The following is a 59,770-nucleotide window of genomic DNA, read 5'->3' on the forward strand; positions in this document are numbered from 1 at the left end:
AAAATACGGAAAAGCAACTCAAAAATAGCTGTACCATTTATCTTAAAAAGCAATTCTTTAGAACAAAATACGGAAAAGCAACTCAAAAATAGCTGATCTATACAGTTTAGCACTTCATACTTCAAAATTAAACACCATATACAATAAATACATGGAACATTTAAACTAAAATGAAACAAGTGTCAAAATATTGTTATCCTCCTTTAATTGATATTTTCTCAAATATATCAATGATTATGGTAATTTATATATGTAATAGAAACAAGACCAAAAAAATTCTAATTTCTCTTTCCCAATGTCGCGTGCAAGCTCCTCAGCCACAGCTTGACCAGGTGAATCCCTATCAGTGGCAAGTATAACCCGGGTTGCCTATCAATATAAATATTGACTAAACAAATAAAGTTTATGGAAATGATATATTTCAACAAATTCAGAAAAAAAAAATCTAACAAACCTTCTTTAGTTCATCTTTAGAGTTCTACAGATACTGATACTAAAATAATTACTTAATGTTAAAAAAATGATTATCAAAATGATTGCTTAATTGTTAGTAGCGAATATTTTAATATTAGTTTATAAATTGGTCAGATGTAAATATTATACTACTTGATCTATGATAATCTACAAAAAATAAAAATAATAATTTAATTTATATTTTATTTAATTAAATTAAATTTAATATAAAATTAATTTATATTTTATTAGATTAAATTTAATTAAAATTAATTTTAATTTTAATTTTATTTTATTTATAAGAAATTTTATATATTTTTTTAATTTTATTTTTTTTTGAAACTGATACCACGCAAGTAATGGACGAATTACGGGTGAAATTTCATTTTATAGATCAAATTACGAATAAACATTACTCAATCTAACTCATTATCATTTCTAACAATCACCCCTCCCATGAAAAGAAAAAACAATTCTTGCAGCTTTTTTTATCAGGTGGATGAAGAAATGTAATAGGGTGTAGGAAGCAACACCCAAAAACAAGTTTAGCCGGTTCAAAACTAAGTTCACGTTTCCAAGTTCCAAACATTATCAATTTGAGAACTTGAAATTTTGGATAAAGTTTCTTATTTTTGTACCACAAAAATTAAAAAGTTTCACATTTTTTATCAAGCTTGAATTGTTACTGGTTTGCATAGTTTATAGTATACTTGACTCAATAACTATTAGTTAATTTTGTGATCTATTTTGAAAAGATGGAATGTTATATTTTTAATGAAATTTATTGAATTATACTTTATGGGATGAAACTCATTGAAAAATCTCCATTTTTTTTATCTTAATGTTTTTCATTAAAAGGTGAAAAAAAATCTCAACCACTCTAACAATCATATACTCTATACTGCATATAGCACTTCCTTCATCACAAACTATAACCACCTAATCATATAAAAATGTTTCCTTAATAACCATTAGAATCTCCAGGGTTTGGACCTTTCACACATTTGAAGTAAAAGTTGGGCAACTTTTTCCTGAATCTCCATAATTTTAGCCTGCACCACCATGAATATTTGTATTTTAGATTATGTAATTCATTGTGTAAATGAAATGTAAATTTTACATTTTGAATTACTCTATAATACATTTTACATCTTGTTTTTCAAAATATATGTTCTGTAAGACCACTCGGTTAGTGAAGAATTAGATAGTCGACCATCTAGCAAGAAAATGACTGATTCGTCTAAAATAGTTATTAATTGATAATTAATCAGAACAATAACAATAATTTATAGGTAGTTAACGAAAATAAGGATGTTGTTCTCTCCACCATCACGTATCACTCCTTGCACCTTCCATTCCCTTTTTACCCTCAGTAATATTTAATTTCTATTTTTATTTTTTTACCCAACAACCAATACTTTCGTTAATCGTCCCACAACTGTATCAATCCATCTCCACAATTCATTGATTCCGTTGAATGAAATTCCTTTGGATCCTTTTCTCCCTCTCATCTTTGTTTGTTGAAACTGTGGTGGTGTAGCATGGGGATATTATGGTGTATTTGGTTGGAGATAGCATTGATTCGTTGCGGTGCAAGAAGGTTCCCAGTTATTAGAGGAAGCAGCAAAAAAGCTTTGGAATGGTGCAAGAAAAAGAAGGTGCAGGGGTGGGAGAGCTTTGTCTAGTCATTGAAAGTGATCCGCCTTCTTCACAGGTTTTTTTTTTAATATATAAGCCTATTACTGTAACGGATGTGGGTATTCGCCCGAGTCTTAAACAAATGTCAACATCCGTAGTCGGATAATATCGAAATCCGACATCCGTTCAAGGTCAAATGGATATGCCACATCCGTTGAGGTTTGGTCGGTCATCTTCTTCTTCTACACACAAAGAAAACACACAGCGACCAAACATACCGTACACAACATATTCCAATACATTAAAATTAAAAGGAAATATCTATCATGACCAACCTCTCTCGTGGACCAAAGAAAAAATGTGTACAATAGACGCATACACGAAGCACCACCAAAGCACCACCACCGCAACACCACCACACTAACATCACAGCACCACTGCACAATTAGGAAACCAAAACAGAAAAGAAAGAACGAATGAAAAGGAAACTGCTATGGAGAAAAAAGATTGGGAAGAAACAGATCTGGACGAGGAGAAAAGTTTGGGGGAGGGGGGGAGGGGTGAGGCTGCGCCACTGTGAGTGAAAATGATGAAGGGATTTAGGGTTTTGATAAAAAAAAGTAAAAAAGTAAAAAAAAAAAGGGTAAAAAATTAAACTAAAATGGGTAATTTTGTAATTAAATAAATTTTGGGGAGGTGTAGGAAGCTGTTGGGGAGGTGGAGGGAGCAACTCTCCGAGAATAATAGTCATTGATTGAAAATTAATAGAAAATAATGAAGACCATTTATTGGTAATGAATCGCACCTAAAGATAACCTCATTTTAATATTTATAAATATATGTTTGACAGAAAAATCATGTAACTAGTTTTGATTACTCATTTTTATTAAATATTATTACACAAATTCACTAACTTAACCATACATGTGACAAGTACCCTCAACACCTTATCCAAAACATTTTGACACGCACGGTTAAAACCGACGAGTGTTTGATCTCACCATCACTACTTTGGCCAGACCTTACCTATTAACCTTGATAAGAGACGATAGAAAGTCTCAACACCAACACTTCGGCGGCCTTATTCAAACATACACATATTTTTTTTAATATTTTAATTTATATTTTATCGCTTGGTCTTCTTCATCAACCAGGGGATTTACCTCTCGGCCGAAGGAGATTTGGTGTTCGGTCTTCTTCATTAACTTTTGACGAGAAGGATTTACCTCTCGATTTTCAGCATCAACGAGAGGGATTTACCTCTCGGCCGAGGGAGATTTACCGTTCAATCTTCTTCATTAACTTTTGACGAGAGGGATTTACCTCTCGATCTTCAACATCAACGAGAGGGATTTACCTCTCGGTCGAGGGGGATTTACCGCTCGGTCTTTAACTTCATATTCTTCCTGGGGGACTGTCTTTGATTTATAGTCCATGGGGGACTGTCTTTGATTTATAGTCTTGTGACCTGCAAGATACATAATATAAAAAATATAGGCGAGACGGTTCGCTCTTTGGTTGAATGTTTGAATAATCCATATTAGGATGTTACATGGTCGGAATGTAACTGCTTTATAGCCTTGTGACCTGTAAGATACATAATATCAAAAATATAGGCGAGACTGTTCGGTCTTTGGTTGGATGACAATATCTCGTAATGCAAAATAGTATTTTGAAAGACCTTTTTCCAGCCTTTCTTTGACGAAGAACCTGCAAACTTAACTCTTTGTGATAATGAAAATTTGTTTCACATTGTTCTTGAACTGAGGCAGGGCTACCGCCCATTGTCAATTTCACTAATAGTTATATATTATATTATATAACTATTAAATAACATATATGATAAATAAATGTTTCAGTTATAACCATTATGAATTATGTTATATATATTTTTAGTATCTATATAAAATAGTTGTTATAATATCTATTGTCAATTAGATATTTTATGAAACATTCATATTTCAAAAATACTTATCTTGTTAATGACGTTTCAAAAATACTTATCTTGTAGTGTAGTTTTCACTTTGCTGAAAGTTTATGGTGTTGATCCGAAATAGTGATGTTGAGACTAAACGCTCGTCTTGGTTTCTGATCATCTTTTTAGTGCTTTGTTGTTCCTCCATGCTCCTCGTGGTCACCATTTAGGTTTGCCGCTCGGTCTCATGGTGGGTGCCAAAATGTTTCGGTAGGGATTTGTAGGACCGAGAGACTAACCTGTTTTGATGTGACTTTACCGCTTTCTGATGCTTGAACTGGGTTCTCTTATTATCTTCTTTCCGCTTGGGCCGCTCGATCGCCTGTAATCTTGGTCGTTCGGTGATCTTCTAGCTTTGACCACTCAGTCACCTTCCTAGTGGAGAGGGGGAGGTACCTGCAAAAGGCACTCTGACCCCCAAGTTAGGCATGTATTGAAGAGCCTCGACTCTTGATTAACTGTTTAGTGAATGGTTATCACTATTTAAGTATTTGAAAGTATGAGTTGAATGGGAGTAGACCCTGAATGGAGGGTGATTAGAAAGTACCTAATTGGTGGCCCTGACCTTGTATTTATAAGTTGTCTCATGGACCTTAAACTGACATAAGTCCAATATCAACAAAATAAAATATAAATAGATTTACCTAAAGATCTTGTTAGTTGCTATATTTCTTTAATTAGATATTCTTTATTATTCTTAGATTATTTTATTTTCTCCTTGTCAACATCTTTAGTTAGTCAGATATTCATTCATATATTTTTGTTTAAGAAAAAACCCTTTTAACAATACTTTTTTAACAACTTTTTGACAACGTATACGTGACAACTTGTGATTCGTCTATTTTAAATATTTTTTTAAACATAAATTCAAATAGACCAATAAAATAATAACATGTGTCCCGTTATAAAAAAATTATCAAAAAGTGTTGTGATTTATATACCATACCATACACCTATCAATGAGGTTATTCCTGCAAAAGTGGGTTTTGTAAAAAGACATCCTTGTCCGCAGACAGGGTGTACCCTTAGGCAAAGCCTACTGCAGCCGCCGCCAACCCCACTTTCTCGGCGACGAAGGCACAACTATGACGCCACCCGCCCCACCTACAGCCTGCGGCTTCACCATCGAAGGCGCAACAAGCACGGGTGTTGCTGCACCTTCTACTTCTGGCTGATCCTCATCGTGTTTGTCCTACTCCTCTTGATCGGCATTGCTGGCACTGTGTTCTATCCGTTTTATCGCTCACACCGCCATAGACCACCACCTCAGATACAACCAGCTATGGCGGCCGGTGGAGGTTTCGGCAATAGTGCTTCGAAACGGCAAAACGTTCGACGGCGAGGTAAACGACGAAGGTTCGGAGAACGGTGCTTCGTTGGTGAACGGCGGTTTCTGGTGAAAGGACGCTTGTGGGTGGAAGGACTCTCTCTCGCAAATCAGATTTCCAATTTTTGAATACCAAAATTGATGACCGTGAAGATGAAAACCGCTCGAACACAAATTCCTTCCATTTTCACGTCATTTTCAATTTTTTTAATCTTTTCTGATAGACCAATGTGAGGCCAACACGTGTCGAAATTTAAAGTTTATCAAATTTTGAGTTAAAATATCATTATCCTAATGATATATCCCTTACCGAGTTTTTGTTGACATTTCAATTTTTACACCTTTGAAAATTGTAAACGTAACACCAACTAACTAGTCACTTGTTAAACTGATTTAAGGAGTTAGATTTCACCTGAAAAGGATGAAGATTTCTGTGATGGAATGGTGGCTGAAGGATCTCTGTGGTTACTCACTTGTTAGAAGCTTCCTCTTCCGTGATGAAGAATTTCTGCTAAAAAACTTGTCTGAGTTGAATTGTTGAACATCCTCCTTAAATACCCAACGATACCCGCACTTCTTCACCATAAAATGTAAACCTGGATGACTCTCATGTAAACCTGGATAAATCTCAACCAGAGTTTCAAATTTAAGTGCTTGAAGATCATGCATGGTATCTGAATGTCCATTTAGAAGATGAATGAATTCTTGTCGAGAGTAAAACACTATCAACAAATAATCTAACCCAACTGTCACCAGATCTTTCTTTAATATTATAAGAAATTCTGAATACAATTTTCTCTCAAAGTTGACATTATTAACACCGTAAAAAAGAGTGTCTGTAGGATAACCTCTTTCACCCAAATTCATAGGACCTTCGTGTGTGACAAATAGAACACAAATGGAAACACCTATCCAATTTGGGTCATCTATAACAGCAGATGGGTCCATACTTATTGATGTACTTGCCTTTTGTTTACTGAACCACTTTGGAATTTCACTTCCAGGAACAACAATTTCCATCTGAAGATCCAAGAAAACCTGATTAAAGCAAATTCAGTTATACATAAAGAGTGTACACAGAAAAAGTGAGACACAAAAGAAAGGATGGAGTCGTCGTCACCTCAAGATTTTTCGTCATCCAAGAAAAAACTATGCTATAACAGTGCTCCAAATCACTCAACTTGGGGCAGTCAAAAGTGGATAATTGATTACTGTATCTGCCAATTGTTTTTTCTTGTATTGTTGGAAGCTCGGGCAAATATTTTAGCTCCTTGCAGTGTGTCAAGTTCAAATAATGAAGATAGGAAAGTTGCTTGATGGTGCTTGGTAGTGTCACAAATTTGTTTCCCCCCAAATTTAATATTTCTAAAGAACGTAAGTTCCCAATTTCATCTGGGATTTGAAGTAGATTACAGAAGCTTATGTCAAGGTTAAACAAACACGGGACAGAGAAAGAAAAAGAAGACAATAACGAACCAATTGAATCTTGAGGTTTTGGAGGGTAGAAAAAATGGAAAGGCAACATTAGAAGTTTGTATACAGAGGATGTTGGCAATTGGATGATATTTGTATTTTTATCAACTTTCTCCAAATGTTTTGTGTCACTTGGGTCCATTAACATCTTACTATTAAGTGAACTGATCCCAAAATTAAGGACAAGATTTTTACAATTCTTCAAATTCAAACAACGAAGGTCTCTTAGAATACCAATTGATGGATGGATGTGGACTAGTTGTATACATCCTTTGAGATTAAGATCCGTAAGACGTGGAACCTCACTTAAGTCTGGCACCTCAATAAGATTTTTGGAGTGTCTCAGATCCAAATTTCTCAAATTAGGCAGACACTGTAAGAGAAACATAAGTAAGAAAATTTTCAATTTTCCATTAAAAAGGTTAAAGGATAAAACGCTGAATTAAAAAAAGGTTAACCTTCCCCTCTTTTTTTTCTTTGAGAAAAAAATATATAAGTACCAACAATATAGTACCTTTTTTCCTTCCCATAATTGCTTGATATTGCTATGAGGTAGGATCAATTCTACAAGTTGATCTGGAAAGAAAGTTGATGGCAAAGACAACCAAGGAAAGTGATTCCAAAATAGATATCTCAGTTCATTAGAAATGAAATTGAGAGTTCCATAACAGTTCACATTCTGCAGAATGAGCAACTCAAGGTGATCCATTTTTGATAAAGCATCCACTCTTATTCTTCCTTGTAACTCATATTGTTCAATAAATATAGCTTCAACATTTTCGGCTTCCTAAAGCATTTTATACAGGGAAAAATCATTACATATTTTTGATAATTTGTAATCTCCTAAACAATGACAAGATTGAATGTATATTAAAAAAAAAAATTACCTTATTTATTTTCATGACTTTTTGGAGATCCTTGTAGTTCCATAACCTGCTCCACTTCCTCGGCTCTTTGGGTGCTTTTTCTCGGACAATACTCTTACCCAACTCTTTCAACAAGTCATGCATTTTAATAATCTGATCTTGACATCTTATAAGTGACTTCTCAATCAGAACCTTCAAACCAATGTCAGGATAAAATTGTCGATAGTCTAAAAGTTTCTTCACTGTTGGCTCCAATGGGTAGAAAATATTTTTGGAGAAGAAACAAGCAATATCTAGAAATATTTCTTTCTCTATATTCTCCAATCCATCATAACTTATTCGCAACACATCCATGATATCTTTGCTTGGATTTTCTTCCATTCTAGTCAATGCACTTCTCCATTCACAAACATCTCGATCAAGTAAAAATGAGCCCAATACTTCAATAGCTAATGGAAGACCATTCACATACTTCAGTATATCTAATGTCAACCNTTCATGTTCTTTCCCAATATCATTCGATCTGAAAGCTTTCTTGCNAAGTAATTGAAGAGATTNNGTTTNGTCCAAGACTTGAACTTCGTAAACTTTATTTACTCCGTAATTTTGTAAGATACGACGATTTCTAGAAATTATGATGATTCTGCTCCCTGCACCCAGATATTCAGATTGCAAACCCAATTTCTTTAATTGGTCAACTTGATCAACATTATCAACAACAACAAGCGCTTTTAAGTGACATAATCTAGTTCTTAACAACATAGTTCCATGGGAAGCATTGTGTATCTCGATATTTCCTTGATTTAGAGCTTGACAAAGAAGTTGTTTTTGTGCACTTGCTGCTCCAAAATTACAATAAATTTTGCTTAAATCATCAAGGTAACAACAAGCATCAAATTGAGGAGAGATTTTATTGAACAATGCAGTTGCAAGTGTGCTCTTTCCTATTCCACCCATTCCACAAATTCCCACAAGGTGAACAATATCATTAGCACTCAGATCTAGAAGTTCTTCCAATTTTTTAACACGAGAATGCATGTCAACTAAATCATCGCCAAAATTCCAAATTTGATTACGACCCAATATGTTGATTACCTCTTCAACAACGTTTTCAATTTCCTCATATTGCTGCCTATGCGGCCAAAGTTCAATCATCACAGAGAGTTTAGTTAAGACTTTGAAAAATAACAAACATAAGAAAAATATGGGTATGTGTACTTACTTATTTTGCACATCCCACCCACAACGATCGCAGCTTGTTTTGAGAGCTGCCCTCCATCCTTTTACCATTTCCAAGTCATCTTTGAACCTTTCTTCGTGTTCAGCAAAAGCTTTAGCAAACTCTCCACTCTGTTTTCGGACCTCAGAAGGAGTGACATCATAGAAAATAGGGAGCAAACTTCGACCTGTTACTTCAACCCAATCGACGATCTTTGTAAGCTCTTTCATGCACCATGTGGATGATGCATAGTCCTTTGAGAAGACAACAATGAAAACGCGTGATCCTTCAATTGCGAGCAAGAGTTCAGACTCCAAAAAGTCTCCTTTCTGGATTGTTTGGTCATCTCTGAAAGCAACAACTCCTTTTCTTTGAAGAGCTGCAAAAAGGTGATTTGTGAAACCGTTACGAGTATCTGCACCTCTAAAGCTAACAAACACATCAAAATTCTTGGTGTGTGATGAAGAGCTCCGTTGACTTTTGTTGCAAGCCATTGCAGAGGGTGAACAGTCACCAGCATAAGAGATTAATGCGCGTATTGGATAGTATCCTCAAGGTGTTAATCAGAGTCAAGTCTTTTATAAAACAAATGACAAAAACGCGTAATTGAAAGTCCTTTTTGGTAGGTGTAGGAATCATTTCTATACAATATACATTCTGTTTAATAAATTTGTTGTTACGTTGAAATTCTTATTTAGTGTGATATTATTTTTAAATTACTGCACACATTCATCGGAGTTTCTTTTGTTTCAATTGTAATTTATTTTGCCTTGAAATTATTATAAAATAAATTGCAACCCCCTGACTTAAGATTGACCAAAATTGAAATGAACTTATTTCTTGGTTGGTGATAATTTGGCGCTTAGAAATTTCAAGCAAAGTAATAGAGTGCTGCTTGAAGAGTTCATTCTGAACAGAGTCAAATTTGTTTGAAATTGTGTGTATTTACACTATAAAAATAATATAATATAGAAGAAGTTTTTTTTTTTTTTGACAGTTTAAAAAGACCTTCACTGATTTTTGACATGATAGGAAATTACAGTTAAGTTTTGATTTTCTTTTAAATAATTCTTTAGCAATTCACTAAGGGAAACTACAATTAAGTTTTTTTTTTTTAATTAGTCTTTTAAATAAATTTTCAATGGTTCTTTTTATTTAACTGTGGGTAAGGGTCGAAATATTTTGTAAACCCTAATTTTTATCTTATTTCTCAGTTTTCATTTATTTTGCATTATTTCGGGAGGAATTAGGGAAGATGTGTGTTTTGGATGTGAGGTCGAGTTACTCCAAACATCTACACAATTTTTTTCCGGTAGCTAATTCAAGTCTTCGTCTTCACTTCATCCTTCGGAGGTGTACCTGTCAAAGATTTTTCGATGCTAAAGTAAGTAAATTGTCTGTATGGTAGCTTAGTGCAATGGTAATAAATGTGCAATAAATGCGAACACCTACCTCTTAATTTTGACCTATATTTATAGTTTTCGACATGGCTTGGGATTAGCAAAATATTAATCACGACCCAATCTCAACATAATACCGAAACCTGATTATTGAATGCTTTCTAGTTTTGCCATGTTCAATCACTGTTTAGTTGCTTCCTACTCTCTAGGACCGTCCGCTAACTTGATTATGGGGTGATTGTATGGTCATCCGGGACATACAGTACACAGGCCCCCCAAGTCCTAAGCAACAGAGTTGGTGTTGGGTTTTAATGCAGGTGCTCTTGTTACGCGAGGGGTTCGTTAAGGGTCAGTCGACTCTTTGTTGAAGTGGTGTTTGGCAGGAAAACACGTGTTGCAAGCTCGTGTGTCCTCCTTCTCGAGTAGTGTTAGTGTCATCAAATTAAGGTCACTGGTCGTGGTAATCCTTAATGGCTATGATGATCTAGCGGTTTCCAAAATTTTTCAACAAATAAGGGGGTTGGGACGCTATCATTTTCACCCTTTTCTTTATCTTGATTTATAAACTGTCCAGTCTAGAGCTTCATTATTTTCCAAGGTTACTAATAATGGCTAATGTGGATGTTGCTTTGTCGTCGGAGTCGGCGGGCAGAGGTGGCAGTGGTGCAACGATGGGTCGACCGATCTCATATTGTTAGAGGCGTGGAAGACGCTGTTGGGAAAATCACCCTTGCACACTCATAATGTGACCCACACAAATAATTTTACTCTTCAATCCATTGTGGGTTACCCACACAAATAATATTACTCTTCAATCCATGGGTGGGTTATTTTCATTAAACCTTAGCAACCTTTAAATAGGTGCAAACTGGGTCTTGGGCCAATTACAAATAATAAAACTGACAATAAAATATTAACTTACCTAAAAATAAAATCTCCTTATTCTATCATAAAATAATATTCTACCTAGATAAACCAAAATCATAACTACTCATTCCTCTTTTATCTCTATCAAATCAAACCAAATATTACTATACCCAAAACTAATAAAATAATAAATCTCTAAAATTTAAGTTTATCCCAACAAACTCCCGGCTAATACAGTTGGGCGTTGGCCAAGAGAACGAACGGGTTTTCCACGAAAAAGAGTCTAGTGTGGATGACTTCTTTTTCGTTTATACTTCTTTGTTCAATCAACTGTTTGTTCGAGTGCCATGCACGATTTTTCAGTCAGTCGTTCTCCACAAACTGAATGTCGACCCCTCCTAGCTACATCCAAACGACTGGGCTTCGATACAAGCGTTCATAGTAGTATGATTCGCCTTGGGGATAACCCCTACAATCCCCGTTTTTCTTCATTACGTCCATCCTGTTGTCAAGTAGGGATGGGTATGATGGGCTGTCGCAACCCACACAAATTTGATGTACAAATATTGAGCAGCCAGACAACAGATTAAATATTGAGCAGAATCAAAGCAGCAGTATGGCAATTAAAGTTCAAAAGTCTCAGGGAAGCAAAGTAATTTTATTAACGACCAACCAACTAGCCTAAGCTAACATGACAATTAAATTAACACAACCGAATAGAATAGACAACACTAAAGTGAACGGAAACAATAAACCGAACATGACAGACAACATAGTGAATGAAAACGGTAAATTGGACTATCCTAAAACGAGATGTATGAACTAATTGCAATGCATGAAATGAATAACAAAAAGCCTCAATGTTAGAATAAAATTAAATGCAACAATTAAGCAAAAGGAATTTAAAATGCATTAAAGGAGAACGAATATAACTATTTTTAAAATGCAAAGCTTTAGACTAATGGATCGCTTGGAATAAGAATGCAATGCTTTTTCAAAACAAAAAATCAAAGGTGTTTCTAGAATAAAAATGGAGCAGTGTGCCATCCATTCCAAGAAATCACGCAGCTCCTTGCTTGCAATTAAAGGATAATATGTGCCTCCAAGACGCCACCTTCTTCCAATTAATCAAGCACCGTTTTTTTATTCTAAGAAAGGAAAAATCAGATGCGTTGTGTGCACAACACTTTCTCCTAAGTGAAATCAGCTCCTCCCTTTTTCATGCTTCTAGAATAAAAACTTTCTAAAGTGAATAACACTTCCCTCTTCCAGCACTGTTCCCTCCTATCTAAACAACATTAATCATCACTTGAAAGCAATGAATCAAATGAAATTTGATAAAAATCAGCGTGAATCAATGCCCAAAGCCCATAAATCACCGTGCTATTTTCTCAATTTCTTTTTAAAAGTAAACTCACATAATAAAAATCAGTAGCTGGAATTAACTTTAATTAAAAAGTGCATCAACCAAAATCAAGTAGCATTCAAAGAAAAAAAAAGAAAGTCTTTATAGAGAAAAACTTTGCAACCCCTTGGATGGAGTGTGTCGGCAACTGCAGCCCAAAACAAACGTTCCAACTCCTTTATCCAATGTCATTCACCAAGTGCCTCTTCGTGAAAAGTGTGTGTTGCTCCTTATCCAGAAATGACGAGACCGAGAAATTTCAAGAGCCAAAACCTGCATATATAAAGTGATGGCTGAAAAAAAAAAAAGTAACGTTTCCAACCAAAACTCCCAAAAATTATGATGGTTGGTTCCTTTGATTCCTAGGACCGTGAGTCCTTCTAAATGAGGTGGGGTTCACCTTCTTTGCAAAACCCTATGTGCCATGTCATGTTTCCTATTTGGGTTCAAACTATTTTGCCAAAAATTGGTCCAATGTTTACAAATTTAATTAAAAACTATCTAGACTACTAAGTTTCAAAGTAATTAAATTTGAAATGTCTATGACAAGAGTCTTGAATTATTTTGATGTCCTCCAAATGTCCCAATTGTGTTTCCAAAATTTTCCCTGAAAATAATAATGCAAATAATTATCTCAGAAAATTCAAATTAATTAAAATTAGAATTTCCGGTCAAATTAAGCATAATTAGGAAAAACAGAAAAATACTGGACAATTAAGCACAATTCCCTGATTAATTCTAGCACAATAAACTAAGTGAAATCAATAAAATATCGACTCATCACGTATCCTTGACATCCGTCAAGGATAATTGTCTATTTAAGTCGTATTCGGATTCCTTCAAAAATATTAAGGACCAATACTTTAAAGTTATTATAAAATAGTCTAGTCGATCCGAGTTTCACGACGAGGTCGAGCGTCCTTTATTTCCCTTTTACTGGACAAGGGATCCCCATAAAATAAATACTTAGCCAGTCAGCATTATAAGCCTAGGTGATTTGGAGGCCGTTAGAATCATCAATGGTTTCTCATGCCGCTTCTCTGCCCGCGGTATTGTTGAGTGCCTCAGCTATGAGGATTTTGACCAATTGGCGTTCGGTATGGTATTTTTTTGTTGATTGGTTTATTTGGTGCTTTGATGTTAACTTGGCTAAATTTGTGTCCTCCTTTCATGTATCATGTTTATCCCAACTCCTCGAAAGTCCAGCTTTCTTTCTTCGAGGAAGGAGATGGGTGGCGTCTCTTCGACGAGTAGGGATCCTTGGCCACCTTCTTTTAGTCGGGCGGCCACAGTTGCTAAGAGTCGTCCACCCATTACTGTCGCGGAGGCGAAAGTTGTAGTTAATGCTCCTCAGCCTACCTCAGTTGTCATTCTTGAGCAATCGTCAGGGGTGGCCATTGCTTCGGCTATTCCTCTAGAAAGGAAGAGGAAGTCTCACAAGGAGGGGGAAAAATCCTCTTCCAAGAGGAGTCGCCGCGAGGGGAGCCCTTCTCGACCTCTGCTGGGGGGTTTTTAGCCCCGAGTTCAATGTTAGTCACAAGACTAACTTTCACATGAACTCAACCGAGAGGACGGTCGTCGAGCCACTGTCGAAAGTCGAGGTGACCAATGTTGTGCATGAGCTGGCAACTCAGATGGCCATGCTATCTTGGTACCTTCGTGAGTTCGCCGACCATCGTAGGGTGGAACATGTGTAAGCGGAGTTGACCGTTGAGAAAAAAATCTCCGCCGATCTTTGGGCTGAGGTCGAAGTGTTATGGTCCACCCATGGGTGGTGTGAGAAGAAGCAAGATGATATTCAGCTTGAGTTGGATGAGGCTCGCCGACAATTGACCGAGGCTGCCAAGAGGATTTGTGCCGCACAAACAAGAGGTGACCTAGTGGTTGAGGAGTGTGGCCAGCTGAAGGCGACAACCACTAAACATGTCGAAAGGGAACAATAGCTGGTTACAGAGAACAAGACCCTTTCAAGCAGACTTGAGCGGGCGGACGAGAAGATTGCTACGTTGAATGCCTCGGTCGTGATTGAGCATGAGGATGGTTTCAACAAGGCTTTAGGCTAGGCGTCCTTCTTGTTGGGGGTCGCTGATCCGTTCGCCGTTGTTAAGATATCGACAAATGTACCGAATCGTATCAAGTAATAATAATGGTAAGACCAACATTGTTTCCCAAGAGACTTACGACACTAAACAGTTGTGATATTTCTTATTAACTAATCAAGACATTGATGAATGAATTTTAGACTTTTAGATGCAAAAACAAAAAAAAAAAAAAATATGCATGCAATTGGATCAATTGAATAGAAGCACAAAGGTGAATGGATGATATTTGAAATATGAGATGAATATGTTGTTGGGGTTTAGATTTCACCTAGTTCACTCTCATGTATATACGAATTCTACTCTTTCATTAATGTTAATATCACTTTTTAATTTACTTAAAACCCGATGTCTCGGCGAAGAAAGCCTATCCTTAATTACTAGTTTACAGTGTCTTGTCTCCCTAGAAATTAATTCTGCATTACATATGCATAAAAGCTTAAGATAACCAAGCGTTTAATCCCTATGTCTAGGCAATAGTTCCCTTGGGAGCAATTCCCCAGATCTAGATTCCTCCGTATGTGTCCATATTGCAGAAACCAATGATCATGCCATGAATGAGTTAAAAATAACAATTCATAGAGTATCGAGGAAAAACCCTAACCATTAATGAAAGAAGCATATATCAATAAAGTGAATCAATTCAATACATGAGAGTTCACAAGGTTACATGAGAAAAGGGCGCTCAAGCATCCTTCAATCCTCCTTTCTGATGCTTTTTCAGTTCTTTCTGAGTTCCAACTCCTTGGTACTTCAGCTCCTCTTTCAAATCATTCAAATTTCCTACAAAATCAAAGGAAATCGTGATAGATTCCTAAAATCCAACCTTAACTCTCTTATTTACACAAATAAAGCAAAATCATGAGTTCAAGCTAGTTTCTAAGTCAAAAAGAGTTCACTTAGTATCAATTTTAAGTCACAAATAATGGTAATTTTAACTGTTATCAGTCGTGGGCTTTGATATAATGAAAGAGGTCATTGATGGGGAGCTAATCCCCCTTAAAGAAGCACCGAACAATGAAGAAGTGTTGTTGAAGAGGAACTGTCAATCGAAGAGTAAGAGCCGACAGGCGAGGATGGCAATGATGGGGCTGATGGCAAGTAGGGCAAACTTAGGAAAATGGAGGGGGTGGGGGATATTTTTATTTAGATTTTTTGGTAACGTTGTCAGGCAGAAAACATTCTATGTTTTGTTAGTGTTTGCTATATCGGCCCGTTGATACAATTTGTTGTATACCCCATATTTACTTTTTAATATAATGGTTTCGCTTTTCTTTCTTGCGTTGTCTTTTTATCGCTTTATTTCCTGCTAAGTTATGGTCGCTCGGTAGCGAAGTGATTTCGCGATGCATTCCTAATTAGTGTAAAGCGTTTTTTGTTAACCGTTTATGGTCGTTTAAGTTTGATCTGTATTTTTAGGACTTCTTTGTTTTAGCGTTCTTCGTGGCAGGTGGTAGTGGTTCAGTGATGAACTCGTCGTTCACCGTTCGGTCAAGTTCATATCGATTTTTCTCGAAAATTCTTCGTTCATCAACTTGGGTGTTGTTCATACCAAGCGACAGTGGCTGCTACTGTCCAAAATTGGAGATCATTCAAGTCCCACATCCTTTAGTTCTCTCATCCACTTCATCCCTTAAGGCTATATAAGCAACCTCATGGTCTCCTTTGTACAACACACCTTCCAATTGGAAATAAGAGTGATTTGCATTGAATTGCTTATCTTCTTTGGATATAACTTTGTCTCTTAGTCATCTTTTGGGTCTTATCTTGTGAGTAGCAAGTGGCGATCCAACCTTGGCACTTATCTTGGATAATTTCAAGCGGCATGTCTTCAAACTCCTAAGTTTTCCTATCTTTTCTATCTTTCATTTTAATCCTTTTAATTCCATTGCTTAATTAACTTGCTTAGTCTTAGGCTTATCTCTTTCTAAGCATGTTATTACATATCATGTGGTACCTAGAGCCACTGGTTTGTTCACCTTTAGGAATGCATGTTAGCTAGAAAAAGCTTTATTTTCTTTTCGTCAGCGCTCAGCAACGCGCACATTATTCATTTTTTCAACTTGTTTGCATCATATCTTACTCATTTCAACTCCAAATTCAGTGAAAGTTTTTTCTACAGTTTCATTTACATGTTAATAAAAATGTACAGTCTTTATTTCATGTTAATTCCACCATTTAGTATGCGCATTTGGTGTTAATTCATTCCTTCTAGTACTTCTGTTTGGCTTCATTCTAATCCTGTTGCTATATGTGCTTGTTGTTTTGGTGTTTTGGTGGCTGGTTCTTCTCTCCTGGACATTGTACATCATCAGGCAACTCTTAAGGATGATCAAAAGACTTCAATCAAGTGCCTAAAAGGGTTCCAAAGCTATTGTCCAGAGGCTACATACATCACCTTCCATCATGGCAACAAACATCTTCTTGGAAGTCTTCAACAAGTAGTCTTCTAATTCCTTTTTGTGTGCCTTTTCCAGCTATTAATTCTTCGTACCTCCTCACTACTTTAGGGAACTCTTGGTTAAGCTCCAGCGACTTAAGCAAGGTAGACGAAGTGTGGTGGAATATGCATGCGAGCTCGAAGTGCTCATCCACTGTACTAACACCATTGAAAATCAACAAACAAAAATAACAAGGTTTATTAGTGGATTTCATAGAAATATTCAAGATTTAGTTAAACTCCATGATGATGAGAAATTGGATGATGTGATTCATAGAGCTCTCAAAGTAGAAAAACAACTCTTGAGAAAAGAAGCTTCTCACACTAAATTTTCAAACTCCTCAAGAGATGCATTTTGTAATTTCTCATCATCAAAGGAGCAAGACAACGATGTTTCTAGGAAGCCTTCTAATAAATCCCCTCACCTTTCTTCTTCACATATTTCATATTCTAATTCTACATCTCCTTCTAGACCTAGCCATATTAAGTGTTTTAAATGTTTAGGACATGGTCATATAGCATCTTCTTGTCCTAACAAAAAGGCAGTGTGCATTAGGGACAACAAAATTGTCACTCACGATTCTACCTCTTCTTCACCTTCACAAATTTATAACTCTTCTTCATCATCAAGTGGAGAAAAAGAGAAGGTCATGCTTCACTATTTCAATAAGGACATTCAAGATAGAAAAAAAGGAGAGAGTAAAAGAAGAAAGGAATGAAAGAGAGGAGAGAGTAAAAGAAGAAAATGAGAGAAAAGAAAGAGAGGGGAGAGAAAAGAAAGAAAAAGAAGAACTTGTGAGAGAAATGGAGAAGGAAAATGTCCTAGTCACAAAAAAGTGCTCCTGAAGGCACATATCACTCCCATAATTTAAAGGATTCAAGAAATTTCAGGGAATTTTTTCAATCCTTCCACTTCCTTTCCCAAACTCTTTTGTGAAAATATTCCACCTTTTTCATCCTTTATTTCCACTTCATCACAAACCATTTCCAAACCACATCTTGAGTTAATGTTTTCTTTTTTGCACTTAACTCAAGGCAAAAATAAAAGTTTTTCTAAAGAAGGATTTATAGTTTTCATTAAGAAAATCAATCCAATTCCAAAGAAGCCTTCTTTCAATATTCTTTGTCTATATACATTGTTTGGAAAACATCAATTCATTCATAATATGTTTTGTGCTTTTTACAAGTTAATATTTGATTCAGGAGGAGTTCCTTTGGATTACAAAAGAAATAAGTCACTCTTCTTTGTAGGTTTCTTTTCAAGATTCGAGGCTGAATCCTCTCCAACATGGGGGTAATGATATGATCATAAATGGGTCAATAATGAAGAGTTTTAAGAGTGACAATAAGCATAAAAAGAAATAGCATAGGTTTTCTTAGGCTTACACTTTGCCTATTCTTAAAAGAAAGAAGAATAAATAAGTCTTCTTCTCATAAAAGTTGCTTGTAATGCAAGTTAGATCATGTGTAGTTGTAGTTTAGAATTATAAACTAGTAATGTAGCTTATAAACCCTTAAGGAGTGGAAGAATTGAGAGATGTGGGACTAAGCACACCATGAGTGACGTGTCTTCAAACTCCTAAGTTTTCCTATCTTTTCTATCTTTTATTTTAATCTTTTGTTTTAATTCTATTGCTTAATTGTCTTGCTTAGTCTTAGGCTTATCTCTTTCTAAGCATGCTATTTCATATCACCAACTAAATAAATAATATGACAAAGAAATGAGAAAAAAAAAAAAGGAGAACACCGTTATCTTTCATGCCCCATGTAAGTAATGCAACATCCGTGCAATAGTCTACTTGCAAAAATTATATTAATAATCATTGTTTCATTAATTAAAATAAAACCATTCAATATGCGGGTTTAAATATTCAACTATTTTTCAATGAATAAATAAACATTATTATATATTTTTTTAATCCTTTAAAATGAATAAAAATAAAATAAACTCTAATATTCATATTCCTCCAAAATAAAAGGTAAACAAACAGCTAACTATGTGAATAATAAAGACTCTAATGATAATTGATAGTGAATTAACAATAATTTTAATGTTCAACCTACTTGCAAAATTACTAGAATTCTTCCTGTACAAGAAAAAATAGATGAAATTTTGTCACAACAAAATTAAATGACTATCTTATATATTTAAAAATATATTTAGTCAGTTAAGAAAAATTAAATATATTTATTAAGTCAAGGATTTCAACATTATTATCTAATTTTTCTATATAAGCAAGTAATAAAGTTTTGTTGCGTCTATAGATTTGTATATTTGTTTATAATAAATTGTTTATTAAAAATTTAATATTGTTATAAAATGGTGTGAATATAAATATAAATAATATACTTAATTTAATATTTATAAATTAGTTAGAAAGAAAAAAATTAAAATGTGATTATAACAAATAAGATAATTTAAATTATTGTAATTATGATAATAGAAAATTTATGATAATAAATATTATAGTCATGGTTTTTTTTAAATTAATTTTGATAAATGTATATTTATTTGGTTAAATAGTTAATTTAATAAAAAAAATTGTGTAATAAGTTAGAAAAAACAAAATTAAATAATAATATGATTATAGATGGAAATATTTGAATAGAAATTTAATGTAAAGTTAAAAATTAGTAATATGAATTTGAAAATTTTAGGTTTATTTATAAAAAATTATTTTAAAAAGATGAAATATAAATTTAAAATATTAAAAATATAAAATTCTTATAGGAATGTTGTCAAAATTTTAAAATAAAAAGATATAAAATTCAAATTTAATCTTATTATGTTATCATTTAATAAAAAATTAAAAAGAAAAAACAGTTCGGAATATTTTATCAAAAAATAAATAAAAAAATTAAAAAAACTAAAAATTTATCAATTTTTATTAAAAATTATATAGTTTACTAGATTTTTAAATTTTATTTTAATATTTTCTCTAACTAAAATATTTTTTCAAGCTAAATTAAAAATATTCTTATATTCACATCAGTTTATAAGAATCTTTAAATTTTAATAAAAACAATTTATTAGAAATATATATACAAATCTATATAAAAAAAATGCGGTTAAGAATTCCTTCGTATAATAATAAACTTTTGGGTTAAATATGTTTTTAGTCCCTAAACTATCAAGCGATTTTGTTTTTAGTTCCTCTTTCAAACTAAGGTACAATTTAGTCCTCCAACTTTAACAAACTTTGGTTTTAGTCCCTGAAACTTAACACCGTTAAAAACTTGGTGATCTGGCAAACGTCTCTGTCCAAATGGATTAATAGTTTTGCCACGTGTTGTTCATTTGTGCCATGTGTTAAGATACTTTCAATTTGGGAATTATTTTGTAGATTGAAATTGGTTTTTTAAGTAAAGTAACTTACGGTTCGTTCTTCTCTGGAGGAGGACATAACTTAGGGTTCGTGTTCGTGCTTGCAATCGTGCTAGTAGTCCAACTTGTTTTTCTTTGCTTAATCTTTGTCGAAGGGAGATGAAAGCTGATAGAGGAGTTTGCACACCAAGGAGCATAGGTTCTGGAATGTCCCAAACATGTGGATCCTCCTCTCACTTAGTTTCAAAAATGTGTGGTTGTGGGGAAAGATTGTTGTTGTTGAAGGCAACTACATTGAAGAACAAAGGGAGACTATTTTATAGATGTAGAAATTGGGCAGTAAGTGATAAGAAATGCTTTATTTATTGTGTTGAAATTTGTATTCGTGATTGGTAATTTTTTTTTGCAGAGTAATTCAACCTATAACTTCTTTGAATGGGTTGATGAAGGAGCTTTTGAAATTGAAGGAAGCTTACAAAGGAAGAGTGAAGAAGTTGAAGTCTGTATTGAAAATGTTGTGTCAGATCTAAGGAAGAAGAAAGAGAAGTTGAAGAAGAAATTAGAGCAAGAGAGAAAGAATTTCAAAATCATGTTGGTGTTTTTTGTATTGTCCTGGGCATTAACAACAATGCTTTCTATAATGTTTGTCTTGAAGATAAATTGTAATTAGAAAGGTAATGTTGTGTTGTGGATGTAGTTTGAAGTTTCTAATTGAATAAAATGTGGAAGTTCAGTTCAATTGTGCCTAGTTCAATTGTGCCCCTGCCTTGATGGTTGTTATGTGCATTTGTTGTTACAGTTCTGCATAATTTCACCCCAATAAGACCAAATATGTTTGAGATTGGAAAAATACCATCTGTAAGATTTCTCACTTTTCCCTTGGGTGGAGTGCTTCATATGGTTGAAGGATTTTGTTCAGTAAGCTGAATAGATAGATTATATAGGACCCTGAATGAACTGAGTTCACACATATCTAATTTCCCCTTGAACTTATAGACAAACTAACTAGCCCTGTATGTGCTCCACATTTTAATCTCAGCAGCAACCAGATATTACCAATTGGGGTAGAAAGTTTTCCTTCTATTGGAGAGTATTCAAGTCTTTTTGGATTTGTGAAAGGATCAGTGATGTACATGGTGACAGATGACTTGGTTGTGACTCCAATGTCCTCCATTAATGTTGTTTCATATCTAAAAACACTAAATGTACCACGCTTTGACTTGGAGGAAAGGTCACTGCAATTGGTTCGAAGGAGGTAAGAAACTGGGTTTTTTCTTACTTTGCATGCTGTTATTTCTTGTATTAGATTACATCACAGTCTTTGCTTGAATGATGCAGGGTCTTGGGATATTGAAAGCTTCATTGACCTCAACATTTGCTTTGACAGAACGTCTTAAACACTTGATAAGACCCATTCCATCTTGTCTGAACCAAGATTTAACTTCCAAAATAATGTAAAAATTTGGTGTTGTGTAAAATTTACATATTCAAAAAGCAGAACCAGAATTCTGCTAGCTAATGTAAAATAAATGTGTTGAAATAAGTTGTTGAGATGCCACTTCTGCAGAAACCAATTTATACAATCAGTATTATGATATGAGCAACTTTCTTTATCCAATTGTGACTTGTTTCAGCAGTGAACAAAGTTTAAACAACTGTAATTCTCATTTTGACTATGTCAGTTGCTTTGATTCATCAAATTGAAGCCAAATCAGCTAACAACAATGAACACCAGATTGAGTTATGACACAACACTTCAATTACAATCAAGACTCTAAGAATGTTTTAAAAGAGATCCACCTATGATTATAAACTGGGCAGATTTAAAAAACCAAAAAATCAGTATGCAGAAGTTGGAAAAAGACCAAAAATCAGTATGGTGGTTCTAAAGATGACTTTGCACATAAGTTGGAAAATGACCAAAAAATCAGTATGCAGAAGTTTTAAATGGTTAAAAAGACTTATGCAAATGTTTAGTTTGGACTGAAATTTATAGATTCTCAAAATCACCTTGTGAGTTGCTCAAAATGCACCAAAATAGATGAAAAGTGCTGCAGAATTGGTAAAATGAAGTAGATGTAATGATCCAAGAAACAGCAGATGCAATGAGTGTATAATATCAGCAGCTGCAGCTCCAAAAAGTGATTCATATACCTTCTAGCAGAAGGGTTAAATCTGAATGGTGGTTCTAGTAGTGAATCATGACCTTGTGAGTTGCTTAAAATGACCTTATTCGAAGCTATTTTATATCATTGATGCACCGAATAAAGCATCATAAATAAGGTTCTGATATGAATAAATAATGCACCGAATAAAGCACCGAATAAAACACTGAATATAACACATTGAATAATATAAAAGTGGTCCCAAACATTGAATAATATAGCAGCACCGAATACAACACTAGTAATGGTGCCTGACAAAGTGGTCCCAGTGGTCCTTGAGCACTATAAACAACACAATAATTCAGTCAACAATAGCTAGTGGTCCCTGACTACTTTAATGTACATGACAAAAAATGTTGTACCCACTAGTAATGGTCTCCCTAAGTGGGTCAGACTAAGTACAAAAAGTCACTTCCTACACTAGGACATCAATTGCAACTTGCTTGAGACCCTATAATGTGTTCAGGCAGTCTCCTTCCCCCTTCACGGATGTCTTCCTCATCTCTTCTTGATCTCCTTGCAGCTGATGCAGATGCAGCTCTTCCAGCTGATGCAGATGCAGCCCTTCCAGCTGATGCAGATGCAGCCCTTCCAGATCGTCTTGCAGCTGAAGTAGAAGTTGTTGCAGAGGCATTTCTTATTTCCTGTGAAATGAGTAAGGTAGTTAGATATCAAATACTTGTAAATAAATTTAGTAAATAAAAGTTACATATCTCATACCTTGCTTTTCTGCCCCTTTTTACAACTTCTAACATTGTGGCCATAAGCATTGCAACTGCTACATTTCATGGCAATCTGTTTCTTGGACAATTTTGAGTGGCTGACATACTCATCAGCTTCACGCCTTCTTAATTTTTTTGGCCTCCCAGGAGGTGTTTTATATATGGGAGGTAGAAGTGGTGCAGAGTCAGATGTAGGCCAAAGTTGTTGGCCATTGATAGGAGTTATGATAGGTGCATAACAAGTTCTATACGCATCTTTTTTATAATAAGGATGAACATATTGTTCTGGGTTTTCTAATTTGTAATGAATTGCCGCAACAGCATGTCTACATGGGATTCCCACTAAGTCCCAAAAGTAACAAGTACAAGTGTGATTACTTAAATCTACTATGAACTTATCCATTGTGAAGCCATGAGTTACTTCAAATTTTGAACCCCCTGCCCAAACAGGAAGCCAATTGCCACTCTTTTCAACCTCCTTATCCAACCTCTTCCTTGGTTTAGGCATAACATCACCAGAATATGCATGAACTTTTTCCCTTAGGCTGGCAAACCTACTCATTATGTATGACCTAATCCATTCCATCATTGAAATTATAGGTTTGTCTCTTGCTACTAGAATTGTACTATTAAAGGACTCAGACAAGTTATTGATCAACACATCACACCTAGGATATGCACTAAAAGCATGTTTACACCAATTTTTAGTGGGTATACTCATTAACCAAATAAAAGCATCAACATTCACGTTTTTTAACTCACTCATTTTTTTTCCCATTCTTTATGGTATGTTGCCTTTGCAGCAGCCATCATAAGGTCTCTAATGAGCAAGCCACCACCAAATTTTTTCTTGTAATTGCTGTACAAATGGCGTAAACAAAGTCTGTGCTCCACTCCATTCAAGATATCATCAAAAACTGACATTAATCCCTGCAATATTAAAGTACGAAGAAACTATTATACCATGCTGATAGGAAAATAAACAAATATTATAGCATGATCATTCTCTTAAATAAAGAGTACCTTTTGCTGATCTGAAATAAAGGTCCACCTTTGACAATCTATGCCTCCAATATCATCAAGGAGCTATGTCAAAAACCACATCCATGTGTCTTTGCATTCTGTTTCTACCACAGCAAAAGCTAGTGGGAAGTACTGGTCATTAGGGTATCTTCCTACTGCAATTAACAACTGACCTCCATAACTTGTTTTCAAGTGACAACCATCTACCCCAATGAAAGGTCTGCAACTACCTAAAAACCCCTCCTTACAGCCCTCCAAACACATGTACAATGACCCAAACCTTGGTTGCAAGGTGGGTTGGGGTTGGTTGGCCTTAATCTTCAAGGTTCCAGCCTTTACTCTTAACAACTCAGCCACATAGTCATAAAGACGAGCATATTGTCTTTCTCCATCACCCACTAAGGAATCCATTGCAATTTTCTTAGCTCTTCCAGCCTTCCAATGAGTTATTCCAACACTATATGACTTCTTTATTTCATCTATGATTTGAATCACTGTCATGCCTCCTACATTCACAAACCTGTCAACCAAAACCTGTGCAATCCATTCTACACTTGCACTTTTGCTACCAAAAGCCCTTCCACACTTGTGCCCAACTAGAGTTTTTAATCTGAAGGTTTGGCTACTTCCTACCTTGCTAGCCATTATAACAAAACCACACCCCTTCTTACAAATTGCCCTTACTCTCTTCAAGTCATTTTTGACAAACCTCACTTCTTTTCCATTCAAAACACTATGCTCCTGTAACGCACTCTTAAACTCTTCCAATGACTTAAACTCCATTCCCAATCTAAATTTGAACCCCTTCGTCATATCTTCTGCTCTATACTTTGAAAAGTGCCTCTTATTATCCCTCACATCCTCATCACTATCTACATTTGAAGACAAATCATTTGTATCATAATCTTCATTTATCTCATGATGTCCAACCTCTTCATTAATCATAAATGCCCCATCACTATCTTCAACTCTACTTTTGACACTTATATTTTTCTTTTTCATTCTCATTCTCTTTCACCTATCCAAAACCGGATTAATATTTCTTCTCTCTTCCTCCATCCCAAACCCATCATCATCATTTGCCATTCTCTCTTCCTCACTTTCATCAACATTTTCCAACCCTTGACCGTCAACAACATTGCCCTCTTCATCCTGTACCTCTTGCTCTTCCACCATTTCTTCCTCAACAATCCCCTCTTCCTCCTCACCATCCAGTACTAAGTCTTGTACTTCCACATTTCCCTCCACCCCACCAAAATCTTCTTCATCCTCTGCTTCACCTTCTTCAACAACATAACCACGACCTTCATCATCTTTCTCCATCTCCTCCACCATCACCTCTACTCCTTCTTCAATTGCTTCCTCACAAAAGGAAAGAAAAGTAATTTCATCTGGCTGACTTGGATGGAGATGTTGAACATAGATTTCAACTTCCTCCTTATTTGCCTCAGCATAGTTAGACAACAAAATTGCTTCTCTGTCATCTGTAAGTGGTCTGAGGTTGTTCATTTCCTTTTCTTTCGAACCCTTCCACCAAAGCTTGAACTCTCCATCATACTTGAATTCACTAACCAATCCCACCGCTTCAAAGAATGACCACATGTCCAGATCAATCCCTCTGAAAACATGTATCTCTCCTCCCACATATTTTAATCCCTTGAGGAACTTCCCCATATGATAAAGACACACGTCAAAAACCATTTTACCTACATGGTAAAACGAAAACTTGGCACATTACACACAGAATGCACAGAAAAATGCACATTACACAGAGAATACAAATTTCACTACGACTAAATAATTACCTTCTTCGACGACTCACTGATCTTTCACACAAAATGCACACGCAACTGATTTTGAACGAAGACGAACACGTAGATATCAAATGCAGAAACCAACGACGAACAACAGGACCAACACGATTGCAACCAATCACACGAACAAGCACGAACACGAACAACCACAAACTCTAAGCACGAACCCTAAGTCAGTTTCACAAACCAAGTTCTCCTCTTTGATAAAATTATGTCCTCTAAGAACGAACCCTAACTTACTAAAAAAAACCAATTTCAATCTACAAAATAATTCCCCAATTAAAATTATCTTAACACATGGCACAAATGAACAACACGTGGCAAAAGTGTTAATCCAATGGACAGAGACGTTTGCCAGATCACCAAGTTTTTAACGGTGTTAAGTTTCAGGGACTAAAACCAAAGTTTGTTAAAGTTGGAGGACTAAATTATATCTTAGTTTGAAAGAGGGACTAAAAACAAAATCGCTTGATAGTTTAGGGACTAAAAACATATTTAACCCTAAACTTTTTAATAATATACTCATGTCAATAAAATTTAAAAATGATATAAAATAGAAAAAAAAATCTAATAAAAATCTAATAGCTGAATCCAATTCCAAGTATGGTATTAAGTTATATTACTTAAAACTTGTCATCATTAAAAAACATACGGACAACTTATTCTCTATTACACTCTCTTAATCGCATTGATGACTACAAATTAACTCTTTAAAATTACCATAAGGATAATGATATTTAGACAATATTTTTTTAACAATATTTGAACATTGATTACGTATCAATTGATCAAAAATTACTCCACAATCAATGTAACATAATATTATTTTACCTCATGAAACTCTAGCGTGTATTTGGACGTAATCTAAAAAATATATAAGTTATCTTCGTAAAAATTTACGATGTTCAAATAAAAATGATGTTTAATAAAAAAAATACATTAAAAATTAAAATTATAAAAACTATAAAAATAATTTAATTACTTAAAAAAATTTATACTCTACTTCTCAAATTCATGTTAATATTACTTGACTAAGTTGATATCTCATAGGTTTGATCACATTCTTTTTCAATTAATTCCAATAAAAGTTCATTTGGAGTTAAAGTATTTTATGCTCCTTTTCATCCCAATACGTAGTTTGGTAAATACGTGAAGTGGTTTTAGTATTATTTGTATCGGATATATTGCAGTAGTCCATGTATAAGGCTCATTTTCTTCTTATTTAAAGAAATGCAATTTTGAGGTTCCAAGAATGATACATTCTGCAACCATATAGTACAGATGCATGTTACGCTTTACTTTTTCTCAGGAAGCTTCTCCAGTAACTCTGGTATCACCTCAAACAGATCTCCAACAAGTCCATAATCGGCGACCTGCAATTTAATACATACATAAATTTTCCAAAACAGTTTTCTTCTTCCAATGGTTTGTGACTAATATAGTGTAGAAAGCAACAGATAATTAGAAAGAGTGTAAAACTTCTTTAGTGATAATTACTTTGAAATGAAGAGTGGCTTGATAAATTTAAAAGAGCCATTACCTGAAATATAGGAGCATCGGCATCATTGTTCACAGCAACAATGACTTTGGAATCCCTCATCCCTGCCAAGTGTTGAATTGCTCCAGATACACCAAAAGCCATATAGAGCTCAGGGGCAACTATCTTTCCAGTTTGCCCAACCTACATATCAAATTTCCAAAGGAAACATGGACATGAGAACACTGTATTACGCCATGAATAAAAGTTAAAGGGCTCGCTGAAATTCGATCAAACGCCCTTTACAACAGAGGCATTTGAAATATTACTACCACAGAAGGGGCATAAAGGTCACTAGTGGAAATGAGTCTGTTATGAGTGGAGATAACTAACTGCACACGTGGCAGGTGAGGATTGGGGGAAGGAGATGCAGGGATACGTAGGGAGGAAAAGAGAATAAAGAGCTAGAGAGTACGGGAGGTAGGGGAGAGGAATCATGTTTAGGGTACTGTAGGGTGACTGTTGTCACAGGGCAGAGAGCATTCTCTGATTTATGTTTTCTGGTTTTCGTATTTTTCTGTTCAGATGTGTACTTGTATCACAGGAATTCTTTCTTCATTTACATTTCCGATTCAGTAATACCCGGTCCTATCAGTATGTTCCTCGTTCAATGCATTCAATTGATATATGAACTCAAAAATCCTGTCTATGTCGTAGCAGCATAATCAGGGGAGCCAATGTTGTAAAAAGAGGAATGAGACTAAGTATTTTTTTTTTCTCGTTCAGCTTTGCGTTCGTATGTGCAAGAGTATGTGTGGTCGGAGGTTAATCTTGAAAGGAAGTAAAGTTGTCACCTGGAGATCATTAGGAACATATCCTGCATCCACGGCAGCACGAGTGGCACCAACTATGCAAGGGAGAACCAAGTTAGCAGATTCTACTTAATTCATATAACAAAGAATAAAATGTAAAAACTGATGACATGACAGTGAAACCAGCCATCATGTGTAAAGACAAGGATTTTGATACTAAGATTTTCCATCCTATCAATAACCTAGGAATTTAAATCAGGAAGCATATGAATCCTGCACAGAACAGAAATAACAAGTCTGTAGCTATTAAAATAACTGTCATAATAGCATATATAGAAAATAATACCAGCAGCACCAAGTTTCTCGGCGAGAGCTTCTATCAATTTGAAGTTCTCAGCGCTCTTTAGTGCTCGGCCACCAGTAACTACAACCCGTGCATTCCCAAGATCTGGTCGTTCATCACCCTGAGAACTTTGGGATATATATGTAGACCTTCCCAGATCTGCCCAACGAAAGAAAACAATTTAAGATTCTTTCACCATGGTGGAGGTTCACGTATCTAAGTCTCAAGGTAGTAATTGATCAAACAGAGATTTAAATGACTAAGGCTAGTTATATGTGATATTATTAACTTCTCTCTTTATAGCAATAACACTCTTGAAAAAGAAAATAAGAATAAGCCGAAATGAATGTGTAGATTTTAGAAATACTTTTCCTAATAACCATAGAGATATTAAGATATTTTTATCCCAATAATCACTCATTCACAATCCTCTCCTTCAAGCTGGTAAATAAATATTGATCACTCTCAACTTGCCTACAAGATATTAGAATCTTCCTTGAAGAAGTTCCTTAGTGAAGATGTTTGCCAATTGAAATCCGTAAGGGACATGGGTTGTAACCACTAGACCTCTCTCAAGATTCAAAGATTCAATAGACTCTTTGGTAAACAAATAAGGGAACAAAGATTTGATAACACTAAATGAGGGATGTCCAAATTTTCTATGATGAGCCATATTTAGGAATTTGCCCATGCTTTTGTTATTGCTCTTTGACTTATGACTTATGACTTCTCTTCTTTTGTTTGGGTCATTGGACTCTAACACACACAACCCATCTTGTTCCTTAGAAACTAAAATCATCTTCCTTACAATAACGTCCTAAAAGATATAGTAAGAGGAGAAAAACAATATTGAACAGTTGAAGTCTTTTGTAAGTTTTGGTACAGAGATAAGATAATTGGTCAGTTACGGGACATGTAAAACATGCTTTACTTCAATAGATGATTTTAACATTATATTCCCAAATCTGTATGAGTATACTATCACTATTTGCAACTCTGATGTGTTGTTCTTTATTGATTTTAACATATGAATTGAAAAGCATAGGAAAAAGTGTCATGTGATATGCTATTCTTGTATCAAGAATCCAAACTTCTCGAGGTACATGCCCAATTGTATTGAATGAACTCTTACCTCGTGGACAAGGCGCACAATCCAATCATTGATTCAATCATTACTCTAGTTGAGAAGGAACATTTGGTTGTTTTGTTTCTTCGTGTTCTAAAATAGTTTAACCTGCCCCATTTTGTGAGGTTACTTCCTATGCCATCTAGTACTTCATCTCTCCCATGCAGTTTGAAGCAAAGTTTCTTTAATATGCCCAAATTTTTTCCTGTATGAATAATATTCTACACGGTTGCCTTTTTTAGTATACTTTCCTCTAGTGTTTAATCCCTTGACAACCTCATTATTGTAAGTGACATCAATTATTCTGTGGTGTAGATCAAACAAATGAGTCAAGTTACAATCCAATCATGGTGTTTGGGATACTACGCTTTAAGTAGAAAGAGTTGCATTCTAATTCGAAGCTGTAACTTTTGACCAAGTGGTAAACAATCAATCCAACAATTGCTATCAAAGCCAAGGTTATCAGTTTTTCCAATAGGACAATTGTTAAGGAGAAAATTGTTGCAAGCCCAGTTGACCCATTGTGTAAGCAGCAGTGATGACATCAAAAACAGAATCCCAAGATCGGGAACTCTATACCAACTTGAATAATTAGAGAGAAGAAATATTTTATTAATCACAAACCCGATAATTACATTCTCAGCTCATCTATTTGTAACAATCCCACTCTTAAAAAGGGAAATAAAAATCAGCTAAAATATTTTTTCTAATTACTATAGAGATGTTAGGATATTTTTATCCCAATAACCCCGTATTCATAACAAAAGTGTACATTTGTCTTTTTCAATTTTCCATAAAATAAAATGTTCATGCACCAGAAACGAAATAACAGACCTTCGTCCAAGGTTGAAAGGTCAACCTGGGATATGGAAGCCTCATTAGAGTCAACTGACTTCTGAAGAGCAGGAAAAGACGTGGATCTAATTGTTAATATACAAGGACTGGCTCCAGTATATCGAACAGTACAAAGTGCATTTCCGGCATATATTGGTCTATACAAGAAATCAAAATCTCATATTTAGTTAGAGAAAGAACACATCATGTATTCATACTTGAGATAGAAGCAGGATCATAATAATTACTCAAATACAAAAGGGTGCTGCATAATCAGCTGCTAAAGCTACAAAAAGGAAAAAGAGATACATCCCTATCTCTTTAACTATAAACATGCCTTACCACGTGCAAATTCATTTATTTTAAATTTAAGATTAATATATTTGCAGTAGAGGTCCATTTCAAGAAAAATATTCCTTATATGCATGAACCACCATCCATACTGATGGGGAAGTGCTATGATCATATCACATACTGTATCACTTCAGTCACACCTACGAGTCAGGATTATCACTAGTTCATATCTATTCTGATGTCTTATTATCCAGAGCCAGAAGTTATCTATAGCATATATGCTCTGATTGCAATACCTTCCCAGAATTCAAAAGTCCGAGATAATCCAGGTTTTTCGGCTGTCTACTCACTCTCTAGGACTTCAATTTACTATAAGATCTCAAAGCAGTCAATGCTTTGTTTATAAATAGTTTTTATAATCACGAAAAAAGAAAGAATGACAAAACTATTAACAGCATTGATTACTGAGCTGAAGAAAGCCGATCATACTAGAACTGTAACTGAGTGAAACATGCTTCATAGCTAAGGCACCAAAAGTTAATCTTCCCAGCCTGACATTTCTAATATTGTTATGCAAATAATCTTTCCAATCACTCATAACATATGATAGTAATGATAATTAAGAATATGATGCATCTGTGGTAATTTTATCATTCATGCTCTAAAAGCCTTAAAAATTCAGAAGCATGCTATACATTGGAGTGGACTAAATGGCAAAAAAGTTTCTTTTTAGATACAGTCCAAAATCAGAGAGATCTTCCATGAAATCCATGATATGAACATGAGTGCAGCATTGCAAAGGCTAGAATAACAGTAGTATGGCTCCGTCATTACAATGACTTAAACAGTCAATGACTCGCATGATAACAATACCCAACAGGGAATCTTGGTTAACAGGCAAACAACCAATAGCATGGAATTTACATAATAAAAGCAACAACTTCATGCTACCAAAAAGTACAATATAAGCCAACAGCACAATCCAACCATGACAGATTTAATTGTAGGTGACCAGCATCACAGTTTGCAGCAAACAGCCAGGTTCTAGTTATTAAAACATGAAAAGAAAATACAGCACATCGTACCTTACAAAAGTATTGGAATCAGAAATTCCAGTAACATCAGTAATTGGAGAAACATCTAAAAGAGCAGCGACTCGTGGCATTATGTTTTTCCCGAAAGAATTTGCAGCAGCAAATATGTGAGAGTAACCACCACTATGCTGAACCAAATGAACTAATTTGGCCCAAGGTTCTGCCAGAGGGTTTTTGAATTTATCGGAATCTGCTACCAGCACCTACACCAGAAGCAGCACACCCACACTAGCCATCAAAATCCTGAAACTCAACCTTCCTTTCCAATACATATCTTCACAAACACAACCCACACTCCTTCTCAATAACAAAATAAACATTTCCTTTCCCCTTATCCAACGCACCAAAACATGAATGAATCCCCACTCATCTATAGCATATTTGAAAAATTACAATATCCAATCAAGGCCAACAGTAATTAACATTAAAACATTATTGTAATATTAAAAAAATAGCCAAGATAGAAACAGAATCCCGCATTATCTTGCACTTGTGCTTTAGCTTCTAACTTTACTTACCATAAGTGTTTCAATTAACTTATTTCAAAGAACCAATAGTTTTTAAGAGAAATTTCCTGTAAAAGTAGAAACAAACTTTATTTGGACTAGCTTCTCTTTAAAGACTTGCAAAAGAAAAAAATTACAAAAAAAGTGATATTAACTTTTTTTTGTTAAATTTAGTTTATGCATGAATTAAAAATAAAAATTTGAAAAAACCGTGTGATAGAGATACTAAAATTAGCTAATGCATAAGAAGTTAATTTTTTTTTTCTTTATATTTTTTTCTCCTAAAAGTTCTAATACAAAAGCTCATCCAAACAGCCCTTCATCATCTAAAAAATAAGCTTACCCAAACACCCCTTAAATATATAAATCTAGGGATTCATTCTTTTTTTTTTTTTGTAAATCACTGATATAGTTATTTTCATAGGCAAACTTGTTCTATTTAAATAAAACTATTGTTGACTGCAAATCTATCTCCTTAAAACAATTGTATTATTATTTTTTTAGTTGAAAAAAAAAATACAACAGTATAATACTCTTGAACTGGAAACCATTGGTTAACTTAGAACCACTTGGAGCTGGTAGTTAATTTTAAGAATTAATTTGTATAAAAAAAAAAGTCCTGATTACATGTTTTTTTAAAAGAAAAAAAAAACGTTTGGGTTACCTTGGAGATTGAAGGGTAGGACGAAGCAGCGTGTGAAGCAGCTTGATGAAGAGAAGGACCGGAACCAGCCAAGAGCACCGAAACGGAAGAATCAGGGTCGGGAAGACACGTGGCAGCGGCTAGTGCAGAGAGAGAAGGGGGTTTGATAACGCCACCTTCGTGTTCTGCCACAACGAGCGTGCTACCCTACAACAACACCACCACCACAATGAATAGCATAACAAACAGAAGAAGAAATGAATAAAAAATAGCTTTCATTTGCTTTTGGTATGAATCGTTACGTGTCGAAAAGTGTAGTGGCCGCGGAATGCGGGGCACGAAACAGCGCGTTTCTTTATCTCCCCGAGCAACGCGCGAGCGGCCATGGCTGAAGAGTGCGTGTGGCGCTGACAATTGCTATGTGTTGCGGCTGATGGTGTGAAGGGGAAGAAACGGTGTCGTGTTAAGGTGGGAGAGTTGTAAGCTGATGATGATGAAGAAGATGATTATGATAAGTATAACTAACGATGGCGCTGACGTGTTGTTGTGTTTTTAAATGATTTTTGAATAACTGGGGAGCATGCCATGTGGGTAAGGAGGGATGCTGGTTCTCCCCATTTGCATCGGGGTAGGGAAAACGTTGCCAAACAGAGAGTATCATGAAGAAAATTAATTTTAGGTTCAAACGTGCTTTTTATTTAAGTAGGGATTAAGGATATGGTTAGGTAAATCTCTAGATAAACACCTTTAGAAGTGAAATAATAAACATAATAATATATCCAAGTTAAAATTAATTTATAGAATTTTGGTTAAATATGTCTTTTGGTCCTTATATATATATCCAATTTTCAATTGGGTTCTCATATTCTTTTTTTATCTCGATTGAATCCAAATATTTGCTAATTTGAAGCAATAAAGTCATCTCTGTTAACTTTTCACTGACTCCGTTTAAGTGTGATGACATAAGAGATTAGTAGGTTATTTAAAGTGATTCAATTACCTGAAATTTTTATTTAAAAAAAAATAGTTAGAAATTTGGAAAGGAAATCAGTCACAGCCTTGTCACTGAGGATGTTACAGTTCAGGGAAATTCTAATCTGAGCCAGGAAGGAAATAATGGATTTATGCAGCAGTATAATCATCATCCAAAAAAAAATTGGTAATATCATTTATCAATCAGAACACATTACATGAGTAGGGAAAAGCATTCACCACTGCTGGCTCTACTGTTGCAATCAAAAATTCACACAAAATCATCAAGAAAGAACCACCCCTAATTGCGTTCATCAAATATCCTTCATTACAAATGGTCAAAAACACACAAATTTCACAATTAAAAGTGCAAGAACAGGATCTCCTAAAGTAGAATTTCAACCAAATTTCGAATACAGAGAGAACTCAGGATTTCCCAAATCAATTTGAAACGAAAACCCTAATCCCAATTTGCAAAAATTAGATATCAGACACAGAAGTCCCTACGGAACCCAATAAAAAACAGAAGAGGAGGAAGAGAAGGAAGCTTCCTCCTTGCTGCGAATCAGAATAGAGGGAAGAAGAATAAGAATTGCCAACGCGCCTCCGCCCCCTTTCCGTCGTGCCTTCGCGAGACCACTCCCTAAGCAGGAGCCAAAAATGGTTTTCCAAGGTTGGGTGGTCTGCGAGATCAGAGGAGAAGAAGCTCGAAGCTTCTGATGGTTCACGTAAAAGGAAAGAGGACGAACTGGAAAAGCAAGTTTCTAGCGCGACCAAAGCTGGTTCTCCACCCTTATTTGGTTCTCTTTGGGTTTTCCAAATTTCTAACTATTTTTTTTTAAATAAAAATTCCAGGTAATAGAATCACTTTAAATAACTTACAATCCATGTCATCACGCTTAAACGACGTAGTGGAAAGTTAACAGAGAGGACTTTATTGCTTCAAATTAACAAATATTTGGATTCAATTGGATAAAAAAAAATATGAGGACCCAGTTGAGAATTAGATACAAATATGAGGAACAAAAGACATATTTAACCTAAAATTTTATGTATAACTTTTTTAGTATAATTTAAGGTTTAAATACCATTGTGATTTTCTTAATATACTTATCATTTTATCTTTTTTGTCTCAAAATATATTTTTTTATTGCATAAAATATTATTTTTTTGATGTTAAATGAGATGTGATAAAGACCTTGTTAGTAATTAACACATGATACCACAAAATATGAATTTTCTCAAATACTCAATGACTTTAGTTAATTTTATTATAAAACTTTGTTTTATTATAAAACTAAAGTTTTGCACATAGATTTCAGTTCATTTTATTATAGATCTGGAATAGTGTAAACATGATTTTAGTTGACGAAAAAGTCACTTTTTACCATAATATGATAAAACTCAAAATATTTTTAAAAATTGTATTATTTTTAAAATTTCATAATGAAATTACAGCAAAAATGGTAAAAAGATCCAAATTTATATTATAAAAAAGTAATTATAAGTAGATGTTGTCTGCTTTTAATAATTCATATTACTTGACATGGTTTATAATGATAAGTAGAATGTGAACTTGGTTTTAACAAGTTTTATTGTTTTAGACTGTTTAGGATTGTTAAAATATAATATTAAGAAATAAATTATATTATATTTTATTCATAATGTGGAAATGTGAAAAGATTTATCACAATCAAAACTATAACAAATACATAATTTAGAAATATATGCAAAATAATATAACAAATCTTAATAAAAGAAACAAATAAACTAGAAAAAAAATAAACAATAGTATAAGGCAAAAAAATTAGGTGTATGTACCTTAATTTTAACTAAGGAATTATAAGTCAAAAAGATACTTGGCTATAAAAAAGATTAGTAAGACTGAAAAAAAAACACAAAATACTCCAAGCTTTAACAAAGAGGTAATTTTATCTCTTGGCTAGAACATTTCAAAGATGAGTAATGGAACTATGACGCACTTTTACATTCATTTGACATAGAATATAAAAATAAAATGATCATAAAAGTGTAAACTTTTGCATTTTTTCAAGAAAGAATAGAAAAAAAAAGTAAGTGAAAGTAGTGTCAAATGAATGTAAAAAATTTAAGTATGTCATAGAATATTTTTCCTTCAAAGATTCCAGGTCTAGCCAACTTTTCTACTACCTAATCAAGGTGAAGTAATTTTTCGTACAATGGCCCATACTTTTGTAAAAATAACACCACAAGTTATGAGCTTATAATATAACTTTGTTTTTTTCTAAAGAAAACTTGAGTAGCTTGGCATTAACATCCCTCTACAAATCACACTTTTAAACATTCAACCTTCTAAGTTCAAAATTGAGATTTCCTCTAACTAGTCCTTCTTATCACTGGTTGAAAGCTCTCATTCTTTAAAAGACTCCATCCTCAAATTCATGATCCTTTTCTCGAACTTTATTTAACATGCCTTTATGATTTTAGATAACATCTTAATTTAGAATGTCATGTGTAAATAAAATATTTATTATATAGAAAAACACAACTCTTACACCATCAAATATAGTGAAAATTTTAAACTTTATTTTATTGTCTGAAATAAACAAAAACATTTGAGAATAATAATTAATTTAATTACAACTTAAAATAACGTACTAAAACATAAATTACTTAATTTTCAAACATTTTGAAAACTTTGATAATAATTTCTCACTTGTCTCTCGCTCTCGCTCTATATTCATTAGCTTCCGTATAAATACGATCATCGTAAGTGAAAACTACAACCACAAAATGCAAGAGTAAGCTAACAGAATATACATCATTGCAATATATAATAATACAATTATCAATTACTATTTAAGCTCATAACACCTTTACTCAAATCAAATCCACCACACAATAAAACATTGTCAATCCATACTTCAATCCAGGTAAGCCATGTTATCACCACTACCCACTACGTTTTCTTCCATACTCCGGCCACTAGACTTGTTCACCAAAATAGGGTTTACTTACTAAAGCAGGACTTCCACAATTATGTTTACCAATGTAGGGCCAGCTTACCAAAGCAAGACTCCATCGATCCTATTTAAAAAAAATTGGACCTGCTTACCAAAGCAAGACTCTCTCGGTCCTGTTTACCTAAACAGAACCCATTTACCAAAGCAGGACTTTCATGAGCATGCCTCCAAAGTACAGAAATGTGATATAAGAAATAAAGTGATCGCAAACACAAGTACTATAGCAACTCCATCAACCACTAAAGAGTATAGTTCAAACTAAAATCCTATCGCTAAGAGATACTTACCCAAATTAACAAAGCCATTAGCCCTTACACGGCCAATCTACACAATTGTTTTGTATGATAATTTATGCATGCCTTCATAAAACCAAATACTCACTACCACTACTCGTTTCACATTAGTGATATGAGTGTTAAGACTCCCTAGAGTTTCTCTCTAAAACTACTATCAAAGTCTCTTAAAGAGTGTCTAGAAAAGCTCTCTCCAAAAGTCTCTTAAAATTGACCTGAAGTGTTGTATCTATAGACTTTGACAGCGCGACTCTAGTAGTGATTCATAGCTCCAACTGTGAGGTTTCCTTCATATGTGAGTTTTCTCTATAGCTTAAGTAGTAAGTTCCTAGGCTGGAGCCTCTTGAGATTACTTCATGATGAATGGTTCTTCATGGTTTGAGCCTTACGTCGAGGTTTAAGGAAACCTTTTTTGCTGGGTTTTGTTCATGGCTCAAGCCCTCAAATAGCGTTAAAGCCGTGTTGTACAAAATTCTTTGAAAACTGTATGAATTCTTCATATTTTCTTCAATATATGCAACTTTGACTCTAAAATCTTTTATTCCTACAAAATAAGTAAAATTGGGATAATTAAAATGAATTTTATACATAACCAAAGTAAGATAAGTAGCAATTTAACATTGAAATTAACTAATACTAGACACTTATCAACACCCCCAACTTCAAACTTTGTTTGCCTTCAAACAAATCTTAAATTTAAACTATCTAGCATATTTACAGACAAAAGGTTGGTTCACAATCTAAATTCGTTGGTTGCTTTCTTTTCAAGCAATGCAAGATCAGAAAAATGTACACATTTCATTCAATTTTCAAAAATAACACCTTTACTCAAATCAAATCCACAACACAATTATACAATTATAATGCATATGATTATTACCACACCCTTACACATACATTTACATGGAAAACCCCCAAGTCTCATAACTTTATTCTTCCTTAACATCATACCCTCCGTTGAGATAACCTAACAACCATACATACATGCACATGGAAAACCCAACACAAATATTACATAAACCCTATGTCCATGCATGCATAAACCGTTTCTCAACAAGAGCAACATACAACTAAAATCATAATCATATAAACATATATAAAAAAGGATTATTAATCCAAATAACCAAGAGCACATATAACATACAATAATTAACAAATAAAGGTAAATTTCTCCATACCTTGGCCAATCCTAGAGCTTTATCTAACTTCAAAAATACAACAAGTCCTTCCTTGCAACTAAGGTTTTTTTTGTAGTTCTTCCTCTTCTCTCCTAGAAAATGTCTCCTCTCTCCCTTAACTCTCTAATTTTCGTTTTTTATTTTAGGGTAGCAATATGCAGACCCCTTTTTCTCTTCTCCTTCTTATCTTCTTCTATTATATCTCTATCTTTTTAATTAAAATAATATATCTCACTTAATCTATAAAACCACCCAAATTTCCTCTCTTATTTTTATCTTATGTATTATTTAAAATATCAACAACCACCAAATATTTCAAAGATTCACATGATCTTTCTATTTTGTTTTAGATTTTTATTTTTATTCTTTTCTTTTCTACACCCCCATAATTTAATTTTTGTGCCATTTAATGAGGGTAAAATGACTATTTTGTCCTTGGGCCCAAAGTACAATTAAAACTAAAATTTTACCTTAACTCTCTTTCTTTTTAGAATTTGGTCCACACCTATTTAATCCTAAATCACCCTCCTATCATTAATCCAACACATTATATTGGTAACAATGTAAAACAGATATTCATACTAAAGATTCAATAAATCTAAATATATCAAATAAGCACATTTAATCATATTCAGATTTACAAGAATGAAAGCGGAAGCAGAAAGACCAACCTCCAGCCATTGTTGTATAATTGCTTAACTTCTGGTTTCTGAACTCTTGCTCTTAAAACATGATGGTGATGTATATGAAGTAAAGAGTAGGCTCAGTGACCTGATATGAAATTTTATGTAGTACTCCAAAAACCATCACAGAGTATTTAATGTTAGAAGAGATTGTTGTGGGAATCATGGGAACACCCACACACGTTTTAAAAACGGTTTTTATTTTAAAAAAAAATGGACCACTTTCAGAATATTAACTGCTTTTATAATATTAATTGAAAAATAAATAAAATAAATGGGAAAAGATATAATCTTAAAATATAACCTCTTTTCTGTATAAGGCTAACATTCTCCCACTTGGTCCATTTTATTCAACCATCAAACGTAATAAGAGACCAAATATATGAATCATGGTGATATTTCCTCTAATAATGAGTATTATCTCCCATGTATTACGTACGATGTATTTAGTCTCACATCACAATCTCTTAACTTTAATGAATAAACCATATGTCTATTTTAGGTCACAATTAAATAAGTTTTCTCAAAGTAACTAATTATGTGCACAAATAATTGAGCAAACATTAAACTGAATAAGAGTTTTATCAAAATGAAAGTACTTACAATGATTGTCACATCATGGAACCAAGTCCCATTCGCGTTACATGATCCTTAAAATTCTTTGGTGGCATGCCTTTAGTTAAAGGATCAGCAATCATCAACTCAGTGCTAACGTTCTCAATAACCACTTTCTTTTCTTTAACACGTTCTCTTATGGCTAGATATTTAATATCGATGTGCTTACTTCGACTTCCACTTTTATTATTCTTAGCCATGAAAACAGCAGCAGAGTTATCACAGTACAACTTCAGTGGCCTAACAATTGAGTCCATAACTCTAAGCCCAGATATAAACTCTTCAACCATACATAATGTGAAGAAGCCTCAAAACAAGAAACGAACTCAGCTTCCATAGTAGAAGTAGCAGTCAAGGTCTTCTTTTTGCTACTCCAAGATACTGCTCCATCAACTAACATAAAAATGTAACCAGATGTTGATTTTCGTGAATCAACGTAACCAACATAGTCTGAATCGGAGTAGCCAATCACTTCTAAATTAGCAGTTCGTCTATACATGAGCATGAAATCTTTTGTTCCTTGAAGATATCTCATTACTTTCTTTGCAGTTTTCTAGTGGTCAACACTTGGATTACTCTGATATCTTCCTAAAACTCCAACTACAAATGCAATGTCAAGTCTAGTACAAACTTGAGCATACATAAGACTTCCGACAGTTGAAGCATATGGAATATTTTTCATCTGTTCCCGCTCAAGATCAATTTTCGGGCATTGACTTAATTCAAGTTTGTCACCCTTTACAATGGGAGCTACACTTGGTGAATAATTCTTCATGTTAAACCTCTCTAAAACTTTGTTGATATAGGTCTCTTAAGAGAAACCTAAAATGCCGTATTGGGAGAGAACCTGGCTCTGATACCATTTGTAACGCCCCGACAACTTACAAAGACTGCTGACTGCCCCCACACATCAACACAAGGCTTTCCAGTGTGCTTTGTCCTCACTTACACACTTTTCGAGAAAACTTCCCGGAAGGTCACCCATCCCATAATTACTCTAGGTCAAGCACGCTTAACCATGGAGTTCTTATGAGTTAGGCTACCGAAAAGCAAATGCATTTGTTGATATGAGTAGCCAAATCAATTCCTTTAAGTTATCCTTCAACTGTATAGTTCCATACCTATACAGTCTCTAGATCCCTCTCATTCCGGTGTATGTTCGATTCGTCCATGTACCCCTTCCACTGGAAGCCTGCCAGGAGCCGCTCCTTGTTCGTGCCCCCTGCACCATGCCTCTTGCACCGACGATCACTCCCCGTCCTCGTCAGTGCCCGGGTGTCACATCATCCACATATAAAACAAGGAAACAAATCTTACTCCCACTGACCTTTTGGTATATACATTGATCCATGATGTTTTCTTCAAAACCGAATGAAGTCATAACATCATCAAATTTTAGATACCATTGGCGGGAGGCTTGTTTTAATCCATAGATAGATTTATTAAGCTTACATACCAAGTGCTCACTGTCTTTAGAAGAGAATCCTTCAGGTTGTTTCATGCAAACCTCTTCCTCTATATCACCATTAAGGAATGCTGTTTTCACATCCATTTGATGTAACTCAAAATCAAAATGAGCTACTAATGCCATAATTTTTCGTAAAGAATCCTTCTTAGACACAGGAGAAAAAGTTTCTTTATAATCAATTCCTTCTCTTTGAGTGAATCCTTTGGCAAAAAGTCTTGCCTTATGTCTCTAAATGTTGCCTTTTGAGTCTTTCTTGGTTTTAAAGACCCATCTACATCCAATGGATTTTACACCATCAGGCAACTGAATGAGATCCCAGACTTTGTTGGATGCCATAGAATCCATCTCGTCTTTCATAGCATCATACCATAGGTTTGATTCTTTAGAANTCATGGCTTNTGAAAANGTTTCAGGATCATTTTCGGCTCCAATGTTGTAATCTGATTCTTGTAAATACACTTCATAATCACTAGAAACTGCTGGTCTTCTGATTCTAGTAGATCTTCTTAATGTTGTCTCAACATCTTGATGAGAAGCTTGTTGTTCAACTGGTTGTTCAACATTTACTTGTTGGTCCTCGTCAACAACTTGATCTATATTATCCTTCTCAGCAGTTTATGGAATTTCAATTATTGGTTGTCTAATATGTTTTTGAACTGGAGGAGCGTGAATGACTACCAATCTTTCATTTGATTGAGAGGTTTGAGCTTCATAGTGATCTTTTTCAAGATCAACGTNTTGATTTAAATCACTCCCACTAATCAAATCATTTTCAAGAAACTTTGCATTTCTTGATTCCACAATCCTAGTGTTATGATTTGGATAATAGAATCTATACCCTTTGGACTTTTCAGCATATCCAGGCAAGTCTCAAAATCAGTAAAATCCAAAGTACTAAGTACTCCTTCATTTACTAATCGCTTAATTCTCTCAATGGAGATATGTCCCAATCTTCGGTGCCATAAAACAGAAGAATCCTCATTCATAACACATCTTTTTAACCCAGCGGAAACATGCATAGAACTATAAGCAGCGTTGTTTTGCAATTTAATAAAGTAAAGCCATCGCATAATTCCCCAAAGCCAATAACTTTGGATTTATTCAATAAAACCAGAATCCATAAAATTAAATGAAAAACCCAAAGGTGCAAGTTGTGAAATAGAAATTAAATTCTTGCTAAAACTAGGAACATAAAAGGTCTTTTCTAAACATAAAACAAAACCACTGCTTAAAACTAAATTGCACGTTCCAATGGCTTCAACATGTGAACTCATCTTGCTTCCTGAATAGATGCATTGTTCACTTCCCATCGGTTTCCTTAGATTTTCCATACCCTGCAAGGTATTAGAAACATGGATTGTAGAACCAGAATCAATCCACCATGTGTTATGATTAAAACTAGTCAAATTAGATTCATAACAGACAAAAGCAAACAAGTTACCTTTCTTTTCCAGCCAATCCTTAAACTTTTGGCATTCCTTCTTCATGTGTCCCTTCTTTTTACGAAAGAAACATCTGGACTCCTTCTTAATAACTGGCTGAGTAGGAATCTTTCCCTTCTTATTAACTTGGTTCTTCTTATTCTTAAACGAAGTGGTCAAGTTCACCTTCTCCCCTTCTTCAATCAATAGCCTTTCTTCTTCTTGAACACGCATGGTCAATAATTCATTAATAGACCACTTGTCTTTATGTGTGTTGTAAGAGATTTTAAAGGGAGCGTAATGGTGAGGCAAAGTGCACAAAATATAGTGCACTAGGAAAGAATCATACATGGTAACTTCCAAAGCTTTTAGTTAAGCCACAATGTCCCTTATGCGCATGATATGATCACACACTCCTCTAATTCCAGTGAGCTTTAAGGATGAAAACTGCATTATAAGAGTGCTGTAAGAGATTTATCAGATGTCGTAAACTGCTCATCAATAGCCTTCAGTAAATCCTTGACATTCTCATACTGATCAACCGAACCCTGGATTCCAACAGAAATGTTAGTTTTTATGAACGTTACGGAGAGGCGATTTGACCTCTCCCATTTTTCATAAAGTTCAATGGCATCTGGAGTGCTAGTCTCAGTAATACCCAGTGGTTCTGGTTTTCTAATAGCATAGTCTATGTCCATCCAGCCTAAATGAAGAAGAACTCTCTCCTTCCAAATCTTATAATTATCTCCTTTCAATTCGGGAATACCACACTTGATATCAAAAATATTCACAGATTGAGAAACTGCAAATTTAAAATCATGTTCATTATCATAATTTGAGACTAAAATGAATGTCATGTTTTACCAATGCAAAACATGTCTTTACCAATAAGTCTATTAACATAAAACTTGCCTATGGGCTAAAGTCTTACTCAATTAGACTCATTTAATCTTATGATAAAACTATTAAATTATATTACATTCCTAATTCCTTTGGGAAAATTAAGAATTATAATTAATATATTATCCTAATTAATTATATAAATGTAACAAAAATCCTGTGGGTATATTTCATCACACTATATATAATTAATTACAATTAATGTTTCAATAAAGTGATCTTTATAATATAATTTAATTAATTAAAGATGTTGTGGCTACTCTCTAATTATCAAAAATTATATTTATCACTAAACATTAAATTATCTTTAGGTCTTATATTTAATCTAAATAAAATATAAGCATCATATATTATAAATATATAATATTTATATTTATATTCTAATTCCACGCGGCACTTAAATCTTAATTGCATGTAAACTGTGCATATCATAACAGCATAATGTATATGTATACATATTACACGCATATAACAGCAATGTGAAAAAAGCACTTTGAATGAAAAGTTCAACGCGTCATTCTATAGAATGCCTCCAGCACACCATAACATATTTTATATATATATATATATATATATATATATATATATATATATATATATATATATATATATATATATATATATATATATTAACGTGCTATACCAGTAATAGGAAAAGAGATCTAATAAAAACGTAAATAATATATATTTATATACATGTATGAAAAGCAATCAGTGTGCGTAGAGTGAAAAGACAATTCTGGACTAAAACCAGAAAGAGCATGTACAGTGTTAATAAAACCCAGAAGCAAAGCAGCGTCTCCAGTGCGTGTATATGCAGCAGATAAAGAAGAAAATAAAAATTGAAATATAGGTTTCTGAAATATGCCCAAAATGAAACGCAAAAACAAATCTCGTTTTTATCATCTTCAACCTCTCACATGGTTACAAAATGCGTATACCAAACGCGAACACAGGAATACGTGCGGGTTTCAGCATCAAAATATTTCACAGAAAATTTCACAGAATATTTTCTTCTTTCTCCAGTATCAAAACAATTAATAAAATTAAAAACACAATACACAAAGGAGTGAACCAAAAAAGGTAGAGGATAAACATGCTCTGATACCAAATGTAAAACAGATATTCATACTAAAGATTCAATAAATCTAAATATATCAAATAAGCACATTTAATCATATTTAGATTTACAAGAATGAAAGCGGAAGCAGAAAGACCAACCTCCAGCCATTGTTGTATAATTGCTTAACTTCTGGTTTCTGAACCCTTGCTCTTAAAACACGATGGTGATGTATATGAAGTAAAGAGTAGGCTTAGTGACCTGATATGAAATTTTCTGTAGTACTCCAAAAACCATCACAGAGTATTTAATGTTAGAAGAGATTGTTGTGGGAATCATGGACACACCCACGTTTTAAAAACGATTTTTATTAAAAAAAAAAATGGACCATTTTCAGAATATTAAATGCCTTTATAATATTAACTGAAAAATAAATAAAATAAATGGGAAAAGATATAATCTTAAAATATAACCTCTTTTCTGTATAAGGCTAACACACACCACCCAAATCGTTCTAATAAAAATATATCAATCATATGTTCCACTTAATCAATAATAACATTAAATAATAAACATAATAATCATAATTTTAGAAAACAATTAATCATCAAAAACCAATTATCAAACAATACTGTTTAAGTGTCATAACCACATTATTCCCTAATTACCACATTTTCTTAGGGTCTTACATTTGTCACATCTTTTATATTGATCAAATGTATCTCTAAAGAGTGAAGACCAGGAGAAACCAGCTTGTAGGACCTCTAAAGCAGTCCTTTCTCCACTAAAATGGCTTTTGAAAGGTGAGTTATGAAAATGCCACTATAATGTTCATTCAATCCTTTAGAAAAGGTTGTTATGCCAGCCTTTGCATTAATGTATTTGGATGGGGAAGAATCTGGCTAGAAACTTTCTTTCTATATCATCCCAACTTGTTAAACTTTGATTTGGATGAGATTGAAACCAAATCTTGGCCTTTCATATAAGTGAAAATGAAAAGAACTTAAGGTAAACAACTTCTTCATCATCAGAGTTTGTTCCAAGTGTTCCACATAATTCATAGAATGTGGCCAAGCAACTAAATGGGTTTTCTTGATCTAATCCAACAAATTGGTTTGTTGTTATTAAAGTAACTAATGCACGGTTTATCTCCACTCCTTTTGTAGGCTTAACTTTGCTTGATAAGTGGCATGACCCTTGTTGTTGAATATAATCTCCTAGTAATCCCCCTTGATCGTTGCTTGCATCCATTTGATTAAAATAATTTGCTTCCAAATCAAGATCTAAATCTACGTCTTCAGTCCGCGGTTGTAGTTGTGGAATCAGAGTTTATCTCTATTTTCTATTCTCGTCGTTGCGCTTCTTAAGTATGCGTTTTACCTCTAGATTGAACAACAAAACCTAATTTTTCTTCTCCTTTGCATACACAACAACTAAAACAATGTGAGCAACGTTAAAGCACAAAGATTTATGAAGAAATGAGTGTAAAAATCAATAAAACAGTAACAAGTGTCATATCCACACTTAAATACATATTTTTACTTATCAATCTGGTTTAAACAAATATTTTCTTGAATCAAATCCCCAACAACAATACGACAAACTTTTTGGGAGTGCGGTTTGCAACCCGAAATATACCAACAAGTAATTGGATTATTGTAGTATAACAAGTGTCATATCTACCATGATTTGACAAAAAATACAATGTTTTAACTATTTTAGTCTTTTGTACAACAATAGTTGTGTTTAAGATGTGTTGAAAACAAGTTTGCATTGATGAAAATGTTGTAAAATAAGTTGGGAATCCATTTAAGTGACTAAATGAGTGACTTTTAAATAGTTTAACCATGTTGAAGCTCGACTTCACAACTTTTCCCTCTCTTACATCCGATTTACCTTCAAATATGAAGCTATAAATAATCTAGTCTTGGGAGTTTAAGTAGGTGTAACTCTAGGTCCATCCCTGGCAGCTAGAGCCTAAGATCGCTACCCTTGAGTATGATTTCTTAGTGTGTATTTGAATAGGTCACTTGCATCAAGATTAAGACTTTATTCCAGTTGCACATCCTAAACTTATTTGTAACATCTAGTAACCCACAGGATAACCGATTGGACTACAACTCAAGACTAGTTTCCACTCAATCTTAAGTCAATGAAGTAAAATGAGTGATCAGTTCATCCGACATTAATCATAAATTAGTGAACAAACTTTAGATCAAAAGAAATCATACATAAACGAAAGGTATTACCGACTTCAAGAAATTTCAAAGTTGTTTATGTCTCACTCTAAACATGGAGATTTAGCTCCTCATGAATGATAAAAAGAAATACAAGTAAGGAAGATAATCCATCTTCTAATCCTTTAAAGATAGTTTTATTAATTACAGAGGATGTGCGTGAAAAGACTCTCTAGAGTCTCAATCCAAAAGTGCTCTCAAAAGTATCTAAAACTGAAGTCTCGAAGTCTACAAAAGTCTCCCAAAACAAATATAGAATTCTAGTATTTATAAAAACTGACAACATGTCTCCAGTAGTGGTCAACCGTGAGATTTCCTTCCTATGTGGGCTTCCTCAATGGCTTTAAGCAGTGAGTTTTTATGTTATTTTGAAAATGTGAGGATGCGCGAAGAAAATTTGTGGGAGTGAAGAAAATTGTTATTTTGAAAATTTGAGGATGCTTCAAGAATTTGGAAGGAGGAAGCTTGCGGAGGTTAATGAGAATGAGAGATTCTTGTTTCAATGGTCTCAGATTTTTAATTAAGAATGGAAATCTATAATTCGTTTTTAAATATTTGTCAAAATGACATATTTCACCTTCAACAATGTCACGTCTTTCCTCCATCCCTAAACATTAAAATCATTTAACACGTCATCCTGCCACCCGTGCACAATTTTTTAACATTGTTAACTATTTTTAACGGTAGGAGTTAAATTGTTTCAAATTGATACTTATAAGGACTCAATTAGAAAGGGAATACCTAACAAAAATAGAAACACCTAAATGATTTAATCTTTTTTTAATATATTCAATTTTTTCGTTAGTCACAAGAGTGGGAGAGACGGGGACGAAGAAGCCATAGGGAAAGGCCAGCTCCTTCGATACAATCTATAGCTATGACGCTTTGTGTTTCGGAGACGTTTTTTCTCCTTATATAAAATCTATAGCTATTGCGCTTTCTGTTTCGGGGGCTTTTGTTTCTACCTTTTTCGCCATCATGATTTCTGCAACTGAGCTCAAATCCGTTGATCTTTACAGGTTGGAATCTCTCTGTTCTTCCTTTCTGTTTCAATTGACTAGCGAACGTGCAGAAGCAGAATCCTTGTTTTCTGTTACAGAGTTGGAATTTGTTGTGCTCACTGTTAAGCTCTTTGTATAACGGTTCATTCAAACCGGAGTCCACACCGTAAGAAAACACTGATACTGATATTTTTCTGTGTCAGTGTGCTAGAAGAGGGATAAGATTCGAACAGAACACAAGATACTAGGAGCTAAATAACTCGAAGAATCTCAAATTACAATAAGTTCTATAATAGAAAGAATCTCGAGCCTTTCTTGATATAGAGAAAAAAAAAAAAAGAAGAAGAATCACTTGTGTCTATCAAAAGCAAGAGAGCTTTTCAATCATTTTCACACTATCTATTTGTAGGGTTAGTTAACAAGTAGTTATCTGTCAAAAGCTAACTAATTTAGTTATAACTACTGAAAATCCAGACTCTGACAAAGAACTTGTTCATTGCCTAGATTCGATTCTTGTGTGATTGGAAGTATTTCAGCGTAAATTTTTTTACTAGTTTTGTGGTTATGGATTTTAACACTTGCGGTGTAAATTATACGAGCAATTTGGGAATGCAGGTTTACTTTGTTTTTTTTTTTTTCTTTTTTTTTTTAAATTAGGAATGATCTTGTTATGTGCTTGTTGTTGACTTGTGTTGTCAACAGAAAAATCCTGAGAGGTTTGACTGAGGCGCGATTATCCATAATGGCAGTTCTCTCCATGATGTTATTGTTTGGAATGGTCAGTGGCTGAAACTTCCATCATGTTTATGACTTGTGAATTAAAAAATTGTAATTTAGATTGATGTTAGGTCCTATACTGCTTTCGGAGAACTCTAATTTCCAACATCTTAGATATTTGTCTTGCATCCTTGTTTCAGGAACCATGTTATTTGGCTGTTAGCGCCTCCACATCTGTGATTGTTTACAAGAGCTCTGATCATTACTATTTACGTAATTTCAATAACAGGTAGAACAATATCTAGGCATTTGCTGTTTGTTGTTGAATAGGGATGTTTTTCTAAGATGAATGCTCATATCTTAACTATTGTTTAATATTACGTATTTATTGGTGGGTTTGTGGTTTTGTTGAGTCTTCGTATGAACTTGTTATATGACAAGGAATGAGAGCTTCAATCTACTTCTATTTCGAAATTAAGGCGGGTTAGGGGTTGATACCTTGTTTTCTGTGTCTATTGATTAATTCATGAATCTAAACGCTTTGTAGTTTCACCATAATCTTGAAATTCACTACGGTAGTGTTCAGATACAGCATTAAAATATTCTAAGGAATTTAAAATGCACGGAAATTTATTTATTTTTATTTAATTATTTTCATTTTTAAATTTTTTTGTTTAATTATTTTCATTTTTAAATTTTTTTATTTAATTATTTTCATTTTTAAATTTTTTAATAAGTTTAAAATTCTTACATTTCAAAATCTTTGTTTGATTGGATAAAGTAATTTAATTTTCAATGTATGTATGTAGAATTTTAAATATTTATTTAAAAATATGTATAACATAGATATATAAGGAAATAGAAGGTATATGCAAAGGAGAGAGAATGCCACGTGATTTGAGAAACAACAATACAATAAACAAAAATGCTAATGTTGTAAGAATCTATTAGAAACAAGATGAGATTATCTAAGATTGATTGACATTTTGAACTTGATCCAACATCAAGTAAGTTCGAAGTGGACTTGACTCAACCTGACATTATCTTACTTGATTCAACTCACTTTGGCTTAACTTGACTCTATATGAGCTCAACTCTCCTCGACTCTATGTGGCCTCGACATAACTCAAACTCAACTTAACATGGCTTTGACTAGCAACACACCTTCAACACCGTAGGGTGGACTATATATAGACTTTTCTTCCTTCGATACACACATTCAACTCTCATTATGCCCCTTGCTAACAATGATGGCTTGTGAAATTGACATGAGGTCAATGTGAAGAATGCCTTTATCTCTCACATTTCCTCAGTTTTTCTAAAAGCATCTAGTCCTCCCCAACTCATTTGGACGCCACAGCAAGTGTATACTCAGTACATTCAGTCAATTTAATGCCTATTTGTAAACTTTATCTTCTTCTTTCTCTGTTGTTGTTGGCTTATTGCTTCAACATATTTTTGTAGTTTTCTTGAAGCCTCACAAGGGTTTGCATCAAATGATGTGAGTGACGTGATGGAAACAGTTAGTTTCTGTTACTCCATTTTCTTATTAATTTTATGCTTCCTAATGATATGATATTTCATCCCATTCTTTGATGTCTTAGGCCTTCTGCTTAATATTTTACCTCTTGTTTTCAGGAAAGAATCAATATAGCAAAAACAGTTCTTGATTCAAATTCAAGACCGACTGGCACTGAGTTTCGTTCAGGTACGGTTACAAATGCTGTAAAGCATGATGATGAAGTAGATGGAGAATCTGATGAAGGCTCATTTTCACTCACAACACTTAATTTTGATAATTATGTTAATCAGTAAGTGGCCACTTCTGAGAATATGTCATTTGAATTTTCCTTGTTTTAGCCAAGTTCCTTTCATTTCAAAATGTATTATTTACTATATGTTTCAAAATACTTATGCAGGTTCCCAATTACAGTTGTAAATTTCTATGTACCTTGGTGTTTCTGGTCTCAGCGTTTGGTAATAATTTTTATCATGATTCTGTATGGTAATAATTTTTTTTATCATAATCTGTATCTCTTCATAAGGAAATAAGATTGGCACCTTCTTTGTTGTTTCCTAAATAATTATCTCTTCATCAGCTAATAAGTTTTTTTATCATAATTCTGATGTCTTTGTTGTTCCCTAAATAGACTGGGTTCAGTTTCAACAATGTCTCATTCCTTAAAAGGGGAATTTCCCTCTCAGTAAAAGCCTCTGAGTAGCAGTGGCAAAGGCTATTTCAAGTGCATCTTTCATCAGTTACACTTTAGCAGTGACTAAAGCAAAAATATGATTTATAATATTGAATAACGTTACGACGAGCGTGGTTGCATTTAACCCATATAAGATTGTTAGCCATGTGGTTTGATGCAATGAATGAATCGTGTAGAAGTTCTTTCCCTTAATGAATGATGGCTGGTTTATAAATTTTAACATTTTTGGTGGATTAATAGATTTTAAACTTTACATGAATTTATCTTGTACTGGTTTCTTTCAGAAACCTGCTTGGGAGAAAACAGCTAAAATTATGAAGCACAGGTCCTTTATTAATTGATTCATTGTTTCTCACACTTCTTGAAATTACATTTTAGAAGATAGATTTTCCCCTCTCCTTTGTAGATTTAGACTTATTTTTTATCATAATTCAATGTCCGATATGTATTTGATAAATTTGAATTAACTTTAATAGGTATGACCCAGAAATCGATGGGCGCATTATTTTGGCAAAGGTGGATTGCACTCTAGAGGCAGATTTATGCAGGAGGTATTAAATCAAAGAATAACCATACTTCAAATGTTGTTCAATACCCAACATATTTTCTGTAAAATAGAAGAAAACACAAACTATATAATTGAACTCTCTAATTATGTATATTTCATTAATGAATAGCATAGACCTTAAATAGTGGCAAGAATAATAAAAATCAGTAATAATGACAAAACCAAATCATAATAACAAAATCAATCAAATTGAAAATGGTAACACAGTAATCATATACCGAATAAACTATATGACACAAATAAAATTACTAATGAATCCCTTAGATTTAAGTTTATTGAACAAAACTCTCCCACAAATTTAAATCTTTTCATCCTTTAATATTGCACTCCAACTTTCTATATCCATCATCCGACATCAGGTTTGTTTCTTCCATTAAGAGTTGAATTCTTCATTTTTTTCATGTTGGTTAAGCTGTCTTTCACTTTGACCAATGCTTTTGCCAACTTATTTTTAATTATGGCCAACATTTTCTTAACCTTAACCAACATGGTTACCTCTTTTTCACCTTGACCAACATAACTAACCTCTTCTTTGCTCTGATCGACTTGTTCTTTGCTTTGTTTGACTTCTCAGTAAACCTGTCTAACTCGTTCCTGACCTTGGTCGAACTCTCAGTGCCCTTGGCCAATCTCTCAACAACATTGGCCAACCTCTCAATGACATTGGCCGACCTCTCAACCATCTTCTCCCAGTCATCTTTATCACTTTCAAAATTCGATTTCAGTGGTGACTTTGTTATGATGGTGGTTCTCCTTGCTAACATTGGCAAGCTCTTGTTCCAAGTTATTTTGTGCCAACTCCTTCCATATTTGGTTTTTCATGCTGAAATTCTTCACCTTTTCTTGAAGCATCCAATTGAGTTTCCAAAGACATTGTATATCCTCATCTTTTTCTTTTAGTTTCTTCTTCATGGCTTCTTGTACCATTTTCACCATCATTTTCGATTGCCTCACTTATTGCTCCTCGAACTCCAATATTTTATCATGTTTTATCCTCACCATTTCTATCTCCAAGTTCACCACTCTATCATCATGACCACCAACATCTTTATGGAGTTCTTCACCTTCACCAAGCTCTCTACCGAACCTTCTGAGGTCTTCATGGCCACTGTCAAGCTCTCTACAGTCAAAACTGGGCTCTCCATGGACCTTACCGAGCTCATTGCACTACTCAGTATTGTCGAGTTGTCCTTGCTATCCTGCATACTTGATCTCTACGCCATCATAAAACCCGGACACAGCTTGACTTCTGCTCTACAACCTATCTATTCAACGTCTGACTTCCAACTCGGGAACTCGGAGTGTGAGCTTTTTGCCATCAACAAAATTCCTATCTCTTCCTCTTCCTCTTTAGTAAGGAGATTTGTCTCCCCCTTTGTATTAACTCGAAAATACTTCACAATGTGTCCGACCTTACCACAATTGTAACATTTTGTCGATCTGCTTTCGTTTGCATAATGGCCATGCTTGCCACACTTAAAACACTCCACTCTTGACCGACTTCCTCGGTCTTTTCCTTGTCCTCGGCCACACCAATTTTGTTGATCGATTTACTTTTTGTTGTCATCCTTAAAATCACCTCTGTAACGTCCCTCAAGACCTCAACCTTGAGTGTTTCGAGTTCCTCCATTCACGTCATGTTGTGCTTGCAATGCTTGAGCAAATGGCTAATAGTTCTTCCTTCTTCGCTTTTTGTGCACCTTAAGCGACTTGGGAAGCTCTTCAACTGAGAGTGTTGATAGGTCCTTTGACTCCTCAATGGCACAAACTATATTTTTTAAATCATCGATTAATGATCTCAAAATTTTCTCTACAACCCCGATTAGATGGCATTGGTTCTCCATTCCTATCGAGGTTGGTTGACCACCTTTTCTACCTGAGTTGTATACTCAGTTACCCTTTCATTGTCCTCCATTTTCGAATTTTCAAACTCTCCTTGAGAGTTTAAAGTCGCACTTGTATAACACGGTTGTCCCCTCTATACGCAATCTCCAAGATCTCCCACACTTCTTTTGAAGATGTAGCTTTTGCTATCTTCTCAAAGTCCGCTTCATCCATCGTTATGTACAATAGGTACAAAGCCAATTTGTCTTTTAATTTCGTTCTTTTTGATGCAGCGGTTTTGGCCACCATCTAGTCTTGATCCTCTATGCGTTCTTGGTATCCATTCTCCACTACATCTCATACATCTTGGGGTCCTAGAAGAGTCTTCATCTACAAACTTCAATTATCAAAATTGGCTTTCTTTGACAATTGTGGCAGAGACATACTGTTCACAAGATTTTCTATCTCTCTCACCTCTCTTTCTCACAAGCACTTAAACATACTGTTTCGCTCTCTCTCTCTCTCTCTCTCTTTTTCTCTCAATCGGACACTCGGGACATAAAGTTCTGGTGCCAAATAAAAGATGACACACACATTATATAATTGAACTCTATAATTTGGTGTATTTCATTGATGGATACCATAGGCCTTAAATAGTCACAGGAATGGAGATAAATACGGTAACCCTAATGTTTTAAGAGCATAAAATCAGTAACAATGACAATCAAATCATAATAACAAAATCAATCAAAGCAGATTGCAACAATAACTAAAATCGGTAACATGGTAATCATGCACCACATAAACTATGATTCAAATAAAATTACTAATAAACCCACTAGATTTAAATTTATTTAACATTTTCATCTAGTTTTTTTTACACATACCATGAATCACCAACCTCTTTCCTTTGCTATAAATCCATTTTTGTTTTTGCCTTGTACTTCGACACACTCTCTACTGTGTAATTTAACTTTTCAGACAAATGTAGAATCCATGTTAAGAAAATCTTCTAAGTCTTCCATTATATGATTGTTGCAGCTGCTATCCAAATACCATATATTTTTATGCTCAAGTTGTCTTTGACAAGCAAAGATCGAGTTCCCTTCACCATTTTCTACTTCATATAATGACTTGTGGTGTTGATTGTCAAAGTGACAATCCTTTTAGTCCTAACCACACCTTTTCAATTATGATATTGTGGCTTGCCTATGTTCCAACAATCTTTTTCTTCGTGATTGTTCTTCTTACGTATTTCCTCTTCTCTTCCAAATTTGCTATGTCTAGAAGACTTACCATTATTTGTTGATTCACCTATTTGAGATAATACAATAAGTTTGGATTGAAACATGCTTTCAAATGACTTTTCATTGTGATTTAACAATTTATGGTCACAAGATCTAAGTGACTCCATCAAAACTTGACTAATAATGGTTGATAAGTCCTTAGTTTCTTCTATGGAAATCACTATAGGATCAAATTATTAAGTCAAACAAATAAAAATTTTATTAAAAATTCTTCATTGATTGATTGTATCTCCATTAAACTTCATTTGATTGACCAATTTATACAATCTTTTGAAGTATTCATTCAAACTTTCTTTTTTCTTCATCCTTTGAATCTCTCTTACAAGATTGAAGTTTAATTGTTCTCACCTTTGAATCTTCTTTGAACTCTTATTGAAGAGTTTCCCATTTTTCTTTTGTTGTTTTTGCCCTCGGGGTACTTATGCCTAATGAGACTCCTCTCTAAACAATCCCAAGAATGGTAGTTGGAGAATGGGATCCTCTAGAATAACTTTTTTTTTGTATACTTCTATCCCCTTCTACATTGGTAGAAGTTCTTTAATTCTTCAATTCAAGTTCTTTAATTCTTTCTTATTCCAATATCAATTTGTATCATACCAATGATCTTGGCACTAAGGTGCATTTTGAGGGTTATGGTGAATACAAAGATGGAATCAAGAATGCAAGGATTAGAACGAATGTCGCAAGTTGTTCATGACAAAGAGAAAGTTGAGAATAAACAACATGAACGTTTTACAAAGATTGGGAGATTTGATAAGAGGTCTCACAATTGTGGTGGAAACAATATGATGTGGCAAGAAACAAGGGATATCCCATCCGAGTGGAAGAAAGAATTGTCATAGGGCAAGGGGAAGAAAGGTGGAAACCAAACTTTATATTTCTGATTTTGTAGGAAGGTGTAAGTATTTTGAAGTTGGGAAAAGAATCGTTGATGCAATAATTGATAAGATAAATGAAATATGGAGATAGTAGAATGTGAAAGTAGTAGTTGGAAGAAGTATATTTTGTAGTTACGTGTCTTAAATCAAATGTTAGTGTACATAGGTATTTATAGATCTCATTCACCCACATGATTATCCTAGAAAATGCTAGCCACTACTTATATAAAATGTTCTAGATTTTTACCTATGTAGAATGTTTTGTTATTTTTTAGCACTTATCTTAGGGTTTTTACATTGTTCTAGAATTTGCTTTACATCTTAATACTCCTCCTTAAAGCAAATTCGGTAACTCCAAGCATAGTGTGCAGTAGAATTTGCTTTACATCTTAATACTCCTCCTAAAAGCAAATTCGGTAACTCCAAGCATAGTGTGCAATAGTTCAAACCTTGGTCTTAGTAACGCCTTTTGTAAAAATATCTACAATTCAGTTTATTGTTTGGCAATACTCGAGTCAAATCTTCATATTTATCTCTGCTTTCCTGATGAAATGATATTTAATTGTTATATGTTTTGTTCTATTGTGATGCACTAGATGTTTTGTCATTGCAAATAGTTGATTTATTATCATAGTTAATTATAGTAAGGCCACTTTGTTTTCTCCCGTATCTGAAGTATCTTTCAAAGCCATATATAGCTTCACTTGTTGCTTTAACAACTACCATGTATTATGCTTTAACTATCGATTGTGCAATTGTGCCTTGCTTCGTTGACACCTAAGAGAATATTCCTAATCCAAGTTAGAAAGCATAGCCTAAGGTGCTCTTCATGTCATCTACCGACCCTGCCCAATTATTATCGGTATAACCAAGAAACCTTGGATTTCTTATTGATTTATACCATATGACGTGCTCTTTTGTTCCTTATAGATATCTTCAAATTCTTTTTCCTATGCCAAGATCAATTTGACTTGGGTTTTGCATGAATATTGATAAAAGATTGTAAGGAACGTGATGTATGGTTGTATGGCTGTTAAATAGAGTAGACTTCCAACTAGACTCCTGTATTAAGATGCATCAGCTTCTGGTGCTCCATCCTCCTTTTGTAGTTTCTCATTTGTCACTAGCGGTGTGCTTACAAGTTTGCACTCCTTCATCTTGAATTTCTTCAGTAAATCTTCTATGTATTTCTTGTCATTTCTTTGACTTCTCTCTATACCAACGAAATAGCCTAGATCAATCATCTCAAAGATCTTTATCATATCTTCTTTAAACTCCATCAACATCTCTGTATTGGTTTCGATGTAAATATGATCATATACTTATAAAAAGAGTAAGAGAATATGCTGACCTTGGGTCTTGATGTATAGTGTAGGCTCTTTCTTGCTCCTCCTGAATCCTTGATTAGTGAAATATTTGTCGATTCTATTTTACCATGCACAAGGTGCTTGTTTCAGGCTATATAAATCTTTTTTCAATCTCAACACTTTGCCTAGTGGTTGCGTTACATAGATCTCTTCTTCAAGGACATCATTGAGGAATGTAGACTTGAAGTCTAATTGGTAGATGTTCCAGCCTTTTTGTGTCACAAGTGCTATTAAAGATGTTAATGTGTCTAGTCATGTGATTAGAGCAAATGTCTCATTTAGTCTACTCCTAGTTGTTGTGAATAACCCTTAGCTACCAACCTTGCATTGTGTTTTTGTATGCTACCATCGAGGTTTAAATTTGTCTTAAATACCCGTTTAACTCTGATGATACCTTTATCCTTTGGACAATCTGCTAGGTGTAGTTTTTCTCTATTATCTTTATCTCTTCCTTCATTTCCTTGACCTATTCTTCTTGTTTTGTTGCCTCTTAAAAACATGTAGGCTCTAGTGTGGCCAAGTTGCCACATTCATATATGTATTCCAATGATCTGACTCATCTCGGAGTGGATTCAAGTGACGATTCTTCTTCATCATGAATTGAAGTTGAAGTTGTTGGAGATTCTAGAGTTACAATGATGTCTTCATTGTCATGTTCTTGGATTGTGGTTGGCTGATTGTTGAATATGTATATTGTCTTCCTCTCAATTTGTTCTTTTTCCCAAATCCAAGTAGTGCTTTCATCCACTTCGATGTCTCTACTGATAGTTAGCTTCTTTGTCTGAAGATTGTAGACTCTATAGCCTTTGGATTGTGTACTATATCACAAGAAGTTACCTTTACAATCTTGTCTTCTAATTTCTGTCTCTTTTCGTTTTGAACTTCAATATAACAAACATATCCAAATACTCTTAGATGTTTAACTGATGGGTTCTTCCTGCTCCAAGTTTCAATCAGAGTCTTGCCTTGAACTGCCTTAATAGGACATATGTTGAGTAGGTAGACTGTATTATAGATTGCTTCAACCCATATTGTATTTGGTAGTCCTTTCTATTTCATCATTGATCTCGCCATTTTCATGACTGTGTGGTTTTTTCGCTCTAACACACCATTTTGTTGTGGAGTATATGCAACTGTAAGTTGTTTCTCTATGCCTTCCTCTTTGAAAAAGTTTTCAAACTCACAAGATGTGTAATCCTTTCCATAATCATTTCTAAGTACTTTTATTTGTTTTCCATTTTGCTTCTCAACAAGGGCCTTGAATTTCCTGAATATTCCAAAGACTTCTGACTTTGAATTTAAGAAATAGACTCATGTCATTCTAAAGAAGTCACTGGTGAAGAGGATGAAATACTTGTTGTTGTGATGTGAAGGTGTCCTCATCAATCCACAAACATTGGTATGGATCAACTCTAGTAAGTCTTTTGCTCACTATGCTTTGCTTGTTGAGAATGGTAATCAATGTTGTTTGACGAGGAGACATCTTTCGCATGATTCATTATTCTCTTTTAAGCATGGAAGATCTCTCATCATGTTTTTTGGACATAGAAGCTTTAAGGCATGTGTGTTGAAGTGACCAAATCTCCTATGCCAAAGCCATAAGTCATCAACTTCTGCCTTCATGGAAATATTAGTTCTAGGTTTGAAGCTTATGAGAAAGCTTCTATTTCTCTTCTCCATCTTTACTTGGTCAACTTCTAACCTTCTATTGTCATAAATTTTGCATGTATCTTTCTCAAAGTGAAGACAATATCAATTATCCATCATTTGGCCAATACTTAAAAGATGTTCTTTAAGATTGGGAACTAGTAAAATGTCTTTAATGAACTTTGTACCTTTCTTTCTCTTCGCCATGATAGTTCCTTTGCCTTGAGACTCTACTTTGGTGTTGTTTCCCAGTTTTTGGCATTGACAGATTTATCAATGTCTTTGAAGATGCTTTGGTCTTTGGTCTTATGATTGTTGCATCCACTATTGAAGTACTTGTTGCCTTCTCTACTAGTAGATTCTTGATTAGCATAGAATAAAAATTGCTCATTATGTTATCTAGCAAGTTTTCTTGATGCTTATTTTTATTACGACAATACTTCTCTATGTGACCAGGTTTATTGCAATGACCTGACTTATGCAAATGCCACAAGGAGGATATTTATCTTTCTTGTTTCTAGAGAAATTTATAGAATCTTTGTTCATGAATATTCTCCAACACTTTTCTTTTTTCCATCTTCTTTAATTTTGGATTGATTTGGGGTTTGATTGGAATGTATTTTCAACTGAATTTGAATCAGCATGACTGTTTAATCTTGCTTTGTGTGCTCCAAGGATACCAACAAGTTATTTATCGATAGAGAAGATGGATATGAGGAAGTTTCTGTGGAAGCTACTATGGAATCATATTTTTCTGTGAGAGTGATAAGAATTTGCTTCTACCACTCTTGTTTCATCTATTTCTTATCCATATACTTTCATTTCGTTAACTATTTCTTTTATTCTTCCATAGTATTCTTCAATGGTCTCAAATTCCTTCATTCTAATGGGCTTAAATTCTCTTCTTAGATAGTGTAGTTTGACAGAGTGTACCTGTTCATTGCCTTCAAATTCTTCTTCCAAAATATCCCATGCCTTCTTTTTTGTAGTTTCTGCATCCATGATCCTCCTAGCGATAGTTTCTCCCCTAGCTTGTGAAGAACAAATAATGCTTGGCCATTATTTTTCTTCAAAATCTT

General features: G+C 34.2%; 5 protein-coding genes across 7 annotated transcripts; 1 reads left to right on the forward strand and 4 right to left on the reverse strand.

The window, feature by feature from the left end:
- Window positions 1-5,833: 5,833 nt before the first annotated feature.
- Window positions 5,834-9,511, reverse strand: LOC106780706 (TMV resistance protein N). 2 transcript variants are annotated; one of them, XM_022778665.1, is made up of 5 exons: window positions 8,955-9,511; window positions 7,754-8,864; window positions 7,381-7,653; window positions 6,514-7,239; window positions 5,834-6,413 (listed from the first exon to the last, which is right to left on the reverse strand). In XM_022778665.1, the coding sequence occupies exons 1-5, from the start codon at window positions 9,443-9,445 to the stop codon at window positions 5,859-5,861; spliced, it is 3,156 nt and encodes a 1,051-aa protein (XP_022634386.1). In that variant the 5' UTR covers window positions 9,446-9,511; the 3' UTR covers window positions 5,834-5,858. The 2 variants fall into 2 exon arrangements, with proteins under 2 accessions (XP_022634386.1, XP_014524498.1); XM_014669012.2 differs by having other exon boundaries at window positions 5,834-6,431.
- A 13,442-nt stretch (window positions 9,512-22,953) lies between these two features.
- LOC111240565 lies at window positions 22,954-24,047 on the reverse strand. The gene is made up of 2 exons (XM_022775754.1): window positions 23,373-24,047; window positions 22,954-23,296 (listed from the first exon to the last, which is right to left on the reverse strand). The coding sequence occupies exons 1-2, from the start codon at window positions 23,961-23,963 to the stop codon at window positions 23,081-23,083; spliced, it is 807 nt and encodes a 268-aa protein (XP_022631475.1). The 5' UTR covers window positions 23,964-24,047; the 3' UTR covers window positions 22,954-23,080.
- A 162-nt stretch (window positions 24,048-24,209) lies between these two features.
- On the reverse strand, window positions 24,210-26,034 carry LOC106780710. 2 transcript variants are annotated; one of them, XM_022775758.1, is made up of 2 exons: window positions 24,398-26,034; window positions 24,210-24,304 (listed from the first exon to the last, which is right to left on the reverse strand). In XM_022775758.1, the coding sequence occupies exon 1, from the start codon at window positions 25,403-25,405 to the stop codon at window positions 24,461-24,463; it is 945 nt and encodes a 314-aa protein (XP_022631479.1). In that variant the 5' UTR covers window positions 25,406-26,034; the 3' UTR covers window positions 24,210-24,304; window positions 24,398-24,460. Both variants share the same exon structure in this region, with proteins under 2 accessions (XP_022631479.1, XP_022631481.1).
- Window positions 26,035-27,357: 1,323 nt separating this feature from the next.
- On the reverse strand, window positions 27,358-33,960 carry LOC106755219 (electron transfer flavoprotein subunit alpha, mitochondrial). Its single transcript, XM_014637334.2, has 8 exons — window positions 33,643-33,960; window positions 33,362-33,547; window positions 32,183-32,394; window positions 30,804-30,961; window positions 28,847-29,002; window positions 28,543-28,595; window positions 27,752-27,892; window positions 27,358-27,584 (listed from the first exon to the last, which is right to left on the reverse strand). Exons 1-8 carry the CDS (start codon window positions 33,724-33,726, stop codon window positions 27,507-27,509), a joined length of 1,068 nt encoding a protein of 355 aa, XP_014492820.1. The 5' UTR covers window positions 33,727-33,960; the 3' UTR covers window positions 27,358-27,506.
- A 14,187-nt stretch (window positions 33,961-48,147) lies between these two features.
- LOC106780721 (protein disulfide-isomerase 5-4-like) lies at window positions 48,148-51,658 on the forward strand. Its single transcript, XM_014669039.1, has 7 exons — window positions 48,148-48,303; window positions 49,088-49,176; window positions 50,352-50,409; window positions 50,526-50,698; window positions 50,807-50,864; window positions 51,385-51,425; window positions 51,577-51,658. The coding sequence occupies exons 1-7, from the start codon at window positions 48,148-48,150 to the stop codon at window positions 51,656-51,658; spliced, it is 657 nt and encodes a 218-aa protein (XP_014524525.1).
- The last annotated feature ends 8,112 nt before the right edge of the window (window positions 51,659-59,770 follow it).

This window comes from Vigna radiata, chromosome 2, assembly GCF_000741045.1.
Source record: "Vigna radiata var. radiata cultivar VC1973A chromosome 2, Vradiata_ver6, whole genome shotgun sequence".
Lineage (NCBI taxonomy): Eukaryota > Viridiplantae > Streptophyta > Magnoliopsida > Fabales > Fabaceae > Vigna > Vigna radiata.

What these genes read in the sequence shown, in the direction of transcription:
- LOC111240565 (XM_022775754.1), bottom strand. Translation starts at nt 23,963, where the DNA reads ATGATGGAATGGATTAGGTCATACATAATGAGTAGGTTTGCCAGCCTA. An exon ending in AAAAGGGGCAGAAAAGCAAG is followed by an intron (nt 23,297 to 23,372) that starts GTATGAGATATG and finishes CTCATTTCACAG; the next exon opens with GAAATAAGAAATGCCTCTGC.
- LOC106780710 (XM_022775758.1), bottom strand. Translation starts at nt 25,405, where the DNA reads ATGAGAATGAAAAAGAAAAATATAAGTGTCAAAAGTAGAGTTGAAGAT.
- LOC106755219 (XM_014637334.2), bottom strand. Translation starts at nt 33,726, where the DNA reads ATGGCCGCTCGCGCGTTGCTCGGGGAGATAAAGAAACGCGCTGTTTCG. An exon ending in GATTCCAATACTTTTGTAAG is followed by an intron (nt 30,962 to 32,182) that starts GTACGATGTGCT and finishes TTTCTTGTATAG; the next exon opens with ACCAATATATGCCGGAAATG. An exon ending in ATGTTCCTAATGATCTCCAG is followed by an intron (nt 27,893 to 28,542) that starts GTGACAACTTTA and finishes TTTGATATGTAG; the next exon opens with GTTGGGCAAACTGGAAAGAT.
- LOC106780721 (XM_014669039.1), top strand. Translation starts at nt 48,148, where the DNA reads ATGATTTCTGCAACTGAGCTCAAATCCGTTGATCTTTACAGGTTGGAA. An exon ending in TGAGTGACGTGATGGAAACA is followed by an intron (nt 50,410 to 50,525) that starts GTTAGTTTCTGT and finishes TCTTGTTTTCAG; the next exon opens with GAAAGAATCAATATAGCAAA. An exon ending in TTTGATAATTATGTTAATCA is followed by an intron (nt 50,699 to 50,806) that starts GTAAGTGGCCAC and finishes ATACTTATGCAG; the next exon opens with GTTCCCAATTACAGTTGTAA.